The sequence below is a fragment of the Pavona decussata genome, unplaced genomic scaffold (genome assembly GCF_977016875.1).
Source record: "Pavona decussata unplaced genomic scaffold, jaPavDecu1.1 SCAFFOLD_180, whole genome shotgun sequence".
Lineage (NCBI taxonomy): Eukaryota > Metazoa > Cnidaria > Anthozoa > Scleractinia > Agariciidae > Pavona > Pavona decussata.
Genome location: NW_028145590.1, coordinates 2,254,366 through 2,325,000, shown reverse-complemented (window position 1 = coordinate 2,325,000; position 70,635 = coordinate 2,254,366). Strand labels below are relative to the sequence as shown.

The following is a 70,635-nucleotide window of genomic DNA, read 5'->3' as shown; positions in this document are numbered from 1 at the left end:
TCAACAAATCATGTATTACAATGTTACCTCGTTTACCCAGGGCTTTAGTGTCCTTTTCCTTTTCCGTTCAACAGAAAGAGACTTGGCTAGCAGGAAAAGAGAAAGTGCATCTCACTTTAATAACACTTACCTCTGCTGGAATATTGTATCCTGATAACACAATATCCTGGTCTAATTTCCGAGAATTTGCTGAGAGAACAGGAGTCAGCCTTTAGGTAAAAGAGAACGCATTGTATGTAAGCTGTGACTGAATATTGTCCAACAACACCAATTTATCTCCAGAGTAGTTTAATAACTTTTAGGTTACGTTGTCTTTGCATTGGCGGTGCCATCGTTGCTTAAGGTTTCTAGCATATGGCGTGCTACCCTTTATAAAGTGCTCTTTCAAGGGTCCCCATTTCTGTGTAAGGCGATTAAGTAGTGCGATTAAGTAGACTAGTGCTTTTTTGTAAAACTATAATTTTTCTTCCATTTTGTGTTTGATACTGGATAGACCTTTATGTTTAATTTTGTTGATAACACAATGATAACAAATCACATATTTTTATTGCAGAAAAGCTGGAGACGATCTTTATTTTGCCATTTTTCTCCCCGACACATGAAAATACGTATTAATCACATGGTAACTGTTGACTACGGACGACGAAAATGCAGTGCACCATGGGCATAATCAGTTGGGTAGCGTTACAATGTGTTGAATAACAAATACAGTTAACTGACGAACATCACACAGTACCTCATGGACTCCTTGAGACAAGCCTTCAGGTAGGACAGCTTTCCAATAATGTTAGCAGTGATGTCTCTTTCTTTTCCTATCACATTCTCAACTTCTCGGTAGAGTTTTTCTTGGATGTGAGGATGCCTTCCCAAATGATACAACAGCCATAAAATAGATGTCGAGGTCTATTGTAGTTGAAGATCAATACTGTCAGAGATTTTTCTAGTTAAACAATTTAATTTAGCAACAAAATATTGTATCATGAACAAAAATCAGTTAACTGAATGGAGTTCACCGTTCCCGTTTCTAAACGATGCCAAGCGCCCACACTTAAATCACCGTAGAACCGACTTCTACTTCTTGCAACGATTGCGGCAACCAAAAATTGGGAAATATGTTCATTTCAGAGCATGTTACACTAGGCAACGATTCGGCGTGCAAATTGTGTCGTAACAAAATTGCGAGACAAGTTGCAAGAAAAATTGCCTAATGTAACAGCGCCTTTACACACTTAAAATAATTTTCTCAAGAAAATATAATCTGTCATTTCCTCAAGTACACTGTTGTCTTGAATTGGTGTAATGTAGCCTCGGCTATTGTCAGTTGCAAAACAACCGATTAACTTACTGTATCAACTCCTGCAAACACCACATCACTTGCCAGACCATTGACCTCTTCCATAGTCAGTTCCTCTTTTGTGAGTAGATAGGTCAACAACGACACCACTAAAAAAAAAAAAGAATACCAGAGATTAACTGAACACATACAGTATACTGCAGAGCAATCATAGACAGTGCAACGTTTTACAGCACAGATATAGCAAGCGTCTATACTATTCTTTTGCTGAATGAGTTGTATCACTGGCCAACATTGTTCCAACCTGGCTGCTAGATGGAGCAGTGTTAGATATGCCCTGATATAGACTTAGTGTCTAAAAACTGGTCAAATGGGGTCTTTTTTTCTGGACGTTGAAAGCTAGCTTTGTAGCCTGTATACCAGTGCACCCACCACCGCTTCCACCTAGGAGAGGAATTGCATCCTTCTGGGCCAAAATTATCAAAGGTTTGTAAACATTACCCCGAGTATCACCAGAAGGTTCTATATCCTTTTCTGCCATTTCTTTGAGTTCCCTCATCTTCTTGTCAACAAAGCCCTGCCCAATGTCTAAGACGTCATCAGCAACTTTGAGGAACTTCTTAAATGCAGGTGTGTCAATGTAACGTCGCACTATATTGCTTGGTATGCTAAACATCAGCTTTTGGGCGAGCGAAAAAAAATCCTGAACTGCATCAATGAATTTTAGGGCTTCTTGTGGTGGTGGATCTTCATACAGCCCCAGACGAGTGTCAAATGCTACTGTTCCTATACCTACACCAGAAAAGATGAAACTAAGTTTCAGATTTTAGACCACTTACTTAATTTAATTGTAGTATACTGGTAGCTTTGATAACGTTTAAGTTTACCCAATCTAAAGTGCAAAAGAAAAACAATTGAAAACAAGATAAAAACAAAACAACAAAAGAAAAAGTGCACCTGCCCACAAAAATTTAATAAAACTAAAACTTATTTAAATGATGAGCCTGCAAAAGTAAATTCTATCTTTTTTAATTTTCACCTTGACTTAAATGACCTGTTATTAAAGGAAAAATTTAAAGTAACTGCAGGCAGATCTAACCTGGACACAGTATACCAAGCGCATATATGTGTATATAACTACAGGCTTATAGAATTGAATAAGGAGAAATTAAATCCCAAAAATTATAGTAATAAAAACTGCTAAAATATTGCTGTCACCTAGTTTTAATAACACTTTGAAAAGCCAGACTGGTCTGTGACAAAGCTGACATATCAGGATGAAAATTAATGAATAAATTGTAACTAGAGCAATGGACCAGAGGTAGTGCAGGGGGAATGGGAGGAGGGGGGGGGTTAGAAGGGATGTACTCCAGATCTTGCACATCAAAATATTTTTTCTGGGATAATTTATAACAAGAACATGAACCTCTAGCTGAAATATCATATAATTGCAGCATTGTATTAAAGCTTACTTTCTGTGGAAAATCTACTCAGTTCCCCTTCCAAGTCAGGAATGTATTCATCTGGTCCAGAAGCTTTTTTCAATTTCACAAACCTCGTAATGGCATCCTCAGATACAGTATTAAAGTTATCGATATTTTCTTCCACTGTCTTTGGACGCATCAGTTTGGGAGCAATGCTTTGTCTTATTCTATGCCACTCTTCTCCGTTCCTTAATATTACGGTAAAAATGAAACAAAAATACAGAATGCACGTTGACAATCATAAATTATATTATAAATCATACCCACCGTTATAATATCTATAATATGGCAAAACAAAAGCACCCAAAATTAAAACATCTAAACATTTTTAACATCCCTTGTAGTACCTTCCAACCCCTCCCATTCCCCAGAGGAGACTTCATAATTTATTGCCCTGCAGATTCCCTACTGCATGCGTGCACCTGTTACTAACAACTTGACGTGCAACACCAACTTTTTTTTACAACTAAATACTGAAGATCTGACTGATTGCAATGGAACTGAACTGCAGGTGAACAAATGCTACTCTCATCTATTTTTGAGCTGAATGAAGTCAACTAAGACAGAATTAAAAGAAATTGTTGGGGCGGGGGGGGGGGGGGGGTGGAGGGGTGATGGAGTGATTAGAAACTAACTGCAGTCCAAAGAAAAAAATTAAGACCCCTCTTGTCCAATGGCAAAATTTTCAAGAAAAGGAAAGTGGAAGAATACAAAGACGAACCAGTCAAGATTCTCATCAGTCTAGTGATGACCCAACCAATCACAAACGGACTTGTTCCTGAAGTAGTTAGTTGTAGGTAAGGTAAGGTAAGGTAAGGTAACTTTATTTAGACACGGTAAATTCTTCAGCAAATATGAGATATACATTCAGAGATAAAAGATAAAAGATAACCAAAATCATACCTAACTAAACTAACTAACCTAAACTACTGTAACCATATACTAAAAGCTGCTTTACAAGGATGCCGTGTTAAAACTCATTCAAAACTGTGGTGACGTAGATTAAATTTAAAATTATGTAAAGATGTTGCTGCACGAAGGTCACTAGATAGGCTGTTCCACAACCCAGCTCCCCTGTAAGAGAAACTCTTCTTTAAATAATTGGTGCGGGGCTGCGGAAGAGCCAATTTATTTTCAGTATTCCTTAATCGATATGATGTTACGTCGGTTCGAGAAACAAATCTAGAACTCAGATATTCAGGGGTCATTCCATGTAAAGATTTGTACATCATAATAGCAGCTGATTCCAATCTTTGGTATTTTAGTTTACGCCAACCCAGTGCCCGGAACAATTCATTGATGTTAGAGTCATAATTGGCACACATTAAAATACGGGCTGCACGGTTTTGGAGCTTCTAAAACTTTTCAGAGAGACCACTGCCACAGTTGCCCCAAACAACACTACAGTAATTAAAATGTGGTTGAACTAGGGCGTCATATACATTAATTAATATGTTAAAAGGTATAAGATGTCTTATTCGCTTAATTGCGCCCAAAGCAGAAGCAACCTTTTTACAAATGTTCTGTATATGACAATCCCAGTTCATGTTTTGGTCGATGTGCACACCAAGAGATTTCGTGGATGAGACCTGCTCCATTGGATGGTCATTTATACTGAAAGACGGAATTTCAGGAAATGTTGGTAAACTCTGTCTCGACGCAACTAACATGAATTCAGTTTTTGTTAAATTCAAGGTCAGTTTATTGGCAGAGAGCCATGTACACACCCTGTTTAAATCATAGTTGAGGCAGTGATCGATATGTTTTAAATCTGCGCTAGCGAAGGTGAGGCTGGTGTCATCTGCATACATTCTTGGTTGTGAAAAATACAGACAATTAGGCAGGTCATTAATATATAATAGGAAAAGTTAGGGTCCTAGAATTGTTCCCTGGGGGGACACCACATTTGACTAATTTTGGAGTGGACATAAAGGAGTTCATTAGACAAGTTTGAGTGCGATTGCTTAAATATGACGTAAACCATTTGTGACAGAGACGGCGTTTTCCATAGAATTGCAATTTTGTTAATAGAATATTGTGGTCGACGGTGTCGAAAGCCTTTTTTAAATCTAGAAAAACAACGGCATTGACGAAACCACGAGCAATATTCATGGCCCAAGTATCCGTAGCTTCGAGTAACGCAGTAACCGTAGAGTGTAGAGAACGAAATCCGGATTGATACCGAGAAAGAATACAGTTTTTAGTAAGATAGTAGTATAACTGGTCATACACAACCCGCTCAAATATTTTAGCCACGACTGGGATTACTGATATTGGTCGATAGTTTGTGGGATCATTGCGTTTTCCAGAATTTTTATACAATGGGGTAACCCTAGCAGACTTCCACTCATCAGGAAAAATACCAGTTAACAGGGATTGGTTAAATATATAAGTGAGAGAATCTGCAATTAAATCTGGGCACTCCCTTAACAATTTAGCTGAAATATTATCTAGTCCTGTAGCTTTAGTCTTACAAAGTTTTGAGAGCAGAGAAAAAATATGTGCCGATGATGTTTCCTCAAAGACGAACTCCTTGTCAGTTGCACAAATAAATTCTTCATAGGTGGTATCAACATTCTCAACATGTCGGCTAAGGTTAGGTCCAATTTCAGCAAAGAAAGTATTTTTCAGCGACGTCTGCTTGACTCTTCGATTTATGCCCTTGGTATTGTATTTCATTTATGACAGTTTTATTTGATTTGCGAGATGTCAATTCGTTGACCGTTTTCCAGCTTTTACGTTGATCTTTAACGCAACTATTGAAGACAGTTTCATAGTATGCCTTTTTAGCAGACTTGATTTCCCGATTTACTTGGTTTTTCGTTTTTCGAAACTGGTTCCACGTGGACGGATCTCTGGTTTTAATAGCTTTCCTCTTAAGCCGGTCTCTGAAGTTCATCCGCTTTTTCAGTACGGTAGTAATCCAAGGAGACTTAGAGGGACGTATGCGTTTTAATAGTCTTCGTCAGTTGTTGTTCGTTTTGTACAGGGTTGTTTACAACATTAATTTAGTTAGGTAGTTATTAATTTATTTTAATTCAATATTGTATAGTCCTGAAGGAAACACCGTGTCTAAATAAAGATTTTACCTTTTATCCTGCCAGTTTTACTTCACGTAATAATTTGCTTACTGGCTTTGAAGGCTTGAGGTCGCGCGGGGCAGCACTAAAAGACGGAATCCGGAATACAGAAACCGGAACCCTACAATACGGAAACTAAACATTTACTGCTAGCGAAAAAGTTGACTGTTTAGTTGGAATGAAGCGACGTCCTTGTTAAACGCAAATTTTATATTTTTCGATACGTGACACCAGAGAAAAAATCTAATTTAGTCATTTCCCGCCAATGAAAACTTAGTAATTCGACAATTATTCAGTATTTGTGGGTAAATCATATAGAATAAATAAATAGATTATGACCCGGAATAAAATCAGTAAATGCACCTAAAGATTTCCATCAGACTTCGCTCCTCTAGCGCACTTCGGTTCCCATTTGCTGACTTACCTGGAACTTTCCCTTACTTCACTTCGCCACCTTCCGAAAAATTTAACAGCCTTTTTTTCAAAACAAGTTGAAACGGAGTGTCCGGAAAACGGATGAAACAAAAGAGGAAGAAAGTATGAATTTTGGTAACTTACCGCTTCTTAATTGGAGAGTCCGCCATGTTTACGGTCTGAAGCAATTTACGTTGTCTCTCACTTGTACGTTGTCTCTCTCTGTCACATAAGACATTGTTTCCTTAATAAACAGCGTTTCCTTTCATGCCAACGAGTGCGATTTAATTTTTTTTAATCCGTACTTTTTACCCCAAGTCCTATATTTCACCATTAAATATGTCTCTCTACGTATAGTAGTTTCCGATTCCGGATTCCGAATTCCGGATTCCTGCTTTTAGTGCTGCCCGGTCGCGTGAATGCGAATATTCGAAAACGCTGTAGGGAAAACATTGGACAGCCGGTCAATTAGCCTTATGAATATGCATATATTTATTTATTACTCACAAAAGTACCACGCCGGGGAAATAGTTCCTCCTTTTACGGTGCTCCATCAAAACGTTCAACTCCAGTCTGCGAGGATATTTTCCTTCGGCGCGAAAAACTTTCTCGATGTCATTTGGATCAATGACATGGACCCAGTATGAACCAAATGAGTTCTCTTTAAAAACGGGGCCATATTTTGCGAACCAGCTTTCAATCGGCTTGTACCTTTTATGAAGTCCTTCGCTTTGACGATAAAAATCCACCATGGATTTGAAGGTTTTCTTGGGGCCAGGGATGTCTTCGAATGGACGCACTCCACCATCTTTGATATCAATTTTAGCTGAGTCACGTAAGGTTTCGTTTCGCTCCAGCGGCGCTGCTTCTGTTTTCTGCGATCGCCAAAACGTAGCTAAATGTTTGAAATGTTGAGCTGCTGGAACAAGGTTCCTGCGAGAGAGATGAGTGATGTTGGAGAAGTACATATCGACAGCAACTTTCTACGCAGCAACGAAAATACAGCAATGGATAGATGTCCTTACTTAGTGGGAAACCGCTTTATTATATTGACACAGAAATAAAGTTATTATTATTATTTATTCCTGGTTGTCGTGAGTTGTGGACAACTTGCACGGTCAACCTCGTCCCCAAGCTCCTAGACGAGGTAAACAGAGCAGTGACTGAACCACGTGTTCTCAGATGCCTTACAGTCACGTGACGCGTCACACAAAACCCCTTTACCCACCCTGGTGAATGGTCTATAGCTTCAACGAGCGATCTACACTTTGAATGTATGGTTGTAGGCTTTTCTTTAGCCTCAGTGGACAAGAAGCAATACTCAGAAGTGCATTCGCTACCTTATTTGATTAATAGATTCCATTTTGCCGTGCGTCTGTACTCTGATAACGCACGGATGACGTCAAAACGTGGTGGGAATAAAGAAGTACGCTACGAGCCGCAGGCGAGTTGCGTGACTGATGTTCTGACTGGCGTCCTCTGTGCGTTATCAGCGAACAGACCCACGGCAAAATGGAATTTATTGGTTTTATTCAATAACAAACACATTTCAACACATTTCGTCACAGGCGTCCCAAGCTCACGTTTAGAGAAAGCGAAAAATTAATTATCTATTTATTCATATATGCGTCACGGCTGTGTGAGTTGGAACGTGACCTTTCATCTTACGCGGTGTTAGGTTACATGAGAACCGTTGAGAATTTGAGCGCTTTATAAGACGTTGTATGGGGGATAAAATATCGTTCATTTAGAACGCTAAATACATTAAAATATCCTCATTTTTTACGTAAGATGATTAAAACAAACCCACCTCTTGTGTGTCCGTTGTGCTTTTGCGTTATTTTCGCTGTTTTGGGCTTTTTATGCCACCACTGTTCTCTCCTTCATTAAAACGAAGTGAGGAGAGAACAGTGGTGGCATAAAAAGCCCAAAACAGCGAAAATAACGCAAAAGCACAACGGACACACAAGAGGTGAGTTTGTTTTAATCATCTTACGTAAAAAATGAGGATATTTTAATGTATTTAGCATTCTAAATGAACGATATTTTATTCCCCATACAACGTCTTATAAAGCGCTTAAATTCTCAACGGTTCTCATGTAACCTAACACCGCGTAAGATGAAAGGTCACGTTCAGCAACTCACACAGCTGTGACGCATATATGAACAAATAGATAATTAATTTTTCGCTTTCTCTAAACGTGAGCTTGGGACGCCTGTGATTTCGTGAGCGGGTATCGCGTTACCTGAGCCCCACTTGAGCTGAGTCAAAAACTATCCTGCAAATTCAGTTTTAGACTACTATAACTACACACATGCAATTGTGATCCTCTAAATCGGAGTGTAATCCGAAAGAATTACAGTAAGAATATTTTCAAAACTAACCTTTATTCCAAAAAATCCTGACCCCAAAACATTACGGCATGTACGTCGCTTCACTGCGATTTGTGGTAGCATAAATAGCCCAAAACAGCGAAAATAACGAAAAAGCACAACGGACACACAAGAGGTGAGTTTGTTTTAATCATTTCACGCAAAAAAATGAAGATATTTTAAAGTATTTAGCGTTCTAAATGGACGATATTCTATTCCCCATACAACGTCTTTTAAAGCGCTCAAATTCTCAACGGTTCTCATGTAACCTAACACCGTGTAAGACGAAAGGTCACGTTCCAACTCACACAGCCGTGACGCATATATGAATAAATAGATAATTAATTTTTCGCTTTCTCTAAACGTGAGCTTGGGATGCCTGTGTAAATGCACAACATCTTGTTGTTTGTGAGTTGTAACGTTGCCAAGGACGGTTACTTTCGGGGGGGTGGGGATCGTTACTGTTTGTTGAAGGGGGGGGGGGTGGGTGCGTTACTTTCGTTACTCATGATCTAGAAGCAGTAAAAAATAGGCCATTTTGCAGTTGTATGCTTAGTGACTTGGCTTTTGATTTAAAGCAAGGCCGGGGATGACCTTGCTTTGATACAAACCTCGCTGCTTTTCATATGTAGATCATGCTGTTCTTATGCTAACTAGTTTCCATTTACAGTTGGAAAGCAATGAGGTTTACGTCAAAACAAGGTCACCCTCAGCCTCGCTTCCAATGCAAGGCCAGGCCACTAAACACACAACTGTAAAATAGCCTATAGAGTGTTTTCATTCACGTGACTACCGGCCATATTGGTTTACTGAAACAAAAGAAAGTATTTACATAAAAATAGAGTTCAATTCCCAGAGGTTTAGTTTGGGACACCAACATGGCCGCCATTTCTTTGTTTTGGGACACCAACATGGCCGCCGTGACGTCATGTAAAAACACTCTATTAACGTAACTTTCGGCGAAGCAGTTATATTTTCGGGAGGAGGGGGGGGGGGGGACCGTTACTTTCGGGATTTACTCATTACCAGCTGTAAAGAATTAACGTTACTTTCCGTTACTTTCGGAATTCTACGATAAACTGTGAGTATCCCTAAATGTCGTGGATCGTGGTTGGTGGGTAAGGGTCGTGGGTATAAAAATAGAAAATAATACCTTAGAAAGCGTCGTTCAAGATTCACAAATACTGTGAAGCCCTCTTCAGTGTAACGCACTGAAACAAACGCTGACGTCGTTCAGTGGAGTGAATATCGACAACGATTTTACTTTTTACTGTTATTTTTTTAATTATCATTGCATTTCTCATTCTTTTTAACACGGGAGTTTTTATACAATTTTGTTTCCCCACCTTGTAATGAAACTATTTATATGATATGTACATTAAACAATTATCCTCCGAAATCGCACGGAATATCGCCTGATACTTAGCCGACGAGACCGTAGGCCGAGTGGGCTAAAATCAGGGGATTTTCCGCAAGATTGAGCAGGATTATTGTTTTATTATTCAACACATTATTAACAAAGCACAGTTTTCTTGCAGAAAGCTGGACGAAATCTTCATTTTGCCATTTTTCTCCCCGACACACGAAATTACGTATATCGCAGGAAATCTACAGATGATGAATATTCAGCGAATCATGATCATATCTGGGCAGTGTTACAATGTGTTGAATAATAATCGCTTCTTTCGTCGGTTTAGTAAAGTTACTTCCAACTGCGATAGATGGATGATCCTCCTGTTCAAGCCAACTGAGTTAAACTGTAGTATTGATCTTTCCTCGCAAGGAAGATCATCTTTTCTGCAAGTCCGTCAACTAGGTGAATAGTCGTATGGTTAAGCCAGCTGAGAGATACATGAAAGATCACATTTAATATCAGTTTTTGAAACTTTAATTAGATACACGACCTGACAAGCGCATAAGTTCTGCGCATCTCGAGATATTTGGGTTTCCTATGGGTGGTGCATACTAATACAGGGATATTTTTGCGCGGTTTAAAATTTTGCGGAGAAAGCAGACCTTAGCAAGTGCTCTTAACATTTAAAAAGAAAATTGGGGGTAACCATGCATCTTTTAGAGATAATGAAGCTTTAATTTGATAAAAAAAAGCTATACATCGCTTTGTAATTTAGCACTTACAAGAATTATTGTTTCTTAATTATCTCTAAAAAATGCGTGGTTACCCCCAAGTTTCTTTTTGGATTTAACTAGCCCTTGCTAAGATCTGCTTTTCCCGCATAAGAAACTGAAAGAAACCATGGAGACGGCGGTAGATAAGGATGACGGGAGAAACGCTGAGTTGACTAACAGCCTGGAAAGCATGCGCGTTGGAGCGCGGACTGGCAGTAAAGGAGATTTATCCAAATGGTTTGCGATTGATTCGGTTACAGGTCACGTGCGTGCCCTTTCAAAGTTATGGTTCGCGTTTACGCCGTCTTTTGAGCTGAACATTGACGTAAGGGATAATGGGCGCGTGCCTTTCCACCGGAAAACGAAGTCAAACATTTCTATTCAATGTACAAATCATGTGTATAGCTTTAACGTGGCGGAGAACGAACCCGAAGGAACCGGAGTAGGAAGGATACCGCTTTCATCTGCTGCAGATAGGCGCTTCGGTTAAGACTGGTTTCCGATGGCAACCAGGATTTTTCCTTAGATAACAAGACGGGAATACTCACTACCAATAGAACACTTAATCGAGAGAATGTTGAGTCTTACACTCTTAGTGTTATCTTATCAGATGGAAGCGTGCAAGTTCAACTGGTAGTCAACGTTAATGTGAAGGATGTGAACGATAACGCGCCAGTATTCGTTGGCTTACAGGACCACCATTACATTACAGTAACCAGTGCATTTTCTAGAGGAACAACAGTTCTGAAAGTGGAAGCAGTGGATAAGGATTCTGGATCAAACGGTTTGGTGAAGTACGCGATCGTAAGCGGCAATGACGATGGAGTGTTTCACATCGACGGTAATGGAAGAATCACGCTTTGGAAAAAATTGACCAAAAAGTCTTACCATTTGTTAATAAGAGCTTCAGATTCTGGTGCCAATGACGAAAAAAGCCGTTTCGTTGACGGAAGACAGAAATAGAGATTGAAGCTCTGATTTAACGGTTACAGAGAAGGGAAAACAGGAGTCGCTAAGGAAATGTCTAACAGAACCTGACAAGTGAGCCTACGTGCTGAAGTGTGAAGTCCTTGAAAAATACAGCAGTGGGTCGAAAGATTTAAGTACGTCTTTCGCTTGAGGCACAACTGAATTTGTATAAGCTCCACACACTTTACATTTTTACGAGTTCGCACAAACAACACTTGCTGCTTTCAGCGTCATCAGTCGCTGACTATTTAATCTCGGCGTGTATGTGTTTGAGGGCCACGCCATGGAGAGAGAACTGTTTCCACAACCGGTGTTCTGTGGGGCTGTGGTAACTTCCAAATTCGAAGTTTTTGAAGAACTTGAAGCGGGCACATTTGTTGCTGACATGTCAGAGGTTCCAGTAGTTGGACGCCTTTTGACGTTCAAGGGAACAATTCGATTCCAATTTCAAGGATTAGTGCCATAAAGTTCCTTCAGCATAAACGAGACTACAGGAGTCATTCGGACTGCGAGAAAAGTTGACCGCAAGAACCTGTCACTTTCTGACGATAAATTTCAACTACAAGTGAAAATTTCAAAAGGGATAGTCACGGCGGTTATTCCCAAAGAAATAAAGGTATTGGATATTAATGATAATAACCCAAAAGTTTACGGAGACTGTGGAACAAATTTAGTGTCTGAATCGGCGCCGTTGGGTTCTCAGCTCCCAATAGCGGTCGCGGAGGATAATGACATCAGAAACTACAGAATACAGAGTTATGAAATTGTGAGTCGAAATGACGGAGGAATATTTAAGTTAAAAATTTCCCGTCCAACATCTCAACCAACGAATGTCAACCTCGTGGTGTCAAAAAGGCTGGACCGCGAAAAAAACCATAGCTTTTATTTGGTGGTCGAAGCGAAAGACGGTGGTAACCCGCCTAGAGTTGGGCAGAAGGCGTTGAATATAACTGTTCTTGATTCAAATGATCACATACCTAAATTCAACAAAGATCTCTACGTTGGCGACGTTAGAGAAAATTCTCAAGCAGGAACATTCGTGTTTCAAGTAAGTGCAACGAATGGCGATATTGGCACAAACGCTGAGATAGTTTATTCACTGAAAGCTCAACCACAGCACGTAAATCTCTTTAGTTTGGACGCTAGCACTGGTGAGCTCCGAACGAATACTGTCTTGGATTATGAGCTTCCAGAAGCCTTCGATCACCAGGGAAAAATTCCAGAAGACACCCCATTTAACACTGGTATCGCCTTCGTAACGGTGCGTGACAAGGACAGCGAAAGCCGTGAAAACTGCGCATAAAATACCTATCGTGTTTAAATAAAGGATGTTGCAACAGCTATTATTATTATTATTATTATTATTATTATTATTATTATTATTATTATTATTATTATTAGCAGTAGTAGTAGTAGTAGTAGTAGTAGTAGTAGTAAAAGTAGTAGTAGTAGCAGCAGCAGCAGCAGCAGCAGTAGTAGTAGTAGTAGTAGTAGTAGTAGTACTAGTAATAGTAGTAGTAGTAGTAATAGTAGTAGTAGTACTTCTTTGTGCTTCAAAGACAGCTTCTATACTCCTACTGAGCTCTATGTTAGCATTCAATTAAACGCGATCGACAAACTTGATCTTAACCGGTTTGTCCGGAACAGCAACAATCTTTTGGTATAATTCTAGGGGTTCGCCGTCATATTCAATGCGAAACCGCTGAAGTAACTGAAAGAGAAAAAGATAAAATCATGTCAGTTTCGTGACGTATTTTTCTTATCAGTTATTATTTTTCAGTTTAAAGAAAAAACACGTTATGGCTTGCAGAAAAGTTAAAGGGGAAGTATCATGGGGTTTTTGATGTCTTTTGTTAAAAATAATGAAATAAGACCTTCTATAATCTGCCAAATAATTCTAGAATGACAAGAAGAAAGAAATCAACTCAATTCACATTCACAAACATTTTTGGGTTTTGAAATGACAGCAAATTTGTGTGATACTTCCCCTTTTAACTCGTATTGCTCACCTTGCATACAAACACGTAAATTTCCAACTCTGCTACCCGACGACCTGTGGAGAAACAGATTGTTATACTGTTATAAGACAGTGAAGCTTCCTTATTTTTCTAGGGTGTTGTAGATTGGGATTACAGAAAAATGACTGAGTGACTGACTGCAGTGGAGGGGGGGGGGAGTTACTGACTGACTGACTGGCTGACTGACTGGCTGACTGACTGACTGACTGACTGACTGACTGACTGACTGACTGACTGACTGACTGACTGACTGACTGACTGGCTGACTGACCGGCTGACTGACTGACTGACTGACTGACTGACTGACTGATTGACTGACTGACTGGAGGGACTGACTGATACGTCGTGGGTATGACTGACTTACCGCTATTTTATAGTAAGAGTCTCCCATTATAAAAGACACCATTAAACTGATAGACTTAACATTGTTACCTCCAGTGTAACAACACCTTCAGCCTTGGGTGTAATGAAAAACATGAATTGCAAGCGATACTGTATATGAGTGAACATTGTAAAGAAGCTATACAACACACACAGAACAGCCTTGTAAAATGAACTTCTCTTCTTACCCAAGCACATGCGAGTGCCGAATCCAAACGGCAAACTAGAAAAAGCGTGGTTTTCGTCTTTGTTTTCTCTCAGCCATCGCTCAGGTTTAAACTCTAAAGGATCTTTGCAGTACTTTTCCGAACGTGACGTGCAGTAGAATTCTGTAACGATGTTGGTCTGCAGATTTAAAATAAATTTAAAGTATTACACTACTGTATAGTAAACTAGTTAGTAAATGCAATGAAAGGTCCGACAGGCTCCTTAAGATATTTCGACAGGATTGAAAAGCTCAAGAAGTGAGAAACTTTGGTAAAACGTGATAAGTCTCTATCAACTACGCCAGAAAGGTTAGGGTTGCTAGAACTATTTCATAGCCGTAAAGCCCTTTAACACCTGAAATGTTATTCCATTGTTTTTTGCATTGTCGCATTGACTAATGTAAAATGTAAACATTGCAAATGCGTTAAGCATAAATGTATAGTGTATCAGGGCTCTTTGAATTGCACCTTTGTATTTTTTCGTATATACATCGTAATCCCTTTGTACCTCGTTTTTCAGTATCGTTAACATTACAATTATTGTTAGCATTGTAAGTAATACTGCTACAGTGTATCATAACAGGTGTATATGTTGTGGTTCAATTTTATCCTTGGTTTAATTTTTATTTCCCTTTGTTTTGGGGTATGGCAATGTATGATAATGAGTTTAAAACAATGGGAAATAATAATTAAACCAAGCATAAAATTGAACCACAACGTATATACTGTAAGTATTGAAAGCAGTGCAATTATTAGTACTGCAATTACAGTAAGCATTAATTTTACTGTAAAATAAAGTAAGTACTGTAATTTATCGCATATAGTGTAAGTTGTGTTGTCAGAAAACAATGGAATACAGACTTTCTGCCACCGAGCAAGACATTTCTTTTCTTATCATGACTTTCGATGATGACTAGGCTAGCAGGGAAAAGAGAAAGTGTATCCCGCTTGGATAACACTTACCTGTGCTGGAATATTGTATCCTGATAACACAATATCTTGATCCAAAATCCGAGAGTTTCCTGCGATAACAGGGGTCACCCTTTAGGTAAAAGAGAACGCATTGTATGTAAGCTAAGACTGAATATTGTCTGGCTACTATCGCTAAATATATGCTCTGTGATCGTAGCTATTACAGCTTATAGTTAATCACAGAATTTTCCATAGTCTCACAAGTTTAAGATTATGACATCACAGTGTTAATCCGCGAGAGACACACTATCAACGTATAGTGTCTATCAAGGAAAAATGTATATTTTGTTTTTCTTTTTACAAGTCTATTATGTTGTTCTTTTCATCAGTCGATTGTGTTATTCTATCGCCAGTCTATTATGTTGCTCTATTGTCCACTCTATAATCCTGTCTGTTGTGTTGTTCTATTGTCCAGTCTATTGTGTTATTATATCGTCCATTGTGGTGTGTTGTTTCTATTGTCCAGTCTATTGTGTTATTATATCGTCCATTGTGGTGTGTTGTTCTATTGTCCAGTCTATTGTGTTATTATATCGTCCATTGTGGTGTGTTGTTTCTATTGTCCAGTCTATTGTGTTATTATATCGTCCATTGTGGTGTGTTGCTCTATTGTCCAGCCTATTGTGTTGTTCTATTGTCCAGTCTATTGTGTTGTACAATTGTCCAGTCTATTGTGTTGTACAATTGTCCAGTCTGTTGAGTTATTCTATTGTCCAGTCTATTGTGTTGTTCTTTTGTCTTGTCTATACTGCTATTCTAATATCTAATCTATTGTGTTCTCCTGTTGTCCAGTGTGTTGTTCTATTGTTGAGTTTATTGTGTTGTTCTATTGCCCAGTCTAATGTGTTGTTCTTTTGCCCAGTCTAATGTGTTGTTCTATTGTCCACTCTGTTGTGTTGCTTTATTGTCAATTCTATTGAATTGTTCGGTTGTTTGTAGTCTGTTGAATCTGTCAATTCAAGTCTTGTCTCCTGTGAAGTATCTCATGTTGTGGCCACTGTCTAGTCTACATTGTAAACGTTGCATTGTGTTCTAATGTATGTGGTTTCCTTCAAAACTTATAAGTGACTTTAAGCATCTCTATTTTGCCATTTTCTCCCCGTCACATGAAAATACGTCTTAATCGCAGGATATCTGTTGACTATGGCAGACGAAAATTCAGTCCACTAGGACCATATTTGGGTAGTGTTGAACTAGGAATGGAGTTAACTGGGGAACATCACACAATACCTCATGGACTCCTTGAGACAAGCCTTCAGGTAGGACAGCTTTCCAATTTTGTTAGCTGTGATGTCTCTTTCTTTTCCTATCACATTCTCAACTTCTCGGTAGAGTTTTTCTTGAATGTGAGGATGCCTTCCCAAATGATACAACAGCCATAAAATAGAATTCGAGGTCTATTGTAGTTAAAGATCAATACTGTTAGAGATGTTTGTAGCTAAACAATTTAACTTAGTAACAAGACATTGTATCATGAACAAAAATCAGTTATGAGCTGAATGGAGTCTCACCGTCCCGTTTCTAAAAGATGCTTAGCCCCCACACTTAAATCACTTTATTTTAGTGCCAATGTATCTGGTGCAGAACACTAATTGAGGACACTTCCTACATCGAATTGGAATTTAGAAGTGTTGGTTTTTGAGGAGAAGGTAAAACCGGAGTACCCAGAGAAAAAACCTCTCGGAGCAAGGACGAGAACCAAAAACAAACTTTACCCACATATGACGCCGAGTCTGAGAATCGAACCTGCGCCACATTGGTGGGAAGCGAGCGCTCTCACCACTGTGCCATCTTTGTTCCCGTAAAACTGAACGCAGAGATTTGGGCGAGTAGTCTTAGCCTAAATTTGCATGTCCTTTTACGCTCAGTTAAGAGCCAATTTGAAGAGCGTTTTGAACTGTATTCGCGGAAAACCTTTATATATCACCTAGAATTTGTAAGTATAAATTTAACACAAAGTCAGAACTGGATGAGGAACAATGCTGAAAATGCTACGATGTCACAGCACTACAAAGATAGAACTGCCACGGACCAGTTGACTGAAAAATGTTGACAGGATATAAAATTATTGTACAGAACGTTGCCGTGCTAAACTCAGTTAAAGCACGGTTACACTTGGCAAATGTTCTTACAACTTTTTTCGCAATTCGTTGCGTTGTTTTGCCTAGTGTAACATGCCCTGAAATGAACATTTTCTTCGCAACGTTTTTGTTACAGTCACATGTACCGTTCCGAGAAGTAGAACCGACTTCTACTCCTCGCAACGATTGCGTCAACGAAAAAAAATTGCGACATATGTTCATTTCAGAGCATGTTACACTATAGGCAACGATTCGTGCAATTTGTGTCGTAAAAAATTCCTAGACAAGTTGCAAGAAAAATTGCCTAGTCTAACAGCGCCTTTACACATCTAATATTCTTTTCTTAAGAAAATCTGTCATTTCCTAATGTTGTCTTGAATTTGGCGTCATGTAGCCTTAGCTATTGTCAGTTGCAAAACAACATTAACTTACTGAATCAACTCCTGCAAACACCACATCATTTGCCAGAGCATTGACCTCTTCCATAGTCAAATTCTCCTTTGTGAGAAGATAGGTCAACAATGACACCACTACAAAAAAAAATACCAGAGATTAACTGAGTACAATTTTTTACACTGCAGAGGAATTAGACATTCTTTTTTTTTTTTTTTTTTTTTTTTTTTTAATTCTGGGTATATAATTATATATCTGGAGTTTTGAAAAAGGGCGCTAACATCTTACTCCGGAACCAAGGTGGCGAGGCAGTCTACCGTAGGCAGTGCTAATCTGGTGGCTTGCCATCAAGTATGGCCTGCATAATCTCTAGAGGAGCAGAGCTACACACCGTAAGTCAGGCCACGTGTACTCGGAGTCCCTCCCTTTAAATCCAGGGGAGTAGAGTGGGTCAGAATTTGGTTAAGTTGTTAGTGCTTATTAAGGACGGTGCCTACTATTGTTACTGCGCATACGTTCTGTGCATCTCGAGATACTTGGGTTTCCTATGGGTGGTGCCTACTAATACAGGAATATTTTTGCGCGGTTTAAAACTATGCGGAGGAAGCAGAACTTAGCAAACCCTTTTGGTATCTCGAAAGAAAATTGGGGGTAACCACGCATATTTCAGAGATAATTAAGCTTCAATTTAGGGAAAAAATCCCATATATTGCTTCATATTTGGGCGCTTTTTAGAGATATTATTGCTTAATTATCTCTGAAAAATGCGTGGCTACCCCCAATTTTCGATTTGGATTCCAATAGGCCTTGCTAAGATCTGCTTTTCCCGCATAGTCATAAACCGCACCGTCCTTAATAAGTCCAATTCATCAGGTGAACGTACTCAGCTTTTATTATTACTATTATTATTATTATTATTATTATTATTATTATTATTATTATTATTATTATTATTATTATTATTATTATTATTATTATTATGATACAGTATATTAATTTACAGAAAATTGTTTAAGTATGGCAGGAAAGCCCAAAGAAACCATGAGGCTTATGAGCTTAAAGATCTGAAGCGAAGTTTTCATTGATTGCGATATTTTGTTTTCAACGAAATAGGGGCAGCATTGCATACATCTAGGAGATGCTGTCTAAGTCAGATCACATCTATGACAGTAAATTGTAAGGGGGTTAGTGGTGGGGGAGACCAGTAATTGTTCCGTTAGTTGAATGAGTTGCATCACTGTTCAACATTGTTCCAACTTGGCTGCTGAATGGAGCTGAGTGTCAGATATGCCCTGATATAGACTTTGGCTAAAACCGACCAAATGAGGTCTTTTCTGCCTGTATACTGTAGGACAGTAACCAGCGCACCCACCACCGCTTCCACCTGGGAGAGGAATTGCATCCTTCTAGAAAAAAATGATCAAAGGTTTGTAAACATTACCCTGAGTATCACCAGAAGGTTCTATATCCTTTTCTGACATTTCTTTAAGTTCCCTCATTTTCTTGTCAACAAAGCCCTGCCCAATGTCTAAGACGTCGTCAGCAACTTTCAGGAACTTCTTAAGTGCAGGTGTGTCGATGTAACGTCGCACCATTTGGCTTGGTATGCTAAACATCAGCTTGTGGCTGAGCAAAAGAAAATTCTGAACTGCATCAATGAATTTTAGGGCTTCTTGTGGTGGAGGATCTTCATACAGCCCCAGACGAGTGTCAAATGCTACTGTTCCTATACCTACAAGAGAAAAGATGAAACTAAGTTACAGATTTTACACCACTTATTTAATTTGTAATACACATTATGTCAGCTTTCATAGCATTTCAGCTTACCCAATCTGAAGCGCCAAAAAAAATTGAAAAAAACAAGAAAGACAAAAACATTAAAGCAAAAAAAGCAACAAAAGAAAAAGTGTCTGCTAACAAAAATTAATAAAAATGAAACTTAATTAAATGAGCCTGCAACGTTAAATGGTATTTTCTTTCTCACCTTTCTTTAAATGATCTGTTATTAAAGAAAAAAATAGGAGTAACTGGTAGATCCAACTTGGACCCTGAGGGGGGGGGGGGGGGGGGGGGCATAGGACTCCTATATGAAAGGGGCGGGGATGCTCGTCGAAAATTTCGAGTTAAACCACTAAGGGAGACCAATCTGGGCGTGGCCCAAGCTTTTTTTTTTACCCCTTAAAGAGATCATTTCAAAGCACAGACAAATAAAAAATACAGCGACTTTTCAAATGCAACCCTAGACGAGACCTTTACGGCAAAAGATAATGGCATTTTGCCCAGAACATCCTAAGTGAGACCAAAATCTGAAATTTACGCCCCTACGCGAGACGACGAGCACCCTCACCCCTTTCACATGAGAGTCTCCCACCTGCCCTGGGACCTGGACACAGTATACCCAGTGCATATATGGGTAACTTAATATACAAGTCTAGAATAAGGAGAAATTCAATCCCAAAAATTATAGTTAAAAAAACTGCTAAAAGTCACCTAGTTTTAATAACACTTTGAAAAGCTAGTGGTCTGTGACACAACTGACAGATCATCAGGATAGAAATTAATGAATTGTAACCAGAACAAATAGACCAAGGGAAAAAAGGGAGGGGGTTCAAAGGCATGCATTCTTGCACATCAAATTTTTTTTTTCTGGGATTAACAAGAACATGAACTTCTAGCTAAAATATCATAATTGCAGCATTTTAAGCTTACCTTCTGTGGACCATCTACTCAGTTCCCCTTCCAAGTCAGGAATGTGATCATCCGGTCCACACGCTTGCTTTAATTTCACAAGCCTTGAAATGGCATCCTCAGCTACATCATTAAAGTTATCGATATTTTCCTCCACTGTCTTTGGACGCATCATTTTGGGAGCGATGCTTTGTCTTATCCTATGCCACTCTTCTCCATTCCTTAATATTACGGTAAAAATGAAACAAAAACAAAAAAAAACAGAATGCACATTGACAATCATAAATTACATTATTAATATTATCATACACTGCACCCTAATTATTTCTAGAAGAAATTACAGCAAAACCAAAAAAATCCTACAAGGTGTAAATTATCTACAAGTTCTTGATGCCGGCACCCAACCAGTGTAAAACCACAGGTGCATTTATTAAACAAAACAGATTACTGTGTTAGGGGTATCAAATGACCTTTGCGAGCATTTGCGAGCATGCGAGTAATGTGTTTATTTTTGCAAGAACGAACAGTTTTCAAATTTTTCTTGCAAGCAGCGAGCACTTTAGAAAATACAGATATGGCGAGTGTCTTTAGAAAAATACAGATGGCGAACAGCGAACACTTCAACTACTTTCGTAAATTTTCTGCTAGCCGGAATCTCTCTTTTATTTAAAATAGGACACATTGTTTTGCGCCAAGTACCTATAATAGCTAACAATCTGGCTGACACCTCCAAAACGGAACAATATTTACAGGCTGAACTCAGTAGAAGAAAGACTGAAGCCAGAGGTAAGGATATTTCAACCTTTTCGTTTTAACCATATCATAACTGACTTATCATTTATATACGTATAAAAAATAACTACAAAGGAGGATTAACGAAATTTCGAGCAATCAAGCACATGTTAACGAGAATGCAAGCATGCAAGCAGTTGCAAAAAATTTGCGAGCACGAGCAAGCGAGCACCCGTTTAATTTTTGCGAGCAATTCGAGCAGAGGCCAAATTCTGCGAACACTTTAAAACTGAATGAGACCATTCGATACCTGTTGTGTTGATGCCAAGTCATAGCTAATCATTATAACGTTCCCTATTCTGCACCCAACATTTAACTTGCAGAGCATAGCAGAACTTGACAAGATTTTGCATGTGCAACTTTAGGCATTTTACTGACATGCACTGCATGTCCTCAATGATCTACCTCTTTACCTGCACGCACTGAGGCATGCATGCAGGTTGCTATAACAACAACAGATTGAACCAACTTTCTTACAGCTAAATACTGAAGATCTGGCTGATTGAAATGGGACTGAGCTGCAGGTAAACAAATGCTATTCTACGTAGGTCAGCTCAAAAAAAGATGAATGAAGTCAACTTATTAAGGGAGAATTCAAGAACCAAAAATATTGTTTGGGGTGGCCGGGCATTTGGGGGTGGGGGGGGGGTGAAGGGGACTGATGAGAAAGTACTATATTGCAGTTAAAAAAAAAAATTAAGACCCCTCCTGTCCAATGGCAAAATTTTGCATGACTGACAAGACAAGCAAAGTAGAAGCTAGAATACAAAGACACGGACCAGTCAGGATTCTCATCGGTCTGTTGATGAGCCAACCAATCAAAAATTGACTTGTTGCTGAAGATCCTGCCAGTTATAGAGGATGTTGAATGAAACCAAATGAAGAATTATCCATCCATGAAGATATTAGTGATGCAGACAATTTTGTAGCTGATAGAGACACATCAAACAAAGATCCTTTTACAGTGCAGGTTAGTGTTTAGCAATTTTCAAGTACCCCACTCTCTTGACAAGAGCCTTATTTTTCAGATCCCCCGGGCACAAGGCGTACTATCTGTCTGGATGAACTATATTCAGTTGTGCATCGTTCAAGACGAACAACTGAAGATAGTTCGTCTAGATGCACAATGCATCTTGTGCCCGTCTTTATACTAAAAGACGAATAACCAGATGAAGTTCGTCCAGACAGATAATGTGTCCTCTAGTAAAAAAACCGCCAATGGATAAATAGATCAATAAATACTAAATTAATGAGAGAACAAAAAGCAGATTACAAGGCTTTGATTTCCTTGCATTTGTTATGGCGGTTAAAACAGTCGGATAAAATTGCATTTTGGTGGACGTCAATCAAAGAAAACTGAGCTATTGAAATTATTTTGAATTTTGACAAAATTCAATTAGGCCTGACTCGGCAAGAAACTGAGAATTTTATAGGGAGAGGTAAAACTTTTTTTAAAAAATAGATTTACAAGCCAGATCAGGAAGGGAAAATAAAAAGGTTTTTTTTTTAATTTTTGGATTCTAAATTTCGCTGCACTTGATAATTTGCTACCCCGCACGCACGACTCTTTTGAAGGCAAGAGGCCCGGGCTTCATCCTCGGGGACCCAGGGCGAAAATTTACTCCCGTTCTTACATAAAACTTTCGCCAAAAACGAAAATCCCTGCCACCCGACTAACTGCCCCTACGTCTCCGAGCCAAAACGTTGAACTGCTCAGCATCATTGAATCTGTGGTTATTTATTACTCACAAAAGTACCACGCCAGGAAAGTAATTCCTCCTTTTACGGTGCTCCAACCAAACGTCTATCTCGAATCTGCGAGGATACTTTCCTTCTGCGCGAAAAACTTTCTCAATGTCATTTGGATCAATGACATGGACCCAGTATGGACCAAATAAGTTCTGTTTAAAAATGGGGCCATATTTTGCGAACCAGCTTTCAGTCGGCTTGTAACCCTTATGAAGGCCTTCGCTTTGGCGATAAAAATCCACCATGGATTTGAAGGTTTTCTTGGGGCCAGGGATGTCTTCGAATGGACGCACTCCGCCATCTTTGATTTCAATTTTAGCTGAGTCACGCAAAGCTTCGTTTCGCTCCAACTGCGCTGCTTCTGTTTTCTGCGATCGACAAAACGCAGCTTAAGGTTTGAAATGTTGAGCTGCTGGAACAAGGTTCCTGCGAGAGAGATTAGTGATGTTGGCGAAGTACATATCTACGCAGCAACGAAAATACAGCAATAGTAACTTCCGGTTGTTCGTTGTTGTCGTTCGTCGTGCGTTGTCAACAAAATTCGTCCCCAGGCTCCTTGACGAGGTATATCGAGCAGTGACTGGGGTGAGTGAGGACATCCAGGTCATTTTGCTTCAACGAGCGATCAACATTTTGAATCTATGGTTGTAAGCTTTTCTTTAGAGAGATTTTGAACTTCTCATAGAGCGTATCGAATCGCAAGGGCTAGAACTACCAGTACAAGAGTGCATAGTTTTTAAGATTCTTTTGATGACTTTTAAATGTTTAAGAGCAATTCTCCAGGAAAGTGAAGCAAAGTTGGAAATGAAAAATTTTAACCCCTCTTCAATTTTTGTGTGTAGGTAGGTTACCTTGGGGGATATACAAGAACAACCATATTTGGATCGGCAGATGTATCGTTGCCATGGTAACCGCACTATATGACGTCGGCCTTGGGACCATGTTTTGAGCAAAAGTTCCACTCTCAAAAAGTAAAAGTAAACGAGTCTGGTTCTCGGGTGTATGTGAACCAATTCAAATGAAATTCATACAGACGTTAGAACCACTCTCCCAGTTTATAAAATTGGCCGTTGCAATAATTTGGGTTTTATAAACAAGAAGAAAATGCTCGTCCTACTATGTTCCCTGTCAGCCATTTAGAAAAGCAGGAAAAACAAGCACAACCATATTCGTTATTTCTCCGAAAGTACTCTTTCCACACAAACCAAATTAGCAGCAGAGATTACATAGATATTGACGTTTCTAAATATCATAAAATCAATTTGGGGAAAACTATACTCTGGCCATGGGTGCTGAAGACACCTGGGACAAATTGCAAAAAATTGCAAAAATGGTAATTTTGAGAGCTCCAGTATTTAGCTCAAACAGGCTTGAGAGAGAGAAAATCAGCTTCAAAAGTATCTTTTATCATCTTGTCTGCTACCTACATTTAGTAAATAAGGTTCTGGCCAACAAATTTGATGAAATATAAATTGATACAGAACCTACCTTGAGGGTTTTGGGAATTTCTTCAGGATGCTTTCGTCGCGTGGTTCTCTCCACGCACGTTCCGTCTTTTTGACCAAATCTAACAGTTACTCCCATTGAATAACCAGTTTGCTGTGTTTCAGACCAGGGATGATGACAGATACAAGTAGCCCGCATACACTTGACAAAGAATAGTTGACATGATGAGCTTAGGTGAAGAAAAAAATGTATGCTAATGAGCTTACGGTGAGTTGAAATCACCAATGGCTTATCATTAACTGCAACAAGAGAAACCGTTTTGCACCTTTGCGTGTTATAATTCATGGTCGGAATGGTCTTTTTTCACACGTGCAGAGTTCCGACAGTCACGCAGAGAGAAACAGAATCCCAGACATCGTGGTTTGTGCAGATCAAACGCGCGAGGAATGCTTTCGTTTTATCCACGCGAACGGTAACCAGTAACGAAGGCTCTTACGCTTTTTGTAAGACATGGTTCTTTTGCTCGAATAGTAACTCCAGGGCACAGACTTAATATAATATGAATCACTCAAAATAGGCAATTGGGCAATTTAGCATTTTAAAAGAACATCGAATCAAAGAACAAACGCAAACAATTCCTGCCAAAAGCAGTAGAATCGCGGCACAGAGTTTGGGACATTTATTTACTGTACAAAATGTAACAATATTTATTGTAGCACAAGCCGCGCTAGACACTGTGTTTTTGTGAACGTTGTAACCACATTAAACAAAATTCGGAGTATTTTTTCCACAAAAAAAAGAAAGAAAGAAAAGTGATACAATTGTACATTGATAATACAAAGCAATTGATCGTCTCCGCGCGTTGCATTCGGTCGTCCCTAAAATGGAAGAACAAAGGAATAGTTTATAAACTGGAGTGCGAGGTTGGTATTCCTCTCATTTAGAGTTATAAAGAATTGGGACTACAAAGCAGTGTTACTGTATACTACATTTGTACTCGACAGAGCAGCTATGCGCAACGCAGAAGCAAAATATTACAAAGCAGAATATTACAGTAAGCTAGATTAATTAATATCCTGCCCGACAGATAACAACAGCTCACTGAAAAGAAAGCTGACTACCCAAGTAGAGCAGAATTGGTTATTGCGATATTTATTAGTGGAAGCAGAGAATTCTGCTCGATAAGCTAAAGCAGAACCTAAGTTAGTGTTCATAGCGCGAGGTTAGCCGGTTAATGTTCTGCTCGACAGATAACAACAGCTTGATAAAGAACTGACTACCCAAGTAAAGCAGTTTGCTCGACAGATAACAACAGTTCTGGGAAGAACTGACTACCCAAGTAAAGCAGTCTGCTCGACAGATAACAACAGTTCAATAAAAACTGACTACCCAAGTAAATCAGAACAGGATTAATATCGCGCGGTGATGGTTGAATTAACGTGGCGCGCGGTAGATAAAAACAGTGCAGTAAATAAATGACTAAGAGCCAAGCTATGCAATACAATAAGTTCAAAAAACTGAATCTTAAAATTGATATAGCCTATTTACAAACTTCACTACTCACCAATGCCTTGCCTTGCTAGTGCTTTTATATGACCGTGAATCCATGTCGAATACGCGCGAGTTTCCCAACCTCGATCAGTTTCCCGCCATAATAACAAAGATTCAACAAGACTTCGACTCTCGGCAATGGTCTGAAGAGGTACATCCTTCCAAAATATCGTTCTAATTCCTAAACGTATACGTTGCTTTTCGACATTTCAATCCTATGATACTTGCGTTAAATGCTGAGAGGAAATTTGTTAGCCAAATTCAAAGACAGACAAAGCTGTGTCAATTCACACTAATACAACTCAATTTCAGAAGTACATTATTTTATCGAAGCTGGCGTCGATTTATCTGAGCATCGCATTCCCAGGTGAAGAAAATAAAAACGAATGACCCAAGAACTATTTTCCTCGGCTTTATGGTAGATAAAACTTACCAAGTCGAATATGCATGTGTAAAGGTCAATCCCCGAGCAGAGGAAGTGGTCTGCTGTTATTCAATAAATTAAATTGCTGCCCGCCGCAATTACTCTCCGATAAATACAAAAAATTCCATTCCTTTGTGACAGTCTGGGATGGGAAATGTTATGAAAACGAAGGCAAACCAATGGCAAAATCGGCAGTTGACCGTGGAAAATCATACAATACCACTCCGAAAAACACTGCGTGTCGCAAGGCACGAGTTTGTCTCGAAAACTGCGTGACTATAATACACTGTGGCTGTTTCATGTTACATTTCCAGGCATACGATGACACCTCGCGTACAATATTAAGAGAACCCCTGGGTGGAATTTTTTTCCTGCTCAAAGCTGCTCATGAAGTCCAAAACATGGTCGTAATGCTTGCGATTTCTGCCGTCGAGCACCTAAATTCATCAATATTATTCAGCCAGGAAGTAAAGTAAATGTGTCAAGATCGATGTACAAAGTAAATGCATGCCTTTGAACAATCCAAAGTAACGTCTTTGGCTAAAATCGAGTCAGATGTTGCGATAGTCGACAAGCCAAGAATGGTAAATAAACTGAACGCATAGCCGGAAGTCTGAGAAGCACGACTGCTGACCGGATGTAACACAATGTACTGGGATGTAACACCGGATGTATGTGTAATGATATCCTCTTGTAATGGGGTTGTTTCACAATGGCAATGGTGAAGAAAGCCAAAAAAAAAAAAAAAAGAAAAAAAAGCAGAATAACCGAATGTAGACAAAAACAAAGGAAATGAAGCTGAACTGAAGCCTGGGTGAAAATTGAACGCATGATCACAATAGCCGCACCACCCCCCCCCCCCCCCCCCTCAAAAAAAAGATTGCTCTTTAGACTGTGAAAATGCAATTACAAATTCAGTTATGATAAACTATTCGTGACAAGAGAATGAAAAATTCGCGCGTGAAATGTTACATTCATTTACTTGCACGGCAAAGAATAAGATCCATTTCGTCGCTGATTTCATCACGGTTTAAACTAAGTCCGTAGGCTTGCACGTGCCTGGAAATATCCCTTTGACTGACTGAGTTTTATATTGTTTCCACTGCACTCACAAACCGAAACGTCCCTTTTGGGATTTGAAAGAGACCAACTTTCCATTGTCTTGACCAGGATATTTTCCTTCGCATGACGATATGCAAATTTCCCTTATAGTGTTTTTGATCGAAGGCACAAATTTACGTCCGGTCACCCCTCCCCCCACGAAAAAAAAAACAACAGCAATAAATAAATAAATAAATAAATAAACAGAAAGAATGCCAAAATTTGGGCAGGTATTAGGTACTGAATGTGAAAATTTATCGGTTTGGAGAGGACTTATTTATTTCTGGAGGAGAGGTGGGTCAAAAATTCCAACTTCGTAACTTCTAATGTGTACGCTAATGCCCCAGATCAGCGACGTATCTTACATGCAGGCCATCTTTAACATCCAATAAGCAATGAATTAAAAAAAAAAAACAAACCCAGGAAACATGGGCGGCTTATGTGGTTGCGTAAAACGATCAGTGAAGCGCTTTTATTTTGTCCTTTTTATTCACCACTGTAAAACAGTCATAAAAGCGGATCAAAAGTCGTCCTTTTATCCCCCTATCAATGATATATTGTACCAAAAATATCTAAAGAAGAGATAATGCCATTGCGACAATTAGCCGAAGCTACAAAAACAAACAAACAAACAAAAAGCGCGTATATCGCATTTAAAACTACATCCGGTCAGCAGTTTTGCTACTCGCATTTCCGGTCTACATACGTTTGGTCGTAAACAGGTCGTAAACAACGATTTCTTCGCTTCTCAACCATGCACCACGGAATATAAGGCTCTATTTAGCCAAAGACTTTATTCAGAATCGTCGCAGACATGCATTTGCTCAGCTGTGATCTCGATGCATCTATTTAACTTCCTGGATGGATTGTAGTGATGAATTATTTTGATACTCGCCACACGACTGTGTTTGACCTGTTCGACTGTTCTTCATTCGGGTTAATGCATCATCATCTTTGGTCTAAAAGTAGATGTTAGGCGAGGCTAGGCAGTTAGATTTTTCCTTTCCACTAGAGTCTGTGCAAGATTTGGTCAAGAAAATAGAGCGAGCGAACTGAGGAGAGACCCATCCTATACGACAAAAGCATCCTGAAGAAATTCCCAAAAGTTGCAAGGTGGGCTTTGTTTTAATTTATATTTCATCAAATTCGTTGGCCAAAACCTAATCAATCAAATGTAGATAACAGATAAGATAAATGAAAAAACCTCTGAGGCTGATATTCTCTATCTAAAGCCTGTTTGAACCAAATACTGGAGACCTCAACATTTCCAATTTTGCAATTTTTTGCAACTTGCCTCGGATGTCTCCAACACCCATGGCCAGAATATAATTTTCCCCAAATAGATTTTATAATATTTATAAACTTCAATATCTATGTAAGCCCTGCTGCTAATTTGGTTTATGTGAGAAGAGTACTTTCGGAGAAATAACGAATATGGTTGTGCTTGTTTTTCCTTCTTGTCAAAATGGCTGACAGGCAACATAATAATACGAACATTGTCTTCTTGATAATAGAACCCAAAATACTCTAACAGAAAATTTTATAAACTGGGAGAGTGGTTCTACCATCTGCATGAATTTCATTTGAATTGGTTAAAATGTATTCGAGAACCAGACTTGTTTATTTTTACTATTTGAGAGTGAATTTTTTGGTCAAAAAATAGACCTCAGGCCGACGTGATCAAGTGCGGTTTCCATGGCAACGACGCACCTACCGATCCAAATATGGCTGTTTTTGTTCATCCCTCCAGGTAACCTACCTCCACACAAAAAATGAAGGGGGGTTAAAAATTTTCATTTCCAACTTTGCTTCACTTTCCTGGAGAATTGCTCTTAAATGGTCTAGCCCCCTCGTGTCTATCGGAACTAATCACAGAAGTATATTCCTCCACGTAATTTAAGATCTTTAAACAGTAACCGCCTTGCTAACGTAGAATATCAACTCTGTAGTTATGGATTAAGGTCCTTTTCAGTAGCCTCGCCTGTGGAATTTCCTGCCACTTGAAATAAGATCTTGTGACGACTTGAATGTTTTTAAGAAAAAAGTTTACACTCATCTTTTCAGGAAAGTTTCTCTATAGAATTAAATACCACATTTAGACATTTTGTACATAAGAAATATTAGACCTAAATATGTAAATGTAATTTTTTTTTTTCAGTATTATATGGGTTTAATGAAATTTATTTACTGTAATTGTGAAGTGCGATTGGACATTGATGGAAATCACGCTACTAAATAAATTATTATTATTATTATTATTATTATTATTATTATCATTATCATTATCGTTATCGTTATCATTATCATTATCATTATCATTATCATTATCATTACATTATCATTATCATTATCATTATCATTATTATTACAGTTATGATTATTATTATTATTATTATTATTATTATTATTATTATTGTTATTATTATTATTTTTATTATTATTATTATTATAGGTGAATACTTTAGGGGACATAAATTGTACAGTGTGGCTGCCTGCCCGCTATAATCGCATACCCAAAGTCTCTTAAAAATTTGTAACCTGATTCAACCAGCTTATAAATATGCACACCCGAGTCACTGAAAAAGAATAGATGAATAGTAGTTACGGATTAATCCGTAACTACTATTCATCTATTTTTTTACCAAATAACAAAGGAATGTACAGATGGTTTGCATCGCCGCCATGTTGGTGGACAAAACAAAAGAAAATGTGTCCACAAAGTTTGCATAAAAATGGCAGGTAACTCCCAGAGGAGAAAAATCTAATTGTTTCTGTCCACCAACATGGCCGCCATGACGTTACATGCAAACCATCAATACGCAATCCGGGGTCTGTCACAACGGTATCAGTGACCAGTCTCTTATCTACGCCATAAGGAAATTATGCATTCCCAAAGGAATTCCAAAGATTGAGGAGTCGCGACTATTTAGGAATTTTGATACTGATCTATTCCGCACTAACCCTAGCTTAGCCCCCTGGCACCTGGTTAATTTTGAAGACAATCCTAATTGTGCCTGGGAAATTTGATCGCACTTGTTGTTAGAGATATATGATTTCCATGCACCGAAGCGTAAAAGGAAAATAAGGGGTGTTTACATGACACCAGCATGACTTTCATTCCGGTATGAGTGCACTCCAGTTCCCTCTTATGGCTCTGTATTGGCTTACATGATATCAGCACAAAATCTCATAATGGTGCGAGTCGTACCGGTGCGAGTTCATCCCGGTTACCGTACCGGAGCGAGATTTTCTTTCCAGTACGAAAATTCGATCCCATGTCATGTAATCTCGGTACGACTGTTCGTCCCAGGGTGAAATCACTTTCCCAGGGGTACTGCATGTGTAGTTTTCCACATCCAATCCAAGTTGGCCTCACTATCACAAATTTGTTTATTTAAACACACGTCTGCCGGCACGAAGTGTCCCTTCATTTGAACGTGGAATGAAATCTCATCCCTTCATGTTAACACGATGTAAAATCACAATGATGTCATACTGGTACGAGGCTCGCACCGGTGAGAGTTTCGCATGCAAACACCCCTTAAGAAATTGCCATGCTCTCTGGTCAACCCCGGAGGTGAAGAGGTCAATGTGTGAGAGGGACAAACTGAAAAGAGAACAATTCAGAGGCTCATTGGGCTTAGTATAAGATTACTCGAAAAAATGTAAATGCTAATATCAGGAAAGCGAAAACTAACTATTACAAAAAGTACTTCGAAATGAATCTAGGGGATATCAAGAGGACATGGAGAGGCCGGAGTTAATTCAATTCTGGCGAGGAATTTGCCAGCAACTGAAATAAGCAGAATAGCTGTTGGATATAAAATAGGTACTACCCCAAGAGCAATCTCTGATGCTCTAAGTTCTCATTTTACTTACTAGGTTTTTTAATCTTGCGGGGTGTGAATTTGAACAAGCCAATTTTCAAAAGTTCGTATGCCCGGGGGGGGGGGGGGGGGGGATGAAGTCTCAAAAAGATTGGTACATTAGTAAGGACTCCAATATGCCCACTCGTTTTTTTTCTTTCTTTAGAGATTTAATTGGCCGAAAATGTATCGCCGAAAATGCAGTTTGATATTTTACTTCTTAGCAGGATAACGAGCTTCACAAACTTCTCTATTTTTCAGCAAGACCTCTGGGTAAATTTTACGAAATACACTCTAAGCACTGCGCAAAACAGAACTTGAGAAATGTAATATATTTAAATTTGTTGGAACTAGAATGTAACTAGTAAGTGGTAATTACAGAGAATGCAAATATGAACGCACATAACCCGTTCATTTGCCTTCATTCAGTCAATTGTTGGAAACTGCAAAAGGTTTGCTTGTTATAATGTATAGTATTTACCACACAATTATGCCGAACTTTGTTCCTTTTTTTATTATGCGTTTGTATGTTTATACTTTATTACCTTTTTACCTTTAAAGGTATTATACGCCTACATTTGGTCGGCGAACACGTTTCTATTTTCCCTTCTATTGGTTTTGCGTTTCGTTTCAGGCGGCGCACACGGTGGGCAGCCTGGGTACTATCTTCAATATCTGCTATGTACTTGTAGTTATACGATTTGTGTGGCCACTTAGATCCCATCCACACTAATGCGTTTTCGTTTAAAAAAGCATAGTTTTTGATACGTTTTCATCTATCATCCACACTAATACGCCCGAAAACGCCGATGAAAACGGAGACTTTCGAAAACGGTTTCAAAACTGGAGACGTTTGAAAACGCATCGTTTTGAAAACGTTCCGTTTCTAGTCCGGACAGGTGTAAACGGTGACGTAAGAAGCGTCACATGCAATCGGTTACAGTCCATATCGGAGCATCTATCCAAGATGAAGGATGGTTAACAGATGCACAATATCCCAGGTCCCACTCGTTTTCATTGTTTTCGAGCGTGGACAGGTGAAAACGATACAAAAACATTGGTGTGGATGAAAATACTGATTTTGCTGCGTTTTCGCCGCGATGAAAACGGATACTTTTGAAAACGCATTAGTGTAAACGGGGGCTTATGCTCAAAGAGCCACTTACAGTGTATACTTGTTATACAGTTAATTGACATAAATAAATTAATACGCCTAGGGCGTTCAATTAAGACAGTGAGTCCGCCAATCAGCCATGCAGCTGACTTATATTAGCGTCGATTTGTCTCTAAATGGCTCATCTCGAGCTTAATGGAATCTTAAATTTAAGGAGAGGTCCCAAAGATTTGCTGTTATGTTATCATGGACAGTCGAAACTCCGATACCTCGATAACCGGCTTAGTCAAACCATATTTAAAGGGATTTCACATACTTTTGTTCTCGAGGTCTTTGACCTGTCATCGGAAAGGCGAGATCAGTTTTCATATTCAAAGCACAGATCTATCCAAATTTAAAAATCTCAATTGCTGCATTGTAGTGTAAATATGTTTGGGTTAACGTTTCAGATGTATGAGCACCCACCCACTGCAAAGCTAGTGCTTTTGTAAATTAAGCCAAGTTGCCATGAAATACCGAGATGTACTAAATGTATAGTAGCTTTTATCTACACTTTTTAAGTGTAATTTATACAATAAAGAATTGGGCGTGATGCTCAACGAGTTTGCCTATAAATTCTAAAGGTCTCTGAAGAGTCTCTTGGCCGAGACGAAACGCCGCGTCAAGACTAGCCACGAACATTTCACAAGTATTTGACTTTTTAAGTGAGGCGTTATTTTACAGCTTTGCTGTGTATACTTAAAACGTTGGTACTTAATTAAAGACAGGTGTCTTCGATTTTAGGGGACTCTACTGTACCAGCCAAGTAGCTCTTACATACATAGTCTCGGGAAATGTTTGGGAATTAATTTACACTGTCCTTCTATCCAAGCCAGCGGACTTAAAATTGTGGTATCGATCTTCGCTCGCAAGCAAGATCAATACAGAGATCTGTTTCGTCCACTTGTCATACAAGGTCTTTACACAAGATTTATATGGAATGGGTTTTGTGGTTGTTCCTGTAATCACCTTCTTTGAGCTTCAGATGGATCTTTTACACTTCCGCTGAGCTGTATGCTTGAATTCAAACCCGATCGAAAATCTTCATTTTAACCGGTTTTTCAGGAACAGAAAGAAACTTTTGGTATACTTCCAATGGCTCGCCGTCATACTCAATGCGAAATCGCTGAAGTAACTACAAGGGAATGAGAGAAAATCATACTTCGTAACAATTTATTTTCTTTAAAGAACGAACATTTCATGGTCTGCAGAAAACAGAAAACTCGTATAGCTCACCTTACACAGAAACACGTAAATTTCCACTTCTGCTACCCGACGACCTGTATAGGAAGAGATTTTCAAGAAATACTGTTATAATTCAGTGAAGCTTCTCTATTTACAATGTATGTAGGATGCTGTAGACTGGGATTACAGAAGGATAGACTGCCTGCCTGACTGACTGACTGACTGACTGACCGACTGACTGACTGACTGACTGACTGACTGACTGGCTGGCTGGCTGACTGGTTGACTGGCTGAATGGCTAAATAACTGGCTGACTAATGACCGACTGAATGACTGACTGACTGACCGACTAATTTTTGACTGACTGAATGAATGACTGTCTGTCCGTCTGAATGGCTAAATGCCTGACTGACTGACTGAGAGACAGACTGGTTGACTGACTTATTGACCGACTGACTTACTGGTTGTCTGTATGGCTGAATGACTGCCTGACTAACTAACTAATGAATGAACGAACGAACGAACGAACGAACGAATGACTGACTGACTGACTGACTGACTGACTGACTGGCTGACCGACTGACCAACCGACTGACCGACTGACTGGTTGACTAACTGGCGGACTGAATGGCTTACGGATTGACTGACTAACTGACTGACTGACTGACTGACGGACGGACGGACGGACGGACGGACGGACGGACGTACTGACTGACTGACTGACTGACTGACTGACTGACTGACTGACTGACTGAATGAATGAATGAATGAATGAATGAATGAATGAATGAATGAATGAATGAATGAATGAATGAATGATACTGAGTGACTAGATTCCGAGTAAATGAGAAACTCGCTGAATGACTTAGACTGCAGTGGTCCTTATACACAGACATCGCATTTCTAGGCATCAGAAGAAGGATATGGCTGACCAATGGGTCACCTATTATACAAGACACTGACAAACCGACCGACCAACTAAACAATGATATCTCCAGCGTGAGAGTAATGAAGTTTGGTCCTAGCTTTCACTAACGCAGTCATGTAAATTACAGGCGAATGTTAAGTGTGAGGAGAGACATTACTTAATGAGGCAGTTGATGAGTGAATATTCTAAAGAAGTTGCACAACACAAAAAGAACAGCCTTACGAAATGAATCTCTTTTCTTACCCAAACACATACGAGTTCCGAATCCAAACGGCAAATGAGAAAAAGCGTGGTTTTCGTCTCTGTTTTCTTTCATCCATCGCTCAGGTTTAAACTCTAACGGTTCGTTGAAGTGCTTTTCAGAACGTGCCGCACAGTATAAGTCTAAAAAGATGAGAGTCTGAAAAAATACAGTTAAAATTAAAAACTATTGCATAGTGATTAAATTAAAAAGCAGTGAAAGATTAAAAGGAAGTAAGATATTTTTGCAGGATTGAAACTAGGTTTTAATTACTCAAGGAGCGGAGAACTTGATAAAGCTTGCTAAGTCCATTTCCTGCCAGAAAAACTGGAAGAAATGTTTCTTGAGGCTATATTAAAGGCCCTTAACATATGAGCTTTCCCTTGTTGCTTTATTTAATTATTTAATTCACTCTTGTTGCACTCAATTTAAGTTGCAGTTTTGCATCGAACGAGTAAGCAAGTGGAGATTTTAACGCAATTTAGTTATGATTCATCGTAGCGATGCCGTAGTGGTTTTGAAAATAATTCAAACTAATTTAACAGATTTGTGACGATTTCTTAGAAACCAAAGAACTAAAAGTTATGTCACAGACCGGATTCCAAAGAAGAAGACAATTGTCGTTACGTTATTACTGTAAATGTTATTTTGAATAGAAGAGATTTAATCTTTCATCCGCAGTCCAATTATAAGTTTCATATATTCATATTCCTTTATTCATCCTTCACGGGTCTATTTATTTACGAATTCACAATATGACCAGCTCCCAGTTGCCTTGATAGCTCAGTTGGTAGAGCACCTCACCGGCATCGCAGAGGTAATGGATTCAAATCCCGTGCAAGCTGATTTTTTCCAGGCTTTTTTAATCGCAACTGGTTAAGTTGCGTACTAACTGCAAGGATCTTCCTTCTATTTAAATGTTATTTTCTTACGCCCTGAGACCACCTACCACAATGGGTGCTCGACATTGTAACATTGTTGAATCAACAAATGCATAACAATGTTGCAACGTTTAGCCTACGTAAGCTTTAGTTTCCTTTCCAACTGTATTTGAGACAGGATATTTAACAAAAAGAGACCTGGCTGCAGGAACAGTTTCTACGTATTTTATAAGTAAATGTTTCATAATTATCGCTTTGATAACACTTACCTCTGCTGGAACATTGTATCCTGATAACACAATATCTTGATCTAAAATCCGAGAAAGTGCTACAAAAGTAGGGGACAATCTTTAGATAAAAGAGAAAACACTGCACGTAAGTTCGGATTGAATATTGTTTAACAATCTATTCTGTTATTCTATTGTCCTAGCCTGTTCCAGGCTCCTAGAGAGACGCGCGAAGGAGAGGGCGAGGGGACGAAAACGACGGGGGTGGGGAGAGAAAAAGAGGGAAAGAAGAGGAGCCTGTAATCATTTTCGTAGACACCTCATGCCGCCCACTTTTTCCAAAATGTGTCAACATGTCAAAATGTCAAACTTTTCATTGTCCGGGTTTCGATTACTCACGCGAGTTCTCGAGTTCGCGCGGTTGTCCTTACATCGCTTCGATGTCGCGGACACCGAAAGGTTCTCCGGGTTTGAGATTTCAACCCTCAAAATCCTGTAGATTTTGCCCAAAAAATTTGACGTGTCTTGGAACGAAAGTTCCCCGGGTGTACTTGTTCAACGCGGTTCGAAATAAGCAACTTATTAACGCGATATTATCGAGCAACGAGACTCTAGTGTTGGCAGATGTTGTGTCTTCGCTTGGTTGTATCTTCGCAAGCTTTTAAGAAACGGAGAGCTTTCCAGCGTCAGCTGCCTCATTTGTGCGAGGATCCTGGCCAGAATTTATGGCACATTTAATGTTAAAATGCGGTTGACAGACCTGCACGACTCCCACTGTGTGTGCGTTGTTTTGATAAAAGCTTTTACAATGCAAGCATGTCTTTAAGCGATTTTGCTTTTGTATAAGAGCTTCTTCCCTTTTGATCAAAACGTGATGCGACCGCTCTGCTTAATGGTGTTTATCTTGATCGTGAGGGGGAATTCTCATATATACTGAATGGAGAGTTTCTTACTGATCATTCTGAGCCGTTAGGATTAGATTTTGATACGCCATCGTGTATGCTAGCTCTGTGGCATTTGTTAAAGTTTAGCGGCTAGGATTAACTGCAAGATTTCAGGTAGCGCTAAATAAATTTTATCTGTGAAGATACAGGATCCGTGGATTTCTTTACTCGTGAATTCATGCTTATGCTATTGCATATCACTGCGGGAAGATTGAAACTGCCGCAGGATGTTTGTTTATCACCTTCCTGAGTACTTTAACTTGCGGAAAATCTCGAAGACAATTCTCTAAAACTGCATTAAACTCAGTCTCATCAAAACCACGCGCGTGTGACACACTCGCCATTTTGACTCTTTCAGATTCTTTCGCGATATCTTTCGAGTGATGTCTAAACTGTCAAAACTGACCAATCAGAGGGTATACCGGGAGCTGGTATACCGGCATGAGGTGTTTAAGAGAATGATTACAGGCTCCTCTTCTTTCCCTCTTTTTCTCTCCACAGCCCCCCTCGTTTTCGTCTCTTCACCCTCTCCTTCGCGCTTCTCTCTAGGAGCCTGGAACAGGCTATATTGTCCAGTCTATTGTGTTGTTCTGCTGTCCAGTCTATTGTGCTGTTCTACTGTCAACCAGTCTATTGTGTTGTTGTATTGTCCAGTCTACTGTGTCGTTCTATTGCCCAGTCTATTGTGTTGTTCTATTGTCCAGTCTATTGTGTTATTCTATTGTCCAGTCTATTGTGTTGTTCTAATGTTCAGTCTATTGTGTCGTTCTATTGTCCAGTCTCTTTTGGTTGGATTATTGTGTCGTTTTGTTGTCCAGTCTCTTGTGTTGTTCTATTGTCCAGTCTATTGTGTTGTTCTATTGTCCAGCCTATTGTGTTTTTGTATTGTCCAGTCTATTGTGTTGTTCTATTGTTCAGTCTTTTGTGTCGTTCTATTGTCCAGTCTATTGTGTTTTTGTATTGTCCAGTCTATTGCGTTGTTCTATTGTTCAGTCTTTTGTGTCGTTCTATTGCCCAGTCTATTGTGTCGTTCTATTGTTCAGTCTACTGTGTCGTCCTATTGTCTAGTCTATTTTGTTAGATTATTGCGTCGTTTTGTTGTCCAGTCTTTTGTGTTGTTCTATTGTCCAGTCTATTGTGTTGTTCTATTGGTCAGTCTACTGTGTCGTTCTATTGTCCAGTCTATTGTGTTGTTCTATTGTTCAGTCTATTGTGTCCTTCTATTGTCCAGTCTATTATGTTGTTCTATTGTCCAGTCTATTATGTTGTTCTATTGTCCAGTCTATTATGTTGTTGTATTGTCCAGTCTATTGTGTTGTTCTATTGTCCAGTCTATTGTGTCGTTCTATTGTCCAGTCTATTATGTTGTTCTATTGTCCAGTCTATTATGTTGTTCTATTGTCCAGTCTATTGTGTTGTTGTATTGTCCAGTCTATTGTGTTGTTCTATTGTCCAGTCTATTGTGTCGTTCTATTGTCCAGTCTATTATGTTGTTCTATTGTCCAGTCTATTATGTTGTTCTATTGTCCAGTCTATTGTGTTGTTCTATTGTCCAGTCTATTGTGTTGTTCTATTGTCCAGTCTATTGTGTTGTTCTATTGTTCAGTCTATTGTATTGTTCTATTGTCCAGTCTATTGTGTTGTTCTATTGTCCAGTCTATTGTATTGTTCTATTGTCCAGTCTATTGTGTTGTTCTATTGTCCAGCCTATTGTGTTGTTCTATTGTCCAGTCTATTGTGTTGTTCTATTGTCCAGTCTATTATGTTGTTCTATTGTCCAGTCTATTATGTTGTTCTATTGTCCAGTCTATTGTGTTGTTCTATTGTCCAGTCTATTGTGTTGTTCTATTGTCCAGTCTATTGTGTTGTTCTATTGTTCAGTCTATTGTATTGTTCTATTGTCCAGTCTATTGTGTTGTTCTATTGTCCAGCCTATTGTGTTGTTCTATTGTCCAGTCTATTGTGTTGTTCTATTGTCCAGTCTATTGTGTTGTTCTATTGTCCAGTCTATTGTGTTGTTCTATTGTCCAGTCTATTGTGTTGCTCTATTGTCCAGTCTATTGTGTTGTTCTATTGTCCAGTCTATTGCATTGTTCTATTGTCCAGTCTATTGTGTTGTTCTATTGTCCAGTCTATTGTGTTGTTCTATTGTCCAGTCTATTGTGTCGTTCTATTGTCCAGTCTATTGTGTTGTTCTGTTGTCCAGTCTATTGTGTTGTTCTATTGTCCAGTCTATTATGTTGTTCTATTGTCCAGTCTATTATGTTGTTCTATTGTCCAGTCTATTGTGTTGTTCTATTGTCCAGTCTATTGTGTCGTTCTATTGTCCAGTCTATTGTGTTGTTCTGTTGTCCAGTCTATTGTGTCGTTCTATTGTCCAGTCTATTATGTTGTTCTATTGTCCAGTCTATTATGTTGTTCTATTGTCCAGTCTATTGTGTTGTTCTATTGTCCAGTCTATTGTGTTGTTCTATTGTCCAGTCTATTGTGTTGTTCTATTGTTCAGTCTATTGTATTGTTCTATTGTCCAGTCTATTGTGTTGTTCTATTGTCCAGTCTATTGTATTGTTCTATTGTCCAGTCTATTGTGTTGTTCTATTGTCCAGCCTATTGTGTTGTTCTATTGTCCAGTCTATTGTGTTGTTCTATTGTCCAGTCTATTATGTTGTTCTATTGTCCAGTCTATTATGTTGTTCTATTGTCCAGTCTATTGTGTTGTTCTATTGTCCAGTCTATTGTGTTGTTCTATTGTCCAGTCTATTGTGTTGTTCTATTGTTCAGTCTATTGTATTGTTCTATTGTCCAGTCTATTGTGTTGTTCTATTGTCCAGCCTATTGTGTTGTTCTATTGTCCAGTCTATTGTGTTGTTCTATTGTCCAGTCTATTGTGTTGTTCTATTGTCCAGTCTATTGTGTTGTTCTATTGTCCAGTCTATTGTGTTGCTCTATTGTCCAGTCTATTGTGTTGTTCTATTGTCCAGTCTATTGCATTGTTCTATTGTCCAGTCTATTGTGTTGTTCTATTGTCCAGTCTATTGTGTTGTTCTATTGTCCAGTCTATTGTGTCGTTCTATTGTCCAGTCTATTGTGTTGTTCTGTTGTCCAGTCTATTGTGTTGTTCTATTGTCCAGTCTATTGTGTTGTTCTATTGTCCAGTCTATTGTGTTGTTCTATTGTTCAGTCTATTGTGTTGTTCTATTGTTCAGTCTATTGTGTTGTTCTATTGTCCAGTCTATTGTGTTGTTCTATTGTCCAGTCTATTGTATTGTTCTATTGTCCAGTCTATTATGTTGTTCTATTGTCCAGTCTATTGTGTTGTTCTATTGTCCAGTCTATTGTGTTGTTCTATTGTCCAGTCTATTGTGTTGTTCTATTGTCCAGTCTAATGTGTTGTTGTATTGTCCAGTCTATTGTGTTGTTCTATTGTCCAGTCTATTGTGTTGTTCTATTGTCCAGTCTGTTGTGTTGCTCTATTGTCCAGTCTATTGTATTGTTCTATTGTCCAGCCTATTGTATTGTTCTATTGTCCAGTCTATTGTGTTGTTCTATTGTCCAGTCTATTATGTTGTTCTATTGTTCAGTCTATTGTGTCGTTCTATTGTCCAGTCTATTGTGTCGTTCTATTGTTCAGTCTATTGTGTTGTTCTATTGTCCAGTCTATTGTGTCGCTCTATTGTCCAGTCTATTGTGTTGTTCTATTGTTCAGTCTATTGTGTCGTTCTATTGTCCAGTCTATTGTGTTGTTCTATTGTTCAGTCTATTGTGTCGTTCTATTGTCTAGTCTATTGTGTTGTTCTATTGTTCAGTCTATTGTGTCGTTCTATTGTCTAGTCTATTTTGTTAGATTATTGTGTCGTTTTGTTGTCCAGTCTTTTGTGTTGTTCTATTGTCCAGTCTATTTTGTTGTTCTATTGTTCAGTCTATTGTGTCGTTCTATTGTCTAGTCTATTTTGTTAGATTATTGTGTCGTTTTGTTGTCCAGTCTTTTGTGTTGTTCTATTGTCCAGTATATTGTGTTGTTCTATTGTTTAGTCTATAGTGTCGTTCTATTGTCCAGTCTATTTTGTTAGATTATTGTGTCGCTTATTGTCCAGTCTTTTGTGTTGTTCTAACTGTGTACTCTATTAAGTTGTTCTATTGTCCAGTCCATTCTATGTTATTTTGTTGTCACGTCTATCAATGACTGTGATGAAGGGCTACGCTCAAAACCCACTAGGGTGGCCAACTAACCTTACCAACTCAAACTAATCTTTTTGTCTACTATAACGCTGTCTAGTCTAGATATCTGCATTGTAATCGCCGATTGCGTTCATTGTGGCGAGTACGTTGTCCATGACTAAGCATATCGCATGCTAGCCCTGATAATTAAGGGCTTGTTGAAACGTCCTCTCCTCTATATATGTCGATTAAGCAATACTTTCACTTGGTGCCTTTAAATGTTTATTTAAAGCTGTGGAATTTTTCTTCCATTTTGTGTCTTGCACACTTTAAACAATGAGTGGATCCTAATGGTTTATCACGTTTTCACCGATATTTATATTTCACTGAACAACACGACACAGTACCTCATGGACTCCTTGAGACAAGCCTTCAGATAGGACAGCTTTCCGATATTGTTAGCAGTGATGTCTCTTTCTTTTCCTATCACAATATCAACTTCTCGGAAAAGTTTCTCTTGGATGTGAGGATGTCTTCCCAAATGGTACAACAGCCATAAAATAGATGTCGAAGTCTGTTGTAGAGAATAAAGATCACTAATGTTAGAGAAGTTTGTAGTTAAACTGTCCAAATTAAAGACGACAATTTTAATTCGATTTCAAATAATTAATTTAGCAGAGCTCTATATGAGTCGAACACCGAATAGAGTCTGATCTCTTCCGTTTCTAAAAGATAACAAACGTTCACACTTATGTCACAAATGTAGGCACTACAATCTCCTCTGGCTATTACGCACAGTTGAGAGCCAATTTCAAGTGAGAAAAGACGCAATTTAGGGATAAGAACTCAGGTTTGAACTGTATTCGACAAAAATCTTTTTTGTATTATCTATTACATAAATTTTCATAGCAATGAAACGATATAACTTCCACGGATCAGTTGACTGAAAAAAATCGGAGCCGACTATTTGGCTACTGTCAGTTGCAAATACGAACAACTTACTTACTGTATCAACACCTCCAAAAACCACATCAATTGCGAGACCATTCACCTCTTCCACAGTCAAATCCTTCTTTGCGAGTAAATAGGTCAACAAAGACACCACTTTGTTAAAAGCAATAACACAGATACGTTTAGACAGAGCTGACTGCAACTATATTTTTTGTAGCACATGTATGAGTCAATTATAAAAGAACCTGTATCATTCTTTCTCTCCTCACCCCAACACCCCCTCCCTACTCCTCCTCATGCCTCCTTTCAGCTCACTAATTGAGATCCTAGTCAATCACAGACTTACCCTCATCATCAATATTTTGTTATTTTGGTTTTGCTACTATTTTGCCCCCAATAACCAATATGGCTTGAGAGAGACAGGGAATTTTATGGATGGTCCTTTGGTGAGTTTCTGTGCATATTTTCTGTGCAATTCTCGGTATTGTCAGAGAAACTTGGGTATCTTAAGGTCAAAAGCTACTCAGTAATATTTAGGTAGTTTTGGCGCAGTTATGCAGACTATGCAGAAAGAGCAGATTTTAGCAAGCACTCTATTGGAATGTAAAGAGAAAATTGGGGGTAACCACGCCTTCATTTGAGAAAAAAATGCCATATAGTTTACTTATTTTAAACCTCTTTTTAATTTTTTTCTTTATTATTTTGAGTGCTAAATATTCCACCACACATTTTTTTTGTAGTCAAACAGCCTTGCTAAGACCTATTTTTCCTACAAAGTCATAAACTCTGCCAAAATACACTGACTGTATATTTAGGACGCACCATCCTTAATTGATAAGGCAGTTTCCCAGAAATTGCTAAATGCGAACAGAAATTGTGTAGCCTAATTCATAAGGAGGAGGGTAATATAATAAAAATTGTGCAGCTGTTTGGCTACTTTACCTTTATAATACTGCAGTGTTTGATAAGTAGTAATATTGCATACATGTACAATTGTAACAATGTGCAGTGCCAGAATATATCAATACTCCCCCCATGGAAGGTTTTTGTTTTGCACCCCCCCCCCCTCCCCCAGGAAATTCCAGTTTAGCTTCATACTTTCCTTCTAAAATTTTGATTTTTAAGACCCCCCTCCCCCTAGGAATTTCCAATGACCTTCCATGGGGTGGGTATGGATTTTTTCTGGAACTGTTCAATTGTAACTGTGAAACTTTGTTTTGTTGCTGTAATGAATCAAGCGAAAATTATTCTTCTGTTTATAAATCACTGGCTATTTTCTTATCTTTGCTGCCTAAATTTTCTCCTTCTGGAAGGAGAGAGTTAAATATAAAATTTCAAAAACTCATTAATAATTCATAAGCCCATTGACCTATCAAATGGTCAATAACATGTACATGCAGTGACTTTATATCGTTAAACCTCCTCCTTATCAGTATGCGGTGTTTTATCAGCTGCCTTGCCGTGAGGGACCTCTGCTAGCAGGGAATATCAGCTAATAAAACACTCCTCATTAGTATGCAGTGTTTTTCTCGTATGCTAATTTTCAATATTCACAAAAGCATAATTGTAGTGAACTCTATTGACACACGCTTTTCCAGGAATATTTTTGAAGGGAATGATCATGAGGCCGTTCAAAAAACTCGCAGCACATGTTTTATCGGGTTTAAAACCCGATAAAACACAAACACTCCTGCTCCTTTTTTAAACATTACATAAAATATATTGTATACTATACCCTGCGTATCACCAGAAGGTTCAATTTCCTTTTCTGCCAATTCTTTGAGCTCTCTCATCTTCTTGTCAAGAAAGCCCTGCCCAATCTCAAAGATGTCGTCAGACACCTTGAAGAACTTCTTAAGTGTTGGTGTATCAATATAAGGTCGCACCATTCTGCTTGGTATGCTCAACAAGAGCTTCTGAGTAAGCTCAAAAAAATTCTGAACTGCATCAATGAATTTCAGGGCTTCTTGTGGTGGAGGATCTTCATACAGCCCGAGACGAGTGTCAAATGCTACTGTCCCAATACCTGAGGAAAGTAACAGATCAGTTTATATAATTCCCTTCTGGAAATTCCAATTATCTATATGTATAGCTTCCACACTTTCCTTCTCCCACCCAGCCCCCATGGAATTTCGACCCTCGTCAGAAGAATCAGCAAGGTCAAAATGTTTCATCTTCTTGTCGACCTCCTGAGTTAATGATTCCATTTGGCGTAGATTCGCGAGACTCACCATAGGCTCGGTTATGACAGTCTTAACGGGAACCTTTCGGTCCTTTTTGCTCACCCCTTGCCTCGCGTGAGCCGCAGTAAGGCGAGTAGGTGAATGTTCCAGCTGAAGCTTAGAGACCGCCTCACGCAACTCCTCCACCTCTTTCTTCTTGTCTTGGACAGATTTAAGCTGTTGCAAGCGTTGCAATTCGGCGGCCAAGGCAACTTTCTCGTCTTCTAAAGCCTCCAATTCTTGTTGATCTGTGGAAGCGAAATCCTTTACTTGAGGGGTAGAGCCCAGATCCAATGAAAGCTGTTCTGGTGAAGGAGAGATGCTGTCCGGTCCGGAATTTAATATAGCGTAATTTACGCAAGGCTTGTTCCTTAACGTGCGTGGAATAGACATAGCTCAACAAAAGAAAATCGAATATACTTGTAACGTAAATTACTATACACAAAAGAAAATCGAATATACTTGTAAAGTAAATTACTATACACAAAGACAGTGATGTTACTTGCAATAATTACAAAGCCAACTAATACACGGTATCCTAAGTTATCAAGTTAAGTATACGGTTACTTGATACATTCGATAATTACAAAGATTGACGGTAGATAAATAACTGATAGCGTGAGGGGTCAATTAAGCATTTTGAGAGGATCCCAAAACAGGCCAATTATCTATATGTATAGCTTCCACACTTTCCTTCTCCCACCCAGCCCCCATGGAATTTCCAATCCCTTCTGTGGGGTGGGGGGGGGGGGTTGATATGGTTATTAAAGTTGCCCCTGCACCCAACAAAAAAATTAATAACAATATTTATGTTGAAAAATAAGCCTGCAATGCAAGTGATTATGATGGCATCAATATTATTGCAACATGCATGTACACGCTACCAGTAGGCATTCACAATAATTGTTTTTGCAGTCAAATTTTGAGGAGAAATTAGAAGCTGTCTACTTTTTTATATATACTTTTTTTTATTTTTAAATAAAAAACTTAAGCAAACTTATCTGGCCATAAAATTTTCTGGTGGACAGAACGGACAATTCAACAGAAGTCGACCCTCACACCAAATGTATGTGCTCTATTTATGAGTTATACCCTTATGCATAATCAATTAATCCAGTGCCAGTTGTTTGTTGACCATGTATGACTAAACTGCAATATTGTATAACTTTCTTTCGGTTATTGTATAAATTACTTTCAATTTTTTTCTGCAGGGTTTAGAAATACAATACAGCATTGCAGTTTAATAAATAAAATAACTAAACATACTTTCTGTGGAAAATTTACACAGTTCTCCCTCCAAGTCAGGAATGTGATCATCTGGTCCACAAGTTTCCTTCAGTTTAACAAACCTCGCAATAGCATCCTCAGTAACAGCATTAAAGTTGTCAATGTTTTCCTCCACGGTCTTTGGACGCATCAATTTGGGAGCAATACTTTGTCGCATTCTTCGCCACTCTTCTCCATCCCTATAATGGTAAAAAACAACATCACTATAACAGTGGAAAATTTGTGCAGCTGTAGGAGTTGAATTAAGTCAGCTTGCTGAAGAAATAGCCGGAAATGCAGTAAATCAACTCATCAGTAACAGATCTAGAAAAGGACCTAAACACAACATCGCAGCAATTATATATTGCCTGACGCATCAACGCTACTGACAGCGAATTATGCATATAGTTAATCTACATGTACTCACAAATTTACCACGCCGAGAAAGTAATTCCTCCTTTTACGGTGCTCCAACCAAACGTCTAGCTCAAGCCTGCGAGGATATTTTCCTTCTGCACGAAGAACTTTCTCAATATCATCTGCATCAGTGATATGGACCCAATATCGATCGAAAAAGTTCTCTTTAAAAACGGGGCCATATTTTGCGAACCAGCTTTCGTTCACCTTGTAAAACTTGGAGAGCCGTTCGCTCTTACGATAAAAATCCACCATAGTCTTGAAGGTTTTCGGTGGACCTGGAATGTCTTCGAAGGAAAGCACTCCGCCATCTTTGATTTCTGTTTTGGCAGAGTCACGGAAGGTTTCGTTTCGCTCCAGCTGCGCTGCTTCTGTTTTCTGCGATCGCCAAAACGCAGCTAAAGGTTTGAAATGTTGAGCTGCTGGAAAAAAGCTCCTGCGAGAGAGATGAGTGATCTTGGTGAAGTACATATCGACAGCAACGAAAATACAATAGTAAGTTCCGATTGATCGTTGTTTGACAACAAACAGCCGAACGGTCACGGTCGAACGGTCACGCACGGTCACGAACGGGGGGAGGGGTAGGTGGGGGGGTTGAAGTCTCTTGGTACTTTAGTAAGGAACCATTATGTCCACTGGCTTGATTTGCACACAAACATTATTTCTTTCTTTAGGGATTTGATTGGCAAAAAATGTATCACCGTCAATGCTTTGATATTTTACTTGTCAGTAGGAAAACGAGTTTACTTTTTTTCGGCCGCAGCTCCAGGCAAATTGTACTCAATAAGCTCCGCGTAAAACATAAATTGAGAAATTTAATATATTTAAATTCGTTGGCAGCACAGGTACTCGGATACCCCAAGCTCTATGAGAGTTATAGACCGTGACCTTTGCGTGAGTATTGCCGAATTTGAGCATCACGGCGACCATTGCGTAACGGTGAAATTATAAGTACTTCTGATGAATAAAATAAAAAGCAATTCCTACTTCAATTTAGAAATACCAAGGAGTTTTCAATAATGGCATGGGTAGCACTAATCTGCAGGACTGCAGACCGCGGAACCTGCGGAGCCTAGAGAAATAACTAGTTTTTTTTCTTTTGCAACTTACATACCAGATATAAGGTTACAGCTAATTTCATTGCTGTGTATAAACCCGGATTTTATTTATTTTTTAACATGATTCGACCAAGAGAAAATGAGATTTTCTCCTGATCCGACGGTCATGATTCGACCGAGAGGTTACCAAGCTCATCGATGAACTCGCAAAAATCACGAAGGTTCTGCACGAAGACTTGAGGTGGCGGGTGATTTATCACCAATATATGTACGGGAGCTCGATAAAGGCAACAGCGAATGTTCTTTTTACGAGTACCGCATTTGTTTCAAAAATCCGTAGATTGTATAGGCAACGTGGCGAGGTGAACCGAAAGAGAAGAAAAAGACGGCAAAGAATCTTGTCTTGTAAGCTCGTGTTTGTTTTGTTTATGTTTGGTTTCTTGAACAATATATGCTAGCATAAACGTGTCTTTGCCTGGTATTGGAACAGATAGAGAAAACAAAGTTTTAGAGGCGATGATAACGAGCAAGCCGGAACTCTATATAGATGAATTCCAAAGACTGGTTTCACGCCGTTACAGGGACCCGGCTTAGCATTGCAACAATGTGTCCATCGATTCTGCGCCTTGCGCAGAACTCATTATTTCCTTGAAGTCGAACAAATTTTGCAGTTACACCAGAGTATACATAAATTATTCCCTCAAAATTCCACCTCTTCTAGTATATGCTGGTGTATGAAATGGCTGGTTGCCAAACGTCCCAAGCTTATTGTTTTGCTTTTCTGAACTTCAGCTGAGGGTGATTGCCAAACAGAGAAATGAATTCTTGAGGGCAACATACTGTATTTTTATGGCTGATATACCACGCAAGTGTTATTGCCGTCCTTTTCTTCTCTTTCGGTTCACCTCGCCACGTTGCGGATACAATCTATGGATTTTTGAAACAAATGCAGTACTCGTAAAAAGAACATTCATTTGGCTGTTTTATTTATCGAGCTCCCGTACAAATATTGGTGATAGATCACCCGCCACCTCAAGTCTTCGTGCAGAACCTTCGTGATTTTGCGAGTTCATCGATGGGCTTGGTAACCTCTCGGTCGAATCATGACCGTCGAATCAGGAGAAAATCGGCTCATTGATGAATAAATCAACAAATAAACTAGAAATACGTGACTCGCAAAACCTCGCGAAGCTGGGGCTGGGTGGAAAGCCCTCTTTCGTGTTGTAGCATCAAATGAGGAGATTAAAAGGTTTCTGAACATAGCAACTATTTTGATGAGCATGGTCTTTTCGTAGTTCCACAGGCTAGTTTGCGGTTAAAAATCTATTTCTGACGCGATGAAATGAACAACGGGCGTGCAGCGCTGTCGTGTTCGATGAATTTATTTCCCACGGAAAATTATTTTACCGCGGCCACAAAACGTGTAATTTCTTCAATGCAATCTTTCACAAAAAAAGATTTCTAAAAGAAAGGGAAAAGATTGTGGAGAGATAGTTCTGTATCCAGTGAATATTGATGAACATTGCAGTTGAAATTTGATCATGCATGCATATTTTTTCCGATGTATGCAAATTTTTTTCAGACGACGCCAGACAGTCTGACGTCATTCAAGTGCGGACACCTTCAAAAAAACATATATATATATATATATATATATATATATATATATATATATATATATATATATATATATATATATATTTTCGCTCGAATTCGCGCGGCTTAGCTCCGCTCGGGCCGGCTCGGCCCGACAAATTTATTAACCTCGCTACGCTCGGGCCTTCGGCCCTCGCTTCGCGAGGAATAAATTCTATATACAATAATGAAAACTTTTCTTGCTATACACTTGCTAACATCCTAGGGTTACCAATTTTAGTTAGCTTGGCCGGGTTCAGACGACGCCTCTCGCAAGGTTGTCATGGTTACCTTCCACGCTCGCTTGCGTGATTTGGTCACAGCAAGGCCTGGCCCCTGGGAAACAGGAAGTTAGCGATCTTTTTGTTTTTCGTCGCCGTCGATGGGTACAATGTACTTCGCGAACATCACTTCTGCCTTTCGTAGGAATTTTCCAGCAGCTCAACATTTCAAACCTTTAGCTGCGTTTTGGCGATCGCAGAAAACAGAAGCAGCGCAGCTGGAGCGAAACGAAACCTTCCGTGACTCAACTAAAATTGAAATCAAAGATGGCGGAGCGCGTTCATTCGAAGACATTCCAGGTCCACCAAAAACCTTCAAGACTATAGTGGATCTTTATCGTAAAACCGAACGCTTTTCCAAAACATATAAGCTGAGCGAAAGCTGGTTCAAAAAATATGGTCCCATTTTTAAACATAACTTATTCGGTCGATATTGGGTCCAGATCATCGATGCAGATGATATTGAGAAAGTCCTTCGTGCAGAAGGAAAATACCCTCGTAAACTGGAGCTGGAAGATTGGTTGGAACACCGTAAAAGGAGGAATTACTTTCCCGGTGTATCCATTTTGTGAGTACACGTTGCTTAACTGTATGCATCATTCGCTGTCAATCATGGAGTGTTAATTATGGCATTAAGTTAGAGTAACATGAGACAGACAGCAGAGAATATTCGCACATAAGTGAATCAGCCATATCTTCACATAGGATCACTGTAATGATCTGTTATATGTAAGGAACAAAGTAAGTTAACGAGTTAAGTTAAGTTGTCGCTAACTTACTTCGTTCCTTTCTAAGTTATTGTTATCATTATGTATTCTTGGTTTTCACGTGACGTCATAAAAAACTGAAATTCATAACAAAACGCAATTTTGGGTTTTTATCTTCATCACATAAAAGAAAATATAAATTTCAATCGGCTTGCCTGTTTTCAGTAGGAATTAGCATTCTTCGTTTTGAAAATAGAGCAGTTTGAATTTTAGATTTTTGCGTAGTGCGTGACCGGAAGGATTCAGCTGCTCTAAACATGTCACGTACATGAAAACATCGATTTGCCTCGTGTTTTTTTAGGTCTGATCAGCTAACATGTATTAGTATAAATCTACTTGAGTTCTATCACGAATGGCGTTCTCTGATTGGCTACACTACTCGCTATCTATTCTGTGATAGATAGTGAGTAGCGGTTTTCAACAAAATGGCGGCCGCTTCGCCGCCGTTTCGAAGTGTCTGCGATGAGGATATAGATAATTTACTTGTTTAGTTTTGACCGACTAGTAGATTTATACTAAAACAATTAGATTATTCGCTCTCGATTTCTATGCGTGATAGCTGATTCGGGCTGCGCCCTCATCAGCTATCACGCGATAGAAATCTCGAGCTCATAATCTAATTGTTAAATAGAAACGTCTATGTCAATGTGTGAAAGTTCAGCAGGGAGAAGAAAGGCTTTGAAATAGCGAAAGTGAACTCCAGATGTTTTTGCTGGTTTCCGGCTTCCATGTTGGTGGCTATGTTGGCGTCCACCAACATGGCGTCCCATACTAAACTCTCTAATTTTCCGTGGTACATTTTCTTGAATAACTCGATTATGAGATTAATCGCACAGCCCCGTGGCTTTCACACGTTGTTTATGTATCACTCTTCTCCAAAATATCAATTTCTTGACTTTATCTATTGAATGGTTGAGGATTTAATTTTTTTTACTTGCGTGATGATGTATGAGGTGAAAACCACCAATGTGCATGTACACTGCACGTGGCTGATTCACTAAAACGAATATTAGACAATTATCCTGCAAAATCGCGCGGAAAATCGCTTGATTAATTTAGCTGACAACTGGCCAAATTGGCTAAAATCAGGGGATATATTCCGCAAGATGGAGCAGGATAATTGTTTTATTATTCAACACATTGACAGCAAACACAGTTTTACTGCAGAAAAGCTGAAGATCTTAGATGATCTTCATTTTGCCACTTTAATTTCTGCCCTGCACATGAAATTATGTCTTATCGCAGGATATCTGTTGACTACAGACGGCGAATATTCAGTGCACCATGACCACATTTGGGTGATGTGGCAATGTGTTTAATAATAATCCTTGCTGTCTTTTTCATGTTACATATTAAATTGAATATTCAGATCGCTGTTAGCTAGTCTATCCTAAGTGAAATCAGAATTTCTGTGTTAAGTGATCGACCCCTTGATCTTGGTGATATAATAAGAATAAGTTGTGCTATTTTGTCTGCTGTCACTGTGGGTTCGCCTGTGGTGTAGCGCGCAGTTATCATGTCTGTCTTGAATGCAGGAGACTGGGATTTGACTTCTCGCCAGTGAACTATATGTTTACAAACGTAGTATGTTATATCTTGCTTTAACATGTTCATTTCTAGAAGCTGTCATTAGTCCCCAGAGGTACACGAAGGCCTGGCCCCCAAGATGGACAAAATTGGAAAATGCGAAGCTAATGCTGGTGGGGGTGGGGGAGAGGGGCAGGGGGGAATGGGCACTGCTAGAATTGACTGATGCATAAATGTTGCAAATCTAGGCTCCACCACCCCCCTCCCCCCCCCCCCCTTTCCTGACCAGTGAAAATTTGTAAGAAAAATTAATGTATGGGACTGCATCAAATTTAATAAATCTAGTTGTTTACTAGGTACCTAAATACAATTGATTTGCTGCGATGTTTTTTTTTTTTGTCCTTTTTCTGTTACTGAGTTGATTTACTGCAATTCCAGCTATTTCTTCAGCAAGCTGACTTTAACCCCTACAAATATTCCACAGTTATAAGTGATGTGTTGTTTTTTACCATTATAGGGAAGGGAAAGAGTGGCACAGAATACGACAAAGTATCGCTCCCAAAATGATGCGTCCAAAGATGGTGGAGGAAAACATTGACAACTTTAATGCTGTTACTGATGATGCTATTGCGAGGTTTGTTAAACTGAAAGAGGCCTGTGGACCAGGTGATCACATTCCTGACTTGGAGGGAGAACTGTGTAGATTTTCCACAGAAAGTACGTTGTCTATGTTTATTTATCACTAAACTGCAATAATTTATATGTATTTTTGAACCCAGAAAATTTATTTTGATCTTTGCAGAAGAGGCCCCTGCCTACTTTTCCGAGCTCAACTGATCCCAGTATCCAAGATAAATAACATGCAGATGGCATGCAGCTCTTCAGAACCTAAAATGTTAATTTGTTGGATCTGTATATCACACAGCTGTATTTTTTCAGGGATAGGGACTCGATCATTGTTTGTGTTATTTGTTCATAATGGTCCACTATTCTTTTTTTTCTGCCAATCCTGTGAGCCATTCTGAGAGATACACCATGCCCCCTAACATGAGCTGGTTATTTTTAATCAAGCAATAATAATAACTAGAAATACGTGACTCGCAAAACCTTGCGAAGCTGGGGCTGAGCGGAAAGCCCTCTTTACTTGTATTGTAGCATCAAATGAGGAGATTAAATGGGGCATAGGAATTTTTTTTTATGAACATGGTCTTTTCGTAGTTCCACAGGCTAGTTTGCGGTTGAAAATCTATTTCGGACGCGATGTAATGTACAACGGGCGTGCAGCGCTGTCGTGTTCGATGAATTTATTTCCCACGGAAAATTATTTTACCGCGGCCACAAAATGTGTAATTTCTTCAATGCAATCTTTTACAAAAAAAAGATTTTCTAAAAGAAAGGGAAAAGATTCTGGAGAGATAGTTCTGTATCCAGTGAATATTGATGAACATTGCAGTTGAAATTTGATCATGCACGCATATTTTTTCCGATGTATGCAAATTTTGCTCCAGACGACGCCAGACAGTCTGACGTCATTCATACTTTGTTTTTCACTGATTGCCAGGCAACAGTGCGGACACCTTCAAAGATATGAACATATACACACATATATATATATATATATATATGTAAATATATTTTTCGCTTGAATTCGCGCGGCTTAAGCTCCGGTCAGGCCGGCTCGGCCCGACAAATTTATTAACCTCGCTACGCTTGGACCTTCTGCCCTCGCTTCGCGAGGAATAATAATAATAATAATAATAATAATAATAATAATAATAATAATAATAATAATAATCATGATGATGATGATGATGATAATGGTGATGATGACAATGATGATGATGATGATGATGATAATAATAAATCTGTAATCAGTCAGGCAATTGACTTAAGAGATAAGTTGACTTTTCTGAATTATTTTGAATTATCAAATATTTTGAATAGTTTTAGTTAATTTATTATTACGTTTTATTAGATGCGGTAAGTCTTCCACAGCCAGAAATATTTTATTTATGTACATAAGTTACTTAGGATTAAGGGTTTTCACTATAGTCAACAGGTTATGCTCACACGCCCCGTCATACTATTTAATGATTGCATATAGCATACAGACGTTTCTACTGCTTCATAATGATAATAATAATAATGATAATAATAATAATAATAATAATAATAATAATAACAACAATAATAATAATAATAATAATAATAATAATTAATAATAATAATAGTAATAATAATAATAATAATAATAATAATATTTAATATTTCTACTGCGCAAATTAACATGTAGATATGATCAAATGTGTATTACACCTAGTGAAATGAGAATAGCCAAATCCTACACATCATAAAAAATCATAATTATATGTAAAATATTCAAAATCACTACCTCAAATATTAGGATTAAATGCCCATCATAACTGTATATATTCATATATATATTCGAAAGTATTTGTTTCATAAAAATCCCCCAAATGGCTACCTCCTCGCTACCTCCAACATTCACTAGTACGTTCCCCTTGAACAAGTGCGTTTTCGCCATTGATTTAAAACGTTCCAAATCGCTTTCATGTCTAATCGTACGGGGTAAATTATTCCATAATTGTAGTGCTGCCGCAAGAAATGCTCTGTCCCCCAGTGGAGCAGTTCAGAGTTCCTGCGATCGAAGGTCATATGAGGACTGACTCTTAACTTGAATCGGAGCGCGAATATAATCGCGGGAGCATGCCCAAGTATATAGCTTTGAAAGTGATAATAGGGGCGGGTTGTTCAAAAGCCGATCAACGCTAATCTACAATTAAAAGTTCATCTCGCTCTTTAAAAGTGATTTCAAAGCCTTATTTCAAGCTAAAGGTAAAGAAAAGCCTAACTAAAAAATGAGAGCCAAAACTCTTTTGGAAGAATCTTTATTGATTAGTTATTAAACTCGAATCAGAGTTCACGTTAATCTAGGATTAGCTTAATCGGGCTTCGAACAACTGGGCCTACAGTAGGAGCTTAAATTCAATTCTGCACCTAATCGGTAACCAATGCAATTTGCATAATGCCGGAGTGATGTGATCAAATCTAGGCACGCGAGTAATTAGCCTGGCCGCTGCGTTTTGAATACGCTGTAGCTTCTTAATATGTACGTCCGGTAGTCCATACAGAAGACTATTACAATAATGTAGCCGGCCGATGATCAGCGCATGTACGAGTGTTTTAGTAGATTCTACTGTCAAATACTTTGTAATACGTCTAAGATTATGTAAGTGGGAAAGGCGGACTTGCATGTAAGATTTTATGTGATTCACAAAGTTCATATTATGATCAAAGTGAACGCCAAGGATTCAACGTACGTAAATTGTACGTTTGGGAGATAGGCTTTTATGACCTCAAACAGCTTCGGTGCCTGGATGGTAAACAACAGTGGCCTTAAACAGCAGTTGAGGGACGGCACTGTGACATGGAAGCTTGAAGCTCTTGGAGAGACTTTCTCCCAGTGTAACGGCACCCCCGTGCACGAGTCTTGTTTCGTAGTATTTTCAGATATTTTCCTTGTTGTAACCGCAACACGTCACAAGTATTTTTCGCTAGCGGTCACGTGTCCTAAGCTTTTATACCGCGAAAATGTGTGTAATTTTCCATAGGGCTCACAGAAATTCAACGGGAACAACGGGAGCAATTATTGCTGTTTAACTCAGAACCTACTAGAGCGTTCACCCCAGCACGTCCTACTGTACTACACAGGATTGCTGTAAGAGTTGGCAGAATAAACCTCTCAGCCTTGTGGAACCTGTGAGTCATTTAGTTTTCTTTTGAGTTTCACGGTTCTCTTCGACAACGGAGCGGATGCCGCTATACCCAGTGAAATGCGTAGATACAAAGTAAACCACTTCAGTGCAGTACCCGTTAATCCAATGGAAGATTTCAGTCGGCTGAGTAAAATATCGTGGTCAATTGTATCAGATGCTGCACTTAGATCGAGAAGCACTAACAGAGTCACATGATGGCGGTCCATACTCATCACGATGTCGTTCTGTAGCTTTAGTAAGGCTGTCTCGGTACTATGACATTGAAAGAGCGGGCACAGGCCTTGAGCAGACATGTGGGAGTAAACCTCGTCAAACACTGTAAGCTTAGTTAGTTTAGATACAAACTGCAGATTGCAAACAGGTTTCAAGTTAGTGAGTGCTTCACCCTTCCCAGCTTTCTTAATTAAATAGGAATCTTACCGACGATTCTTTCCTGTCATTCGGAAAATGGCCTTCTGGTAGCGATAAATTTACTCACGTTTAATCACTGGCAGAAGTACGTCTAAGCAGCTGAGGATAAGTTTTGTTGGCATGGGATCTAACACGCAAGATTTTTTCGCAGATTTCCTGATAAGAGCACGGACATCTAACTCGGTGACCGAGCGGAAGGCGCTCAATCATCATCTCAATGATCATCTCGCACTAACATCGGTCGATATCGGATCATCAGTGACAAGCTCGCGCTCACTTGGATCAAGAACTACAGCATCAATATCAGGTCGAATGGTAGATATTTTTTGAGCGAAAAACTTCCCGATGTCGTTAACCAAGGAATCCTTGTCGCTCCTTGTCGCCGTTCTGTCAATTGTTTATTAGCAGCTCTGAAAAGTCTTGATTCATCCGTACTTTTCTCATCAACGTACTCAATGTAAAATGTCCGCCTAATCTGGTTCATGAGAAAAGTTACGTGGTTCTTTCGAGTCTTAAAGACGCGGAGGTCCAAAGGTGATTTACTTTTCCTCCAAGCGCGTCCGACCTTCCGCCGTAGCCGCTTAGCCGCGTCAATCTCCGCATTATACCAGGGTACAACCGGCCTGGTCCTCAAGGTTTTTCTTCTTAACGGCACATGCGTGTCAGTTAAACAAAACAGGGTCTCATTATAAAGGCATCCAGATCCTTCGAGTAAACAATCAATCTGTTGAAAAATCAACCGGTGTCTACTTTTGTTACTGCGCATACGTTCTGCGCATCTTGAGATAGTCGGGTCTCCTTAATGGGTGGTGCCTACTAATACAGGGATATTTTTGCGCGGTTTAAAACTATGCGGAGAAAGCATAACTTAGCAAGTGCTCTTGGTATCTCAAAAGAAAATTGGGGGAAACCATGTATTTTTCAGAGATAATAAAGCTTCAATTTGGAAGAAAACGACATAAATTGTTCACTTGTCCCTGAGAGACCGAAATCCATATAAAGCCTACCTCTCTATAACGGACAGTTCACTTGGTCCCTGAGAGACCGACATCCATATTTAAAGCCTATTTCTCTAAGAAGGACACCTCTATATCACGGACACTTATTCCTGTCCCCTTGGTGTCCGTAATAAAGAGGTTTGACTGCATTGGAATGCACCGTCCTTTAAAGATAAGACTTTTACTTAAAGAGCTCCAATTAAGGTGATAAGTTTCTTGTTAGTCTGTGAGTTTACTAAATCGTGATCAATTTTTTATGTACTAATTAAAAACAGTTTTTTTGTTTTCCAGATGTCTCACATTCAACAAAAATAATTAAACACAAGGCCGACTAGTTTAAGCCCATTCCAGGTCATCAGTTAGTGGAAAGTAGCATCGCCAAAATAGTGGTGGGAACGAATAAAAAAGCTTGGGGAAATATTGCATGTGAGAGAGGAGACTGAAGCGAGGGTGCGAAAGAATGTCTGATTGCTGATTCTTATTATCAAAGAGTTGTTCTGGTATGCCAGATTCGGTTATACCCTCTGAAAGGTCAATTTTGACATTTTATGTCAATATGCAAATCCATTGTTGATGCAGACTATGAGAAATGTGCAGTTCCTGAAAAAATCCGTATCCCCCGCATGGAAGCTCATCAGTTCAGTTTCAGTTCAGTGTATTGTTTTGCCATAAGTTGTACAAAAGCAAGAAAAAAGAAGTTAATTTTTTAAACACTAATGGCCCCAGGCTTCTATATTGGCTTCCTAGCCTTTAACACAATTTCATCTTGTAAATAGTTTAGTAGGAATATTGTAATGGTAGTAATATTGTGTATTATCTTTAACATATTTATGTTGTATTTTTTGGTTAATGGCAAAACAAATGAATTGAATTGAATTGAAAAAAAATTGGCGACGAAGCCCAAGGGAAGCCACCAGTCTTATAAGGAATGGGCTCCCTCAGTTAAGTAATTAGAACAAAGTAAAGTCGAACCCCTTTATTACGGACACCAAGGGACAGGAACGAAAGTGTCCGTATTATAGAGGTGTCCGTTTTAGAGAGGTAGGCTTTATATGGATTTCGGTCTATCGGGGACCAAGTGAACTGCCCGTTATAGAGAGGTGTCCGTATTATAGAGGTGTCCGTAAGGAGAGGTTCCACTGTATTATCATAGTTACACATGGGACCAAAATCAATGGCAGAGCTACGGTAAATCTTAAAATATTACATAGTCATATTAATCATAGTTAGGCTAAAAAAAGCGAAAATGAAAGTGACAAGCAGAGGTAAATAAACAAATGTATAAATTAATATTTACGTTAAGAGGAATGCTTTCAGCTTACTACAAAAGGAAGCGGTACTTGTTGCATTTCGAATTTAAAGACTAAGAGAGTCATCGGAAATTCCTAGAGGGGAATACCATGGGGTCTAGGGTGGCGGGGGGATGGGGGGGAAGTATGAAGGTAACTTGGAATTTCCAGAAGCTAAAAGGGAGTCAATAAATATATTACTTTCCCCAGGTATAGGAACAGTAGCATTTGACACTCGTCTGGGGCTGTATGAAGATCCTCCACCACAAGAAGCCCTGAAATTCATTGATGCAGTTCAGAACTATTTTGAGCTCACTCATAAGTTGATGTTAAGTATACCAAGCAAAATGGTGCGACCTTATATTGATACACCAGCACTAAAGAGGTTCTTCAAGGCTGCTGACGATATCTTAGAGATTGGGCAGGGCTTTGTTGACAACAAAATGAGGGACCTCAAAGAACTGACAGAAAAGGATATCAAACCTTCTGGCGATACTCAGGGTATTGTATACGAACATTTTATATTTCTCTGCTAGAAGGGGAAAAAAGCCAGCCAAGCAAGGAAAATAGCCAGAACAAAAAAATCTTGATTTATTACAGAACAAAGTTTCAAAGTTACAATTGCAATATTATAATATTATTAATTACCATATCTTTAAACAGAGTACTGATACAGCTAAAGTAGGGAAAATAGCTGCACAATTTCTGTTAATAGTCTCTGCAGTGTGCCGAGTTGTTTTTTTGAGTGAGTCATGCATTGTATTATCCTCCTCCTTATGGATTAGGCTACACAATTTCTGTTGGCATTTGGCAATTGTTGGCAAACTGCCTTTAGGGTTGCGTATATAATAAAGCCGGATGGTGCCTCCTAATACAGTCAGAGTATTTTGGCAGAGTTTATGAATTTGTAGGAAAAATAGGTCTTAGCAAGATCAGCAAGGGCTGTTTGACTGCAAAAAGAAAATTGTGGGTAAACACTGATGTAATTTTCAGAGAAAAATTAAGTAACAATTAAAAAGCTTTAAAATACATAAAAAATGTGGCAATTTTTCTCAAATTAGTTTACCCCCAGTTTCTTTGTACATTCCAATAGGCCATTTCCGAGTTGCTTTGAACCTCATTATGAAACCGAGGCTAAGTGCAAAGTTTTTATTATGAAAATTAGTTTTTATTCATGAATATGCAAACAAAACTAATTTTCATATGAAAATCTTTGCGCTTAGCCTTGCTTTCATAATGAGGTTCACAGCAACACGGAAATGGACTATAGAGCACTTGCTAAGATCTGCTTTTTCTGCATTGTCAATATTAACTGCGCAAAAAAAAAGAAGGAAAAAAAAAACAACTTTGTATTACTGCGCATGCGTAGTTTGTCAAACCACACCGAGAATTGCACGGTAACAAAAGGAAGGGCATTCCTTACAATTCCCTTGTCTTTCTCAAGCCATGGATATTTGCAAAATGGTAGGAAAACTAGAATAACAAAATAATGATAATGAGGGTAAGCCTCGTTACCTATCATCTCAATCAGTCGGTTGAAGGGACCCAGGAGGAGGGGTGGTGGTGTAAATTCGTAAATTCTTTATAGTACTTACATGTGCTACAAAATATAATTGCATGACAGCCATTCCACGGTCTGTATAATTGTTATACCAGCTAAAGTACCGGTAATCTGTGGTGTTGTTTTTTAACTTAGTGGTCTCGTTGTTGACCTATTTACTCACAAACGAGGATTTGACTGTGGAAGAGGTTAATGGTATGACAATTGATGTGGTTTTTGGGGGCGTTGATACAGTAAGTTACTGTTTATATTTCTAATTAACTTACAATAGGCAAAAAGCCAGCTCCAGTTTTTTTAGTCAATTGATTCGTAGCAGCTATATCGTTTCGATGCCATGGACATTTATGAACTTGCTGATATAAAAAGATTTTATATAAATACAGTTCTTATCCCTAAATTGACTTTTTTCTCACTTGAAATTGGCTCTCAACTGTACGTACGTAATAGCTTGAGGAGATTTAATTTTTTTTTACCTACAGTTATGGCTAAATTTTTGGCGTTACTGTAAACGTTTGTCATCTTTGAGAAATAAGAAAGATCAGACTCCTTTCAGAGCAATTGGTCCATGTAGATGCAAAGTTAAATATTACAAATCAAATGATAACGTCAAGACATTGAATTACCAGTCATCTTTAATTTGGGTATTTTAAAACTGCAAAGTTCTCTAGCATTACTGATCTTTATTCTCTACAATAGACCTCGACTTCTATTTTATGGCTGTTGTATCATTTGGGAAGACATCCTCACATCCAAGAAAAACTCTACCGAGAAGTTGAGAATGTGGTAGGAAAAGAAAGAGATATCACTGCTAACAATATTGGAAAGCTGTCCTACCTGAAGGCTTGTCTCAAGGAGTCCATGAGGTACTGTATTGTGTTCTTCAATTAAATAAATATTGGTGACCTCATGGTGAGCCACGAGGGTTCCCTCATTATTTAAAGTATCCAAGATGCAAAATGGAAGAAAAAGTCCAAAGTTTTAACTAAACATTTAATGGCACCAAGTGAAAGTATTGCTTAATCGCCATACACAGGGGAGGGGACCCTTTAACAAGGCCTTAATTATCAGGGGTAGCACGCCATATCATGTTCATTGAATGAATCCTGGACTACGTCACAAAGAACGTAATCGGCGATTACAATCTAAATATCTAGACCGGGCAACGTCACAGTAGATAAGGAGGTTACTTTCTAACAAAACTGTGAAGAAGCATCGCTGGAGAATGGAAAGGATTGTTTGGTTTTATCAACAGAGTTGAGTAAGTAGGTAATTTGGCAACCATTTAAAGAGATTCTAGTGCTGATGTTCCGAGCGTTAGCCCTTTATCAGAGCGGTTAATAGACGTTACAACAGAACAACACCATGGGCTGGGCAATAGAACAACAGAATGGACACGACAGTAGAACAACACAATAGACTGGACAATAGAACAACGTACACAGACTGGGCAATGGAACAACACAATAGACTAGACAATAGAACAGCACAATAGTCTTGACAATAGAATGAACAATAGAACGACAAAATAGACTGGACAATAGAACAACACAATAGACTGGACAATAGAACAACACAATAGACTGGACAATAGAACAACATAATAGTCTTGACAATAGAATGAACAATAGAACGACAAAATAGACTGGACAGTAGAACAACACAAAAGACTGTACAATAGAACAACATAATAGACTGGACAATAGAACAACGTACACAGACTGGACAATGGAACAACACAATAGACTGGACAATAGAACAACACAATAGTCTTGACAATAGAATGAACAATAGAACAACAAAATAGACTGGACAGTAGAACAACACAAAAGACTGGACAATAGAACAACATAATAGACTGGACAATAGAACAACGTACACAGACTGGACAATGGAACAACACAATAGACTGGACAATAGAACAACACAATAGTCTTGACAATAGAATGAACAATAGAACGACAAAATAGACTGGACAGTAGAACAACACAAAAGACTGTACAATAGAACAACATAATAGACTGGACAATAGAACAACGTACACAGACTGGACAATGGAACAACACAATAGACTGGACAATAGAACAACACAATAGTCTTGACAATAGAATGAACAATAGAACGACAAAATAGACTGGACAGTAGAACAACACAAAAGACTGGACAATAGAACAACATAATACACTGGACAATAGAACAACGTACACAGACTGGACAATGGAACAACACAATAGACTGGACAATAGAACAACACAATAGTCTTGACAATAGAATGAACAATAGAACGACAAAATAGACTGGAAAGTAGAACAACACAAAAGACTGGACAATAGAACAACACAATAGACTGGGCAGTAGAACAACACAATAGACTGGACATTAGAACAACACAATAGACTGAACAATAGAACGACACAATAGACTGGACAATAGAACAACACAATAGACTGGAAATTAGAACAACACAATAGACTGGACATTAGAACAACACAATAGACTGAACAATAGAACAACACAATAGACTGGACATTAGAACAACACAATAGACTGGACATTAGAACAACACAATAGACTGAACAATAGAACAACACAATAGACTGAACAATAGAAGAACACAATAGACTGGACAATAAAACAACACAATAGACTGGACAATAGAACAACACAATAGACTGGACAATAAAACAACACAATAGACTTGACAATAGAACAACACGATAGACTGCACAATAAAAGAACACAATAGACTTGACAATAGAACAACACAATAGATTGGACAATAAAACAACACAATAGACTTGACAATAGCACAACACGATAGACTGGACAATAAAACAACACAATAGACTTGACAATAGAACAACACAATAGACTGGACAATAGAACAACACAATAGACTGAACAATAGAACAACACAATAGACTGAACAATAGAACAACACAATAGACTGGACATTAGAACAACACAATAGACTGAACAATAGAACAACACAATAGACTGAACAATAGAAGAACACAATAGACTGGACAATAGAACAACACAATAGACTTGACAATAAAACAACACGATAGACTGGACAATAGAACAACACAATAGACTGGACAGTAGAAGAACACAATAGACTGGACATTAGAACAACACAATAGACTGGACATTAGAACAACACAATAGACTGAACAATAGAAGAACACAATAGACTGGACAATAGAACAACACAATAGACTGGACAATAGAACAACACAATAGACTGGACAATAAAACAACACAATAGACTGGACAATACAACAACACAATAGACTGAACAATAGAACAACACAATAGACTGGACATTAGAACAACACAATAGACTGGACATTAGAACAACACAATAGACTGGACAATAGAACAACACAACAGACTGGACAATAGAACAACACAATAGACTGGACAGTAGAACAACACAATAGACTGGACATTAGAACAACACAATAGACTGGACATTAGAACAACACAATAGACTGGACAATAGAACAAAACAATAGACTGGACAATAGAACAACACAATAGACTGGACAATAGAACAACACAATAGACTGGACAATAGAACAACACAATAGACTGGACATTAGAACAACACAACAGACTGGACAATAGAACAACACAATAGACTGAACAATAGAACAAAACAATAGACTGGACAATAGAACAAAACAATAGACTGAACAATTGAACAACACAATAGACTGGACATTAGAACAACACAATAGACTGAAGAATAGAACAAAACAATAGACTGGACAATAGAACAACACAATAGACTGGACAATAGAACAAAACAATAGATTGTGAAACAATATTTAGCTCAATCTTACAAACAGTGTATTCTCTTTTACCTTAAGGGTGACTCCTGTAATCGTAGCAAACTCTCGGATTTTAGATCAAGATATTGTGTTATCAGGATACAATGTTCCAGCAGAGGTAAGTGTTGTCAAAACGACAGGGCGCACGAAAATGAGATTTAATAACCAAACAGTAATGGTCTTCTTCTTTGGAATCCTATCTGTGGCGTAACGTTTAGTTTCTTAATTTCTAAGAAATCGTAAGAATTCTTTTAAATTAGTTTGAATTATTTTCAAAGCAACTACGCGATAGATTATAACTAATTAAAATGCGCTAAAAACATCACTAACTTACACGCTCGATACAAAACTGCACCTTAAATTAAGTGTAACAAAAGTGAAATACATTAAACAATGCGACAAAAATGGGAGGAAAGTCTCGTGTAACGTAACGTTCCGCGTGACATTCCATGTAGCGTAAAGTAACATTCGGCAAAAAATGTGGGCACCCCAAATGCATGGAATGCATATAGGTGTTTCATCCTAAATTATTGACCTAATTAAAATGGTAGCTGCTGATTGGTTGAATACTTAAAATGTCAAAAATTGGCCTTGGAATAATTTTTTCCCATTATTTTTCGCTGTTTTGGGTCCCAGAGTCCTTTTTATGGAATTGCGTATTCAGCATTATATTAGCTTCTCGCAAGTCAATATCAACAAACTCACCTTTTATCCATGTTGTGCGTTAGTTGCACGCATACACGAGCAGACAAGGTGAGAGAAACTGACTTACACGCGAGTGCCACGAACACCTATCGAAAAAAAAATTTCACATCCTTGTTAATTAATTTGTCCCGTCGACGCTTGAGAAATCACCTTGAATGGAAATTTTCTTTTTACTCATTGAAGGCTCAAACCACTCTAGCTAGCCAAAAGTCGGTCAGAAATAATACCTCCCCATTTTGTAGGATAGTGTAATATTAATATCAAGTATAACCCAGCGTTATAAGCAGACAGCCATTTTACAAATGGCATAAGGGGCCTTTGTCGCATTGACATGCTGCTTACAAATTCAAATTTCACGCTCTCAGCTAAATTAGCCAATCAACTGGATGTATTTTTATTTGATTAAATAATTATCGCCTTGATCTACAACGGCAGTTCGTGTGTTACACCCAGTGTTTTTTTGTTTGGCTATCTATTACGTGCAACGTTACTTAATATAGCCTTAAGGAAACTTTTCAGCCAGTTTTTCTGGCAGAAAATGGACTTATCATCTTCCTAATAATTTGAACAGTTAAAACCTAGTTTTAACCCTGCCGAAATATCTTACTTCCTTTTAACTTTTCGCTGCATTTACAAACTAAATCACTAAACAATAGTTTTTAATTTTAACTTTGTTTTTGCAGACTGTCATCATTTTTGACTTATACTGCGCGGCACGTTCAGAGAAGTATTTCAAGGATCCTTTGGAGTTTAAACCTGAGCGATGGCTGAGAGAAAACAAAGAGGAAAGCCACGCTTTTTCTCATTTGCCGTTTGGATTCGGAACTCGTATGTGCTTGGGTAAGCAAAGAAGCTGATTTTGCAAGTCTGTTCTGTTTGTGTTGTGCAACTTCTTTACAATGTTTCCTCATCAAGTGCCTCTTGGAACAATGTCTCCTCCCACACTTAACATTTGCGTGGAATTTACATGTGTTAAGACCAAACTTCATTATTCTCACGCTGAGGATATCATTGTTTGTACGGTCGGTTTATCAGTCTTTTATTATAGGTTACCCATTGGTCAGCCATATCCTTCTTCTGATGGGTGCATGGCTAGAATTGCAATGTCTGTGTGTTAGCACTACTGCATTGTCAGTCATTCAGCGAGTTACAGACTTATTTACTTAGAGTTTAGTCACTCAGTATCAGTCAGTCATTCAGCCAGTCGGTCAGTAAGTCCGTCAGTCGGTTACCTGTGCAATCAATCAGTTAACCAAGGTGTCGTGTAGTCACTCAGTGAGTCAGTTGTTCAATGACTGACTCGTTCAATAACTCGACCGTAAGTCGTTCTGTCATCCAGACAGTCAGTCAGTGATTCGGTTCTTCGGTCAGTTGGTCGGTTAGTCATCAGTCAGTCAACCAGTGAGTCGCTCCTTCGGTCAGTCAGTCAGTCAGGCAGCCAGGCAGCCAGGCAGCCAGTCAGTCGTCAGTCAGTCAGTCAGTCAGTCAGTCAGCCAGCCAGGTAGCCAGTCAGTCAGTCGTCAGTCAGTCAGTCAGTCAACTAGTGGCGGTCGGTCCTTCGGTCAGTTGGTCGGTCAGTCATCAGTCAGTCAGTCGGTCAGTCATCAGCCAGCCAGCCAGCTAGTCAGTCAGTCAGTCAGTCAGTCAGTCAGTCAGTCAGTCAGTCAGTCAGCCAGCCAGTCAGTCAGTCAGTCAGTCAGTCAGTCAGTCAGTCAATCAGCCAGTCAGTCAGTCAGTCAGTCAGTCAGTCAAGCAGTCAGTCATTCTATCTTTCTGTTATCCCAGTCTACAGCATCCTGCATACATTGTAAATAGAGAAGCTTTACTGTCTTATAACAGTATGTATTAAAAATCTTTTTCTGCACAGGTCGTCGGGTAGCAGAAGTTGAAATTTACGTGTTTCTTTGTAAGGTGAGCTATACGAGTTTTCTGTTTTCTGCAGACCATGAAATGTTCTTTCTTTAAAGAAAATAAAACTTTATGAAGTATGGTTTTCTCTCTTTCCCTTGTAGTTGCTTCAGCGGTTTCGCATTGAGTATGACGGCGAGCCATTGGAAGTATACCAAAAGTTTCTTTCTGTTCCTGAAAAACCGGTTAAAATCAAGTTTTTTGATCGCATTTGAATTCAAGCAGACAGCTCAGTGGAAGTGTGGAAGCTGCCTCTGATGCTCAAAGAAGATGATGACAGAAACAACCACAAAACCTATTCCATCTAACTCTTGTGTAAAGACGTTGTATGACAAGTGGACAAAACAGATATGTTTGCCCAAAAAGCTGTTCTTCGTGCATCTCTCTGTTGATCTTGCTTGCGAGCAAAACTCGGTACCACAATTTTAATTCTGCTGGCTCGGATAGGAGGACAGTTTAACTGAATTTCCAAACATTTCCAAAGACTATGTGTGTAAGAGCTACTTGGCTGGTTTGTTGGGAACTACAGTAGAGTCCCCTTAATCCAAGACGGTGTCTTTAATTAAGTACCAACGTTTTAAGTATACACAGCAAAGCTGTAAAATAACGCTTCACTTAAAAAGTGTAGTAAAAAGCTACTATAGTAAATGTCGGTGTTTCATAGGGAATGTTACAGCGAGTTATAGCTTTTTATTTTATTTTTCTGCGCGACTAATTTTCACTTACTTTTGTTTTATTTGTGTGTGTTACATCTTTCATACCTTTCGCCCCCACACCTTTATAGTTCATTATGTATGTAAATAGCCTTTCTGTCACCCCTTTTTACCCTTTTTAGCCAGTTTTCTTGCATAAGTTTTCAGTGTGCGCATCATTTTTTTTTATATAGTTGTGTCTCACCGTTCTTCCCGTCTTGATTAATTCTCTGTAGAATCACCGATAAGGTACGTTCTTGTGTTCGTCGTTCGTTTTCTATTGTTTCTCAGTTGCTCATTCCATGTCGTTTACTTGTAGTATTATTTTTAACATCTTTTATTTAATCTTTGTATTTCAAGAACCGTTCTGGTACGGATTTGTTTACCGTCGGGATGAGTTACTTTGCAATGGTAAAAATATCAAATAAAGTGAAAGTAGAGAGCTGAGTGATTAGCAGCGGCTACATGGTTCTTATCGCTACGACGGATTATTAGCGGAGTTTCCCTTCCTTGCTGAATCAAGTTCCATTATGGCAGAAGGCGGGTCAGGATTTACGCGCCGAACGTCGAGTTGCGCGTTGTTGGATGAGGGTCAGATTAATCAACTTAGACGAGCGTTATCAGCCTACAGAGGTCACTTAACGAGGTCATACAAAGAATTGGAGTGGTTGTGGAAGTCTTGTGGAAGTTTTAGACAAGAAATGTACGCTGGACGGTTTATTTATGAGGTATAACGCGAAGGCAAAAGATTTGTTACAGTTATTGACAGTTTCAGACGAACACGAACGGGCGTTGCAAGATCATATGCGTGAAATAGAAACGAAAGGCCTTTTTGACGAGGAATTTGCTCGGTGGTTTAGTAAGTCGTGCGAATCGGCAACTTCACGTCCCGAATTGGATCCCGCTCCGCGCGAGGGCCCACGCGTGGTTCCTCGTGACAGTGTGTTCGTGGGAAATCAGCCACACCCTTCTTCGTGCGAGAGTCCTCGCGAGGGATACCCACGCGAGGGTATCCCACGCCCTTCTTTCGAGATCCCTCGAGATGCAGCACCACAGAATTCACGCGATATTCCGCATGATACGTTTCCAGATGACGATTCAGTTTGGCTTACCCGTTCTTTCACCGGGGATTCACGTGGTAGCTCGAGAGTTAGCAAAGCTTCGCAGTCGTCCAAGGTAAAGCTTGCGAAGGCCAGACTTCAAGTGAAGAAAGTTGAAGAGGAACTAAGGCTCCTAAGTCGTCTGCAACAGTTAGAGCACGAGAGGCAGCGTCTAGACAAGGAAAAGGAGCTCTTTAAAGCTAGATTTGAGGCTGACCAGGCACAGATCGAGGTGGATTTTTGCAGTGATTCCGAGCGCATATTTGAGTCCTTTAATCAATTGCCAAAACAGACGCCTGATGAAGCCATTGGAAAATATCTTCAGTCTTGTGAAAGGGATCCTGGACAAGCTCATGAATTCTCGTCTGGTTTTCTAACTAAGTCACGTGAGCTACCAGCAGTCGTACCAAATAAAGAGTCCAGAGATCATAAGAAAAACGAAGCAGTTATTGAAGCCTCAGACCTTCAGCGCTTTTTGAGCCAACAGCAGGAAAAAACAATCCGCTACTTGTCCTCTGGCCTCGAAAGGCTCGAAATGCCGAAAAGAGAAGATATCTCCTTTGATGGCGATCCTAGGAAGTATCCTCGATTTATAAAGAGCTTTGAAATCAATGTGGAACGTAGAGTTAACGCGGACGATGAAAGACTGTCCTACCTGATCCAGTTTGGCTCAGGTGTCGCAAAAGACGCCATCGAGAACTGTGTTATCTTGCCTCCTGGGCAAGGTTACCGCGAAGCGAAAGATATCTTGCAGAAGAATTTCGGTCAGAAACACATCATTGTGCGTGCGTTTATTGAAAGAGTTGTTATGGGACCTCAAATCCGAGCGTCGGACGCCGAGAAGCTGTCGCAGCTAGCGAGAGACATGAGAAATTGCGTTATGAGCTCTGAGCATATGCGATACAAAGCAGATATAAATTCGATGGACACTCTCAGAAAGGTTGTAATGCGCCTGCCACCTCACATCCAGGCGAAGTGGGCAGAAGTGTCAAGCAAGTTGATTGAAGCTGATATCGAACCTGAGTTCTCTCACCTAACAGATTTCGTGGAAAAGAGAGCCGCTGTAGCCAATACTGCCTTCGGAAAATTGGTTGGTACTAGACCGAATGAAGACAAAGGGATTACACAAAGAGCAAGAAGAAAATCAGACGATGCCCCTGCGGTGAAAGTAACAACTCTCGCGACTCAAGGTTCAAATGGTACCTCGTCTATCCCGAGTCCACAGAAAGCTCTTGGCTCGAAGCAGCATGCAAACAAGCAAGCTCCTGTGACTACGTGTTTGTTCTGCAATGGCAATCATGATCTCGAGAGATGCTTCAAATTTAGAGACAAATCCTATGAAGAACGTAGAAAGTTTGTGTTGGACAAAAGATTATGCATCAACTGCCTGAGAAGCAACCACTTTGTAAGGCGCTGCAGGCAATTTAGGGCTTGCCTCTTCAGTGGATGTGGGAAACGTCACCACTCGTTGCTGCATCCTCCTGGCGACAGAGTCCTTGAAGAAACGAACCAACCCGCTGACAGGGCCACAGTGGATACCCCTGAGAAGGTAAACGTCGACAGAGCTAGTGATGAAGGCCAGTGTGCAGCCATTGGTACCGGAAAACCTCGTGTGAGCCTGCGTATAGTTCCCGTGAGAGTCAGTGGTGCGGATGGCGGTCCCGAGGTAGAGACATACGCTTTCCTAGATGATGGCTCGGATATCACTCTCTGCTCCAATAGTTTGGCAGAAACCCTGGGCTTGTCAGGGAAACCTATGACGTTCTCTCTTACAACCGTAAACGAGAAAGACCGATCCAGAAGCGGTTTTGAGGTGGAATTGAACGTCAAGGCTCTCAAGTCAGATGACAGTATACATTTGAACAAAGTGTGGACAGTGGACCATCTCCCGGTTTCAAGACTGAGATCATTTACACGGCATTGAGTTTCCAAAGCTTGAAGACCAAAAGGTGGAGATCCTGATCGGTAATGACAACCCTGAAGCCCATTGGGTATTTGAACAAAGATGCGGTAAAAGAAAGCAGCCTTATGCAGCCCGTACGCTACTTGGATGGACACTCATTGGTCCTTTAGAACATAGCAAGAGTTCAGAAGTGCATGTCAACTTTATTAGTGGCGGCCAAGAGATGATCTCAAGCCAGCTTTTAAAGAGGTTATATGACGCAGACTTCAATGAGTCCTTATCTAGTGTGAAGCAAGCCATGTCAATTGAAGACCAACGAGCCCTGGCCATTCTGGAGAGTTCCGCCTGCCTTAGAAATGGTCACTATCAGTTACCTCTCCCATGGCGCTTCAAGTCTCCTTGCCTACCGAATAACCGAGATGTTGCTGTACGAAGAATGAGGTTCCTAGAAAGACGTTTCCAAAAGGACACCCCCCTTTTTGAGAAGTACAGATCGACTGTTGAAGACTTCATATCAAGGGCCACGCCAAGAGAGTTCCCGACGACCAAGTCTACGTTGGTGACAAACCATTGTGGTACTTGCCTCATCATCCAGTTTTTCATCCCCAAAAACCTGGGAAAGTAAGAGTTGTTTTCGATTGCGCAGCAAGATTCCGTGATACTTCTTTGAACGATCAACTCCTCCAAGGTCCGGATCTTACGAATAATCTCGCAGGTGTTCTACTCAGATTCCGGCAAGAACCCATAGCACTAATGTCGGACATAGAGCGGATGTTCCACCAGGTACTTGTGGCACCGGTCGACTGTCATGCCCTGCGGTTTCTTTGGTGGGAAGATGGTAATCCTTCAAACAACCTTGTTGATCATCAGATGTTAGTACATCTATTTGGCGCCAAATCATCGCCATGTTGTGCCAGTTTCGCCCTCAGGAAAACGGCACGTGATAATCAAAGTGAATTTGACGTCCAGACCGTTGACACAGTTTATCGCAACTTCTACGTCGATGATTGCTTGAAGTCGGTGGTCTCAGTACCTGATGCGAAAAGATTGGTGCACCAATTGACGGACTTGCTTTCCAAAGGCGGGTTTCATCTTACAAAGTGGATAAGCAATTGTCGAGAAGTTCATGAGTTTATACCGGCTTCAGAGCGGGCACCGTCTGTGATGACTCTTGATTTTGAAGAT

The 70,635-nt window shown here is 39.2% G+C and overlaps 7 protein-coding genes across 9 annotated transcripts in view; 4 read left to right on the top strand and 3 right to left on the bottom strand.

Annotated features, from left to right (window-relative positions):
• LOC146463230 (cytochrome P450 27C1-like) overlaps positions 1-8,471 on the bottom strand; it is an 11,291-nt gene extending 2,820 nt beyond the window's left edge. The window contains exons 1-7 of one of the 2 annotated variants that reach the window (XM_085084705.1): positions 8,404-8,471; positions 6,780-8,150; positions 2,767-2,966; positions 1,796-2,086; positions 1,346-1,443; positions 737-903; positions 131-209 (exon numbers count right to left, since the gene is read on the bottom strand). In XM_085084705.1, the coding sequence (XP_084940831.1) occupies positions 131-209; positions 737-903; positions 1,346-1,443; positions 1,796-2,086; positions 2,767-2,966; positions 6,780-7,240 (1,296 nt within the window). In that variant the 5' untranslated portion in view covers positions 7,241-8,150; positions 8,404-8,471. Of the gene's footprint in view, positions 1-130; positions 210-736; positions 904-1,345; positions 1,444-1,795; positions 2,087-2,766; positions 2,967-6,779; positions 8,151-8,403 lie in introns of those variants that run through there. The other variant, XM_085084706.1, reaches the window with a different exon arrangement.
• A 1,432-nt stretch (positions 8,472-9,903) lies between these two features.
• On the bottom strand, positions 9,904-23,545 carry LOC146463228 (cytochrome P450 27C1-like). The gene is made up of 9 exons (XM_085084709.1): positions 23,022-23,545; positions 20,502-20,701; positions 19,234-19,524; positions 17,832-17,929; positions 16,549-16,715; positions 15,310-15,388; positions 14,329-14,485; positions 13,751-13,794; positions 9,904-13,452 (listed from the first exon to the last, which is right to left on the bottom strand). The coding sequence occupies exons 1-9, from the start codon at positions 23,264-23,266 to the stop codon at positions 13,342-13,344; spliced, it is 1,392 nt and encodes a 463-aa protein (XP_084940835.1). The 5' UTR covers positions 23,267-23,545; the 3' UTR covers positions 9,904-13,341.
• Positions 10,900-13,044, top strand: LOC146463229 (protocadherin beta-1-like). The gene is made up of 3 exons (XM_085084744.1): positions 10,900-11,257; positions 11,383-11,613; positions 12,323-13,044. The coding sequence occupies exons 1-3, from the start codon at positions 10,900-10,902 to the stop codon at positions 13,042-13,044; spliced, it is 1,311 nt and encodes a 436-aa protein (XP_084940870.1).
• An 8,362-nt stretch (positions 23,546-31,907) lies between the features above and the next one.
• On the bottom strand, positions 31,908-46,492 carry LOC146463227 (25-hydroxyvitamin D-1 alpha hydroxylase, mitochondrial-like). Its single transcript, XM_085084707.1, has 9 exons — positions 45,993-46,492; positions 45,566-45,765; positions 43,813-44,103; positions 42,133-42,230; positions 41,534-41,700; positions 36,067-36,145; positions 34,919-35,075; positions 33,799-33,842; positions 31,908-33,697 (listed from the first exon to the last, which is right to left on the bottom strand). The coding sequence occupies exons 1-9, from the start codon at positions 46,451-46,453 to the stop codon at positions 33,587-33,589; spliced, it is 1,608 nt and encodes a 535-aa protein (XP_084940833.1). The 5' UTR covers positions 46,454-46,492; the 3' UTR covers positions 31,908-33,586.
• A 2,447-nt stretch (positions 46,493-48,939) lies between these two features.
• Positions 48,940-70,635, top strand: part of LOC146463224 (cytochrome P450 27C1-like) — a 24,896-nt gene continuing 3,200 nt past the window's right edge. Inside the window, exons 1-9 of one of the 2 annotated variants that reach the window (XM_085084704.1) lie at positions 48,940-49,524; positions 51,768-51,967; positions 57,956-58,246; positions 59,442-59,539; positions 60,003-60,169; positions 63,182-63,260; positions 64,571-64,687; positions 65,715-65,758; positions 65,860-65,950. In XM_085084704.1, coding sequence (XP_084940830.1) covers positions 49,058-49,524; positions 51,768-51,967; positions 57,956-58,246; positions 59,442-59,539; positions 60,003-60,169; positions 63,182-63,260; positions 64,571-64,618 — 1,350 coding nt within the window. In that variant the 5' untranslated portion in view covers positions 48,940-49,057 and the 3' untranslated portion in view covers positions 64,619-64,687; positions 65,715-65,758; positions 65,860-65,950. Of the gene's footprint in view, positions 49,525-51,767; positions 51,968-57,955; positions 58,247-59,441; positions 59,540-60,002; positions 60,170-63,181; positions 63,261-64,530; positions 64,688-65,714; positions 65,759-65,859; positions 66,411-70,635 lie in introns of those variants that run through there. The other variant, XM_085084703.1, reaches the window with a different exon arrangement.
• LOC146463226 (uncharacterized) lies at positions 68,083-69,471 on the top strand. Its single transcript, XM_085084743.1, has one exon. It carries the CDS (start codon positions 68,083-68,085, stop codon positions 69,469-69,471), a length of 1,389 nt encoding a protein of 462 aa, XP_084940869.1.
• Positions 70,204-70,635, top strand: part of LOC146463225 (uncharacterized) — a 1,755-nt gene continuing 1,323 nt past the window's right edge. Inside the window, exon 1 of the mRNA XM_085084742.1 lies at positions 70,204-70,635. This exon is cut by the window's right edge and continues 760 nt beyond it. Within this exon, the coding sequence (XP_084940868.1) occupies positions 70,204-70,635 (432 nt within the window).

What these genes read in the sequence shown, in the direction of transcription:
- LOC146463226 (XM_085084743.1), top strand. Translation starts at nt 68,083, where the DNA reads ATGCCGAAAAGAGAAGATATCTCCTTTGATGGCGATCCTAGGAAGTAT.
- LOC146463229 (XM_085084744.1), top strand. Translation starts at nt 10,900, where the DNA reads ATGGAGACGGCGGTAGATAAGGATGACGGGAGAAACGCTGAGTTGACT. An exon ending in TGCTGCAGATAGGCGCTTCG is followed by an intron (nt 11,258 to 11,382) that starts GTTAAGACTGGT and finishes TTATCTTATCAG; the next exon opens with ATGGAAGCGTGCAAGTTCAA. An exon ending in TGGAGTGTTTCACATCGACG is followed by an intron (nt 11,614 to 12,322) that starts GTAATGGAAGAA and finishes AAATTTCAAAAG; the next exon opens with GGATAGTCACGGCGGTTATT.
- LOC146463227 (XM_085084707.1), bottom strand. Translation starts at nt 46,453, where the DNA reads ATGTACTTCACCAAGATCACTCATCTCTCTCGCAGGAGCTTTTTTCCA. An exon ending in TTTCTCGGCGTGGTAAATTT is followed by an intron (nt 45,766 to 45,992) that starts GTGAGTACATGT and finishes TTACCATTATAG; the next exon opens with GGATGGAGAAGAGTGGCGAA. An exon ending in TTTACGTGTTTCTGTGTAAG is followed by an intron (nt 33,698 to 33,798) that starts GTGAGCTATACG and finishes ATTCCCTTGTAG; the next exon opens with TTACTTCAGCGATTTCGCAT.
- LOC146463228 (XM_085084709.1), bottom strand. Translation starts at nt 23,266, where the DNA reads ATGGTGGATTTTTATCGCCAAAGCGAAGGCCTTCATAAGGGTTACAAG. An exon ending in ACCTTCTGGTGATACTCAGG is followed by an intron (nt 17,930 to 19,233) that starts GTAATGTTTACA and finishes TTTTTTTTGTAG; the next exon opens with TGGTGTCATTGTTGACCTAT. An exon ending in TGTCTCAAGGAGTCCATGAG is followed by an intron (nt 15,389 to 16,548) that starts GTATTGTGTGAT and finishes TTTTACCTAAAG; the next exon opens with GGTGACCCCTGTTATCGCAG.